Source organism: Lycium barbarum, chromosome 12 (assembly GCF_019175385.1).
Source record: "Lycium barbarum isolate Lr01 chromosome 12, ASM1917538v2, whole genome shotgun sequence".
NCBI lineage: Eukaryota > Viridiplantae > Streptophyta > Magnoliopsida > Solanales > Solanaceae > Lycium > Lycium barbarum.
In genome coordinates this window covers 40144970-40217058 of record NC_083348.1, presented here as the reverse complement: position 1 = coordinate 40217058, position 72089 = coordinate 40144970, and the positions used below count along the sequence as shown (strand labels likewise).

Here is a 72089-nt window from a genome sequence, read left to right as displayed (position 1 = left end):
CTGCGTCGGTTTTCCGTCGGTTTTCTGGAAAATTTCCTGCATTCAATTCCTGCATTTTCTGTAGCCACACCTACATAGAAACCAGTACTAAAAGCAGCTCAAAACTAGCATTAAAATGCTCCAAATCAATTCTAAAAGAGCTACAACACATAAAATCACCCTAAGTAATAATAAAACACATCAAACACTATCTAAACACATCAAATAAGATCTAAATAGACCTTCAAAGTTCAGAAATATTTAAATGTCCAACCAAAAGTACCATTAACTAGTTTTAACACAATCTCTTTGCTTCATAGTAACTCTTAGGTATGTCGAATTTCGGGCTAACTAGTTCCCCTACAAGCTTAATCATTGAGTCCATAGCAGCTTCAGCAACAGTCCAATCTGATTTGATGTTAATCATTCTAACTGCAACAGACAACTTAGAATGCTAACTCCCTACCTAAAGTGGACGACTAGCCTCTTTTAATTCTTGATAGAAGCGCATTGCTTCTTCATTAGGAGGTTCCTCAAAATTTTGCCCAGGTTCAAACCCAGACTGTACGCCAAAAGCATCATTAACCATATCATTAACTCTATCATATTGGACATGACTATATTCCTGCGACACACTACTTTCACCGACAACCAATTCTAACTTTGAATTCTCAATAACAATTCTAACTTTAATAACTTATGGATTCTAACTTTAATTCTAAAAAATAAAAAGTAAATCTAGTCAAATAAAGTCTACATTTTAGTTTTGAGGTTATAGAAATATTATAACTTAATAATTCTAACATAACTTAATAATTCTAACTTTGAAAAGCACAATTCCAACCAATTCTAAAAATTAAAAAGTAAATCTAGAGAAATAAAATCTACATTTTAGTATTGAGGTTATAGAAATACTATAACTTAACAATTCTAACTTTGAAAAGCACAATTCCAACCAATTCTAACTTTGAATTCTCAATAACAATTCTAACTTTAATAACTTATGGATTCTAACTTTAATTCTAAAAATTGAAAAGTAAATCTAGTCAAATAAAGTCTACATTTTAGTTTTGAGGTTATAGAAATATTATAACTTAATAATTCTAACATAACTTAATAATTCTAACTTTGAAAAGCACAATTTCAACCCATTCTAAAAATTGAAAAGTAAATCTAGAGAAATAAAATCTACATTTTAGTATTGAGGTTATATAAATACTATAATTTAACAATTCTAACTTTGAAAAGCGCAATCCCAACCAATTCTAACTTTGAATTCTCAATAACAATTCTAACTTTAATAACTTATGGATTCTAATTTTAATTCTAAAAATTGAAAAGTAAATCTAGTCAAATAAAGTCTACATTTTAGTTTTGAGGTTATAGAAATATTATAACTTAATAATCCTAACTTTGAAAAGCACAATTCCAACCAATTCTAAAAATTGAAAAGTAAATCTAGAGAAATGAAATCTACATTTTAGTATTGAAGTTATAGAAATACTATAACTTAACAATTATAACTTTGAAAAGCACAATCTCAACCAATTCTAACTTTGAATTCTCAATAACAATTCTAACTTTAATAACTTATGGATTCTAACTTTAATTCTAAAAATTGAAAAGTAAATCTAGTCAAAAAAAGTCTACATTTTAGTTTTGAGGTTATAGAAATATTATAACTTAATAATTCTAACATAACTTAATAATTCTAACTTTGAAAAGCACAATTCTAGCCAATTCTAAAAATTGAAAAGTAAATCTGGAGAAATAAAATCTACATTTTAGTATTGAGGTTATAGAAATACTATAACTTAACAATTCTAACTTTGAAAAGCACAATCTCAACCAATTCTAATTTGAAATGATCAATAACAATTCTAATAACTTATGAAATTATAACAAAAAGCACAATCCAAAAAAAAAAAAAACTAGTCAAATAATTAAAGTATACATTTTTGCACATATTCCACATCAATAATATTACAAAGAATGATAACTAAGCTAACACAAATACAATGACAAAGAACATGAAATATAGCACAATCTCAAGCCTAAAAAAAAAATGACAACTAAACTAGTCAAATAAAGTTTACATTTTTTTCACAAATTCAACATTAATAACATTGTAAATGATGTTTAACAAAGCTAAATAGATTAGCATTAGGCCTAAAATCTACAAATAAAACTAAAATTGAAAGAATTTTAAAAGCCCTAATTTAAGAGAAACTAACCTCAATTAATTAACTTCAAAACGGGTCTGGGGTTGGTGGGGATGGGCTGCGCAGGCGGCGGCGCTGGGCGGGGGGGAAATGGGCGGCGGGGCTGGGCGGAGGGGAGGGGGCCGCGGGTAGCTAGGGTTTGAGGGGAATGGGAGTTTAATTGGGAAGAGGAGAAGAAATGGGTATGAAAACCCGTCTGGAATGTTTTTAAAGAAAAATCGACGGACAAAACCGACCCTGTCCGTCGGTTTTTCCCGCACGTTTGACCAGATTTGACCCAAAAATTTAAAAAAAAAAAAAAAGGAAACCGACCCTGTCCGTCGGTTTCCAAAAGCAAATGTTTATTATTTTTAAAAAAAAACAAATTGAATTGCATATTATTTAAAATATTTTTAAAAATAAAACCGACGTCGTCCGTCGGTTTTATATTAATTATTATTATTTTTTTAATAAAACCGATGTGGGACGTCAGTTTTTTTTTGCGGATATATATTTTCAAAATTCTGCCAAAAAAACTGACGTCGTCCGTCGGTTTTCTAATTAAAATAATTAAAAAAAAATAGAAATGTAAAAAACCAACGCAGGGAGTCGGTTTTCCGTCGGTTTTTTGTCCGTCGATTTTTGGCAGTTTTTTAGTAGTGAGAAGTGTCCTCCGGTGGCTGATGAGGAAGCTCAGTCAGTCCTAGCCTTCTTTGCCTTTCGGAGGGTAGTCCGGATATGAAGATGGGTCGATGTTAATGTGGCCTCTATTAGAAAACCCTTCTGTGTAAAAGTCAATGGAGCAACGTTATCCAAAGTTTTCTTCATCCGACCATTAAGCTCAACCAAACAATCATTAATAAACTCCAACTCACGCCTCAAACTAGCTATGGTGGCTTGGTCGTGCTCAATCTTTTCCAAATACTTGGCATCTCTATCATCAGCTCTCCTCTGAACCAAACGGGCTCGAATCTCGGCCTATGAATCCTTGTCTTGTACACAACTATAGAGAACGGGTCTCGGAGGGAGAGTACCTTGTAAGTTAGCCCTTAACCAATCCTTATACTCCACTACAGAACTGGGACGAAATCTGTCGGGAGCCAAAGCATTGGCACCCCAAATCATGCGACCTTTCCACTCACGCAAGCACTCTAAAGCTTTCGGTGGCCTATCCCTGTCATAATCAATGATGAAATCTCGCATGCCTCCGACTTGGGGTATGATTTGGATCCTCCCATACTGTCTTAAAACTCTAGCAGGTGGGATTTTGTGGGATTAAGGAATTTTGGTCGGGCTTCTTTCTGTTTTTTAGTCCCGAACCTACACTAGTAAAAACATCCTTAAACTCTTCCAAAGTGGGGGCCATCTCTACATCACTCCCGAAATAGAAGACCATTCTATCTCGATCCCAAAACTCGGTAATTACCTCTATCAACTCTTTCCAACCTGTCATTGTCATAATAGATGTCAAATTTCCTAAATGACATAAAATACCCTTCTTTTCCTCTTGAGACATTTGGGCCCACCAAATATGTAGTAAGTCCGGTGTAGTAAGAACCATATCGAATTTCAAATCGACCGACATCTACAAAACAAAAGCTAAGGTTAATCCCTCCCCCCCCCCCCCCCCCAATAGGTAATGGTTCAACTCATAGGCACATTACACGATTCCAAATAGCATATAACATGAGATGCGGTGTTTTTCAGGTCATAGACCGCACTTGACACGGGGTAGTCTTCCTATTGGGTTTAGATACGTCTGAAATATCAAAACCCTCGGTCTACTTCATCTTTGGATTTGGCTTAGCTCTAATCCTAGGCTTATGCAAGAGTGGTTTTTTCGAATTGACCTTGGACCCGACCGGACAACTCGAGGTGAACCGTTGTCGGCTGTTGGGTGACCGCAACCAACTTAACGTTCAACGTGTTCCAAAGAAAAGGTGTTTCGGGTTTTTTAGTGAAGGCTAGATCGTGATCCCGCGTGTCCCCTTTGAAATCATGTTATTTGCCTGAAGTGGCGGAGTTTATGATATGATATGAATGACAGTTCAAAATTGCGAAAATTTAAACATATAAGCAAATAATACAGTTAAACCACAATATATTGAAACCATTATGGTTAGAACCTAGGAAATCCCCAGCAGAGTCACTTTCTGTTATAGTTCACTTTTACGCGGGCGCATAAAAGCTACTAAGAAATTGTTGGTGCTCTAATTGCATTTTAGTATTTTAGAGTCACCACCTAATTTATTAAAGGAAAACTAGGAAAACCGGGTTTAAAAGGGTTTATCAAACAAGAGAAAAATTCCTTTTAGACCAAAGTTCGAGGTAAGGGTTCTGGTGATCCCCTAGGAAAGGTTTTACGCACCCTAGTATTAAAGATCCGTAAAATACGGTTGACCTATGAGCTTCAATGTGTGATTATTGTAATTATTTGCTTTAAAATGTTTAAGTTTCCGCAAAATGTCATTTAATCATATCATAACTTTCAAGGTAAATTTTGGCAAAAAGTCCCCTCAGAAAGGGGGTTTTGGGTTTAAAAAATCCACGTAAATTTTCAACTCACTTTATTGCCTGACTAAGACACACCCGGGATTTCTCCCGAGTAGAGTCGCTACTGTTTTAATCCAAATAAAATGAGTTTAGTACCTACGAGTTTTATTATACATATATATATATATATATATATATATATATATATATATATATATATATATATATATATATATATAAAAGAAAAAATACTAGTTTTATTACTTAAGTCCAATTTCATCATTGCAGCCCATAATATGTCAAAGTATTCCAGCCAAGATCCGTCTTCCCTCAAAACTGGCCCAACAGGTTCTGTTTTGCTTTTTCGGTGCAAAAACAAGTTCTGGGCTTCCAGGCCCAAAGTAGTCTTATTTTTTCTCAGAATTTTATCAATTCCAGTTTCCAGTTTTCAGTTCTTGAATTTGTCCAAATCAGCCCAAGTCCAAGAATTGTTCTATGGGTATTACAAAAAAAGATGCAAATTTTTTAAGTTAACTTGTCCAAATTCAGTTCAATTTTAAAAGCAATATTGAGCAGTTTATTGTTTTTCTTTTAACACGGGTCCAAGGTCCAAAGACTGTTACTAATCATTTTGAAAAGTTGTTTTGCCTTGTCTAATTTCAAATTTAATCAAAATCTCATTTTTATTCATATACTTAGCCATAGTCTTAACCTATTTTAAAACTCAAAAATCAGGATTAAGTTCTAATTTCAAAGTAGTTATTGTCCGAGTTTTAAAACGATTTGGTAACCTCCTAGAATACTAAATATTTCCTAAGTTCTACATCCACAGGGTTCCAATAATCATCAAGTGTTTTACAATACATTTTTACATGTAAAGAATCAAATAGGAAGGGATTTAAGCTGGTGGGCCTACCTAAGCCCACCCGTTACTATTTTCACCCATAGTTGGGCCTTCACCATTTTCACCCATGGTTGAGCCTTCAATATATTAGCTTGCCTTACTTTTTATCTCGTGGACTCGATGAAATAAGATAGTTGGGCCTCTAGCCCAACAAGTTTATGCAGGAATATGGCCCAAATGGCCCGAGTAGGAATCACATAAGCATGGAAAACGATAAGGATTAGTAACTAATCTAAGTACTTAAACATCATATAATTTCATCATTAAACGAGATAAAATATGCAAACCGAGAAAACACATAAAACAAATGATATAAAACAAACAAGCCTTAGCCTGATAATGGAAAAAGAATTCGAGGCCCAAATAAGTTATTACAGCGAAAATAAACGGACTGGGCTGAGTGTGTATCAGATTTAGCAATAGCAGAGGCCCAACAGGTGTGAAGAATGAAACAGGCCCATAAGTCAACAAAACCCAACATCATCCTATATTAATTAGAGTGATACACTTCATATACACTCAGTATACCATCTCATATACATTGGGTATATATGGAGTTGAATATACTCTATATATCTGCGTATATCCCCTTTGTATACCACCAAGAACCAATCATACAAAAGCAAACAATCAAAGAAATATGCCAAGGCCTTAGATGTTTGGAGTTTCACTTAGATACAGTTAAGTAAAATCAAGGAAGGGATAATATACAAGACAAATACTGTTATACCCCGTATTTTTGCATATTCGGAAATTTCGAGATAATTGTGACTTGTTTGAGATAAGGCTATATTTGATTTTAGTTAATATGTACATGTTGTTTATGAAAAATATTGACGCGGAAACATCGAGGAAGGCTAAGGGCAAAATTGGAATTTCGGAAATTGGTTTCGTGAATTACAAAGTGTGATCCATAGCTAATTGGGCTCAAAAAAAAAAACAAAGGCCCAACATTTGAAGGGTGGCCGGCCAAGTCTTGGCCCAAGCCCATGGATTAATTAAACCCATGTGGTTAATAATAAATAAAGGGACCAAATTGCTCATTTCTAGAATTTTCAAGAAAACAAAACAAGAAAGAAGAAGGAGAAAATAAGGCCATATTCGGCCATAACCATGGAAATTTGGCTCCATGAAATCTTGTCCAAAAAATTTGTTTCTTCATGTATTTCTACTAATTCAAGGATGTTCTTCAACGTGGTATAATTGTTGAAGCACGAGAATCACTCTTTGGTGCAAAATTCCAACCTTAGCTAAGTGAGGAAGTTGAAGGAAAAGGTAAGAATTCATTCCTTTTATACGTTATGAAGGGTTTGGTATGTTGTGATATGTGGGAAAGAATGAAATTCATAATGATATGGATGTTGATGTTGTAGCCGTGCATGGTATGTGTGTGTAGCCGTGCATGGAGTGTGTCTAGGAGTGAAGATTGAATTAATTTCATGTAGTGTGTTGGTTGTTGTTGTAATGCATGGAAAAGGATGAGAATTCATGAAAAATATGTGGTGTGTGTGTGTGGCCGAATATAGTGACTTTGTGTAAGGAAGATGAAATAATTTTATTTAGTAGTTTGATTGTTATGTTGTAGATTTCATGATGTAAAACGAGGATTTAATGGTTAGAAATGAAGTTGTGGTTGTTTGTGGATTACGGAAAAAGTTAGAATGACGTTAGCATGGTTTCTTATAATTGTAGTAATGATGTTGCTAATGTGTCGGGAGGAGTAGGGTGTCGATTGAATCATTTTGAATGTCACACGAATTGAATTGAATGTGAATGAAGTATCGCTGAGTGTTGTTGTGGTTGATTGGAATGTAAGTGAAATGTCGTTGAATCGTGTGAAACGAGTTATTAATGTTAGAATATGTTTTGAATAAATTGTTGAGGTTGGAAGAATAAATTGTTGGTATTGTTGTTGATATTGTGGCCGAGTTAAATCCTCGGATTTGTTGTTGTGTTTTTGGCCGAGTTGAATTCGCAGGGATGGCGCATTTACAGGGGAAATGCTGCCGAAATTTTCGTAGACAAGTGTTACTTTAAGATTTAACTTCTAAAGGCTTCTAATTAATGTTTGGTAAATGTGACCATTTGTAGATTTTGGAGAGTTTGGGACTTGAATTTGGAGTAGCGTAAGAAGCGGAAAAGGTATGTAAGGCTTTACTTTTCCTTCTTTGGCATGTCTTAGACCTATTAGGTTTGGATATGAGCCTCGGGGGCGATTCCATTCCTAGAAATTCGAGTCTGAATTTGACCCTTTTCATTCAGTAGAATTGAATCAAATTCTTCACGTCTTGTTAAGAATAAGTGCTGAAACATCTATAACTTGCCCAAATGGAACCAAATGACACTAAGACCTTCATAAGTGACCCCATAAAGTTTAATGTACGTAATTTGTGTACGCCACCTCGACTTGACCCGAGGCGGGCCACAATCCCTGAGACCTACTTGTGTTGTCTTATTTGATTCATTTCCGTATAATAATTAAGGAAAACTTTTGGCTATTGTTCCGAGTTTGTTGTGATCCGTATGCATCCTCTGAAATAAGCATCTAGAAACTCCGATATAAGTATTCTGATTTGACTATTCTGATATAAATAGTCTGATACAAGTGATTTGATATGAGTGTTCCCAACTCCGATATAAGTATTTTGATGTGAACATTTTGATACGAATATCTCGATATGAATATTTTGATATAAGTATCTCGATATAAGTGCTCTAATATGAATATTCTGATATGGGTAGGTAATCTGATATAAATAATCCGTATGAGTATTCTGATACAAGAATTTTGACGTAAGTATTCTGATACAAGTATTCTGACATAAGTATTTTGATACGAGTATTCTGACATAAGTATTGGGATAAAAGCATTCTGATATGAATATTCTGATATAAGTATTCTGATAAAAGTATTCTGACAAAAGTATTCTGATTTCGGTATGTAATCTGATATAAGAATTATGATATGAGTAACCTGTTATGAATAATTTGCTACGAACATCCTGATAGGAGTATCTTCTGTAAACTCTGATGATTTGGTTGTCAGCCGACAGCACGTACGATTATTCTATTGAATCTTCGGATGTCGGTAAGTGTGTATATGTACTGAGTCTTGATTTGTGTGCATATGGTTTCGCACTACTCTGTTCGTGCAAGTCTGGATATGTCTATTCACTGAGCCCGGGCCAGGACATGTTCTCGTGCGTACTCCTCTGCATTGTTCACCGCGTCCTTCTCACTTGCGGACCGGGGCATGTAATACCGCGTCCCTCACCGAGGGCCGGGGCACGTTATATTTATGATATGATGATGGGGCGGTGGCCAGGATGGCACATGATTTGTTCACCGCGTTCCGCAAAAGAGGGTCGGGGCACGTTACATGCATACATACTACATGACATTGGCATACATGATTTCATCTACCGCGTCCCTTGATAAAGGGCCGGGGCACGTTATATGTTTACATGATATGTGATTTACCGCGTCTCTCACCAAGGGTCGGGGCACGTTATATGCATACATGATATATGATTCACCGCGTCCCTCGCCAAGAGCCGGGGCACGTTATATGTATACATGATATATGATTTACCGCGTCCCTCACGGGAGGGCCGGGGCACGTTATATGCATATGTGATACATGATTCTGACATGCATGATCTGTGTCTGGAAAGTAAGATTTCGGCATTCTGTACCTTCGGTATTTCTTTTGACATACGATATCGGTATACACGGTCTATGTCTGGGAAACAACCATTCTGATATCCTGGGTATGTACTTTTTCTGACATGTAACCCTTTGTACTGTTGTCTCAGTTATGGTTCTGTTTTCTGTATTTCATGCTTAACATACTCAGTACATATTCCGTACTGACCCCCTTTCTTCGGGGGCTGCGTTTCATGCCGTGCAGGTACTCCCATATGAGTTAAAGACATTATAGAAGATGTTCCAGCGAAGATGGCAAGCTCCATTTGCTTCTGGAGAATTGCCGAGTCAGAGTGTACGTGTCATGGTTTCTGATGAATGTTAGAGACTTTGCAGACAGTGTCGTGGGTATTGGTTGTCAGTTCTGCAAGCGGCTCCATCAGCCGATGCGTCATTTGTATTATGATATAAGTTATATTTGATTATAGATTTTATATGATTTGAAAGCAAGAAAAGAATGTTTTTGAAAGCTTATTATGTATTTCATCTTTACTTGGTTTAAAAAGTCCAAAAGATTTTGTATGTAATAAGAGTCTGAGGGTTCGCTCGGCCCTAAGTAAGGGTCGGGTGCCCATCACACCCTAATAAGATTAGGGTGTGACAAATACCCACAGTATACATGATATACACAGATTTCTAGTTGTTTTTAATCACTTGGAGGATCCCATAGGACATGGATTCCTATGAGGGAACCCCAGCAACCTAGGATAGAAGATTTGGACTGAGTTAGCTAGAAACTCAAAGTCCTCTTCCCACTCATATTCAACCATAACCTCAGTGCCAACCTCCCATTAACTTAGTCTTTTAACACTTGAAAACCATATACCAAGTTGTAAGTTAAGTAGTCATGTTCAGTCATACACAAAAAGACGAGATGAAAAGAAACTTATCCACTCTAATAGACATAGGTAAATCAAATATATGCATAGGCAGTAATCATATGAACATGCATTTGTTATTTCTTTTCAGTATACTAACAAGACATGACAATCCCATCATTCACATAAGTCCAGACAAACATTATACAGGGATATACACTCATTTAGTCTATACAGTATTGTTAAGTAGACATTAATAGGTTCCGGCTTAGCAAAAATGGTCATATATCACATATTTAGCATGCTTTATCAATATAGGACTTTAAACACTATTATAAGCTCACAGATCATTAGTACAAGTTCACAGATACTGAGACAAGATTCAAAATCTTTTAAACCTTTTTAAAATACAATTTCTCAGACTTATGACATTAAAACTACAACAAACCAAATGGCACAATCCTCAGGGTTTGAAATAGAGTTATCAAGGGAACATACAAAGGTCTTGGTCACTTATTAAGTCAAGTAGTATGTCACAGACCAAAAGCATAGACCTCATAGTTTGAAAGCAGGGTCATAAAAGTGGACATTCAAATGTTTGGGTCATCATTTAAATCAAGCAAATGTCATTTTGGTCTCGACAGACACAGTTTTAGGTCCAGTGAACATAAAGGTTCTATACTACTATCCATAACATATTTCTGAGAACAGCATGTGACTCAAACAACACATCACAGGGAAGACAAGCTAATATATCAAACATATAGGTCACAAGTGACTCTGACTTAACGTTAAGCAAATATAGACATGCCTCAAATACTAATATAAGTCTACATGTCAATCTACATCACAGAGGGATTAAATATACTAGTCATGCTGTCACAACAAAGGAATTCATGAACATGCTTAGTATGCATTCAGATCAAAGTATGACAAATCCTAACATACAAGATTAGACCAACAGTCAACAAGATAATCAAAATACAAGGAGCTTAACTACATCAATATGATTGGCAGGCTTCTAAATCTAAAGTTAAGTTCAACACTTATCAGCAGCATAGCAGTGGATCATACAAACTTACATTTAGATAATAAGCAAAGCTAAACATGATCTTCAGTGCACAGAATTGAAACATATAAATATAGCATCAGTTCTTATTAGACATTAACCAAAATCAGGACATGGAACAACAGTTTAACATCTTAGGCATGATCCAATTTAACAGAACAAACAACATGATCCACAACAGGCTGAGCACTTAAACCCTTTTTAATGTCCTTTTTACATTTTTATTACACCATAGGACTATATCTAACACAATAATGACCTAACAGTACTACAAATGGGACTATATCACATGCTCATATGATAAAAGGAACAAAGACTAGGCTAAACACAAGCCAAAACAGGATTTTAGGTTAACTGGCCTAAATCATGCCATTACTACTATATTAATCAACTAAAACTAACAAAATCATATATAAAACATGCTTAACTGAAACAAACTAAACTGAACTAACATATAAAACATACTTAATTAGGACCAACTAAGATAAGCTAATACATAATCAACCACAGATAACTTAAAACCAGAAAAGATGCTAAGAAAATAAAAGGGAAAGAGAATTACCTTTCTTGTGTGTAGCCTTTGAGTCGAGATTTGAACTTGGAGATCCTTTGTGCTCCTCAAACCCTAACTCGAATCACAAAAACCAACACAAATAACAAACAAAAAGCTTTAAAATTTTAAACTAACTCAACTCTTAAAGTTTCGAAGCATTTGCTCAGAAACTTAGATATTTCGAGTATGTGTGAATGTACATTAATATTCAGTCTGTAGGTCTGTTAAACAATGAGAATTGGGGATTTATTTATAGAACCCCCAAATACCCCAAACCCTAATTTTGATTTCAATGTGGGACAATTCTAATTTTTGAGAATTCATTCCTCACACAACAATCAAGGGCTGAGATTGAGTCAAACAAACATATCAAGGGCCAGATCTGACCCAAAGGGATCTATCCATCAGTTTCTTCAAGAAACAATCAAAATTCATGAATTCAAACAAGTGAAATCAAAACCCATTAAGATTTTATAGAGTTTTGACTGTTTAATACTCAAAAAAGTAAAAGAAATAGAGAAAGGGGAGGAATTGTACTGTGTTTGGGTTGTGTTTGGTGAGAAACGGAGGAAGCAATTAATGCTTTGCCTCATATGGTCACAAAGACCTGAAAAAAGAACAGTTTGCCTGAAAATTTACCATAAAAGACGATGATGATGAGGAGAGAGAGAGAGGGGAAGGTGGAGGCGGCTAGGGTTTTCAACCCTTTCAGAGAGAGACGACATAGGGGTCGTTTGGTATGAATAATGAGAAGAGGAGGGGTATTAGCCTCTCTTTAATTAGTAACTGGGCCAGGTCGGTCTTATTTGTACTGGTCCTGGTCCGATTTTAAAAAGGAAATAAGGGGTCTGTGTATACCTGTGTATATTCGCCAACACAAGTTTAATAAATGGCCATAATTAAGTAAACCCATTAATTAAACCCCCTTAATTACGGTCAAAACATAACTTTAATAACCACTTAAACAATTAACAAAACGGTTAGTTATGCAAAATTGGTTCAAATTGCAAATATGGCCTTAATTGACTCTAAACCATGAAGTAGGTTATTTCAATTACAGCTATAACCAGCATAATTAAACAATTAAAGACTACTTTTACACCAATAACATTAATTAGACTTAAACCGTGAAATTAGTCGTTCCAATTATGGCCATATATAATCAAACAATCAAGGGCTAGTTTTGGAATAATGACCTTAATTGACTTGAACCATCTAATTGGCTTTTCAATTAGGGCCAGAATTAAACAATAATTGATCATTTCAATTGTAGCCACTATTAACTACATAATACACAATTTTATGGAATTAATCATAATTAAACACTCAAATAATTATGATAAATTCTAATAAATTGAATATGAAAAACTAAGAATTGAGGGGTAAAAGGATTAACTCATTTAATTAAATCAAATTCTTTGAATCAACGGACTAACTTGCTAATTAATTTCTGTTAATCTAAACAATTAAATAAATAATTGTTTTAAATTATTCCCTTGGTTAAATTTAGCAAATATATCATAATTGTTGCAAAAAATATGTAAATTAATTTCTAAATAATTTATAATATTATATAAATTGTTTTACCAAATAAGAAGGATAAAACATTATCTAAATAATTTTACAAAAACATTCTGACTTCTAAAAAAATACATATTTCACTCCGTTTAATATCCAAGGACTCTGGTAATCAAATAAATTGTGAGAGGTTGAAAATTAGGTGTGAACACCTACGACTCTGTCTAACTGTCACTCAAGTCTATGAAGTCTCTAATGGAGTACTGAAAACACTGATTGTTGCTGGGAAAGGCCCCCGACATACCTGACTATCTATAACTGCTATAAAGACTATAAATAAAGGATAAGGCCCGAAAAGAACTGTGGCTCACCAATCAGCTAATACTGTAGATCCTAACGAGCAAATGCATTGTCCTGTAAATCGTTACTTGCATCGCAAGATGCAAGTCCCCGGCAAAAAGGGATGTCAGTACATTTGAATTGCACTAATATGTAAAACAACTGAAGGAATGAACTGTAAGTGGGGTGCTCGAGAAAGGGCAGCCCAAATCAATAAACATGCAAAATCATCTAAACTGAAACTGATAACTGAACTAAACAAGAGAAGTAAAGTAATAGGTACTCCCTATTCTGAATATGAATTTACCTGTTTTAACTGAGTTAATCATATGTGGGGCCTAGGCCCAATATAAGTGCACAAATCAGTGGCCTTGGCAAAGTAAGTGCGTCAGTCAATGGCCTCGGCCAAGTATACGTATACATGAGAATGTGCCCTCGAGCAAATTACATATGTTCAATATTCATTAATTATTATTAAGAAACTAAGGTCACTAGAATAATGAACATTGCTAAACTGAGACATGTATTCAAGGACTGATTATGAGGTCTGAAGCCTTAACTATTTCTAAGCATGCTGAGTTACTAGACTGAGAATCATGGGTATCAAATAGGAGTCTATATAGATTATGTTCTAAGTTCACAAAATTCGAAATGAAAGTCACGAACGAATTATGAAACTAGAAAATAGAGGTTCTGCAACTATTCATGGAACTAAGGTATAACTATAATTCCGAGGCAAATCGTAATAGTTAATAAACCGTATCGTAGGGAGAATTATGAACATTCCCAAACGTAGAGAGTTAGTCTCGCATACCTTAATCCCGACATTTGAGCATAATACAATATTCGTCAACCCTTCAACCTTAATCTATAACAATACAAGTCAAAGGGATTCAATATTAGTAAGAATCCTCATGTTTTGGTCATCTAAGCATTTTATCAAACACTTGGTGGGCATGAAGCTCCACAACTCTCATCAATGGTGTTTCTACCCCCAACAACCCATTCTCTTGCTCCTAGACAATTCTACAATCTCATATTGCTATAATCAATATCATTTTTCATCACCCATAAGATAAACAACACCGTTAATCTATTATCAATAATCAACAATCAACAACCCAAACCTATAATCGTTTATGCCTTTTTATCAAACCCATCAACTCATATATCATGAACTTATAGTCTATAGTGATTAATACAAAGCTATAGTCAATTAAAGGATGAAGGTGTTACCTTTTTGATGTTCAATTCTTTTGAATTCGGATTCTAGGGTTCTTTCGTCCAAAACGAAGTCTCATTCGATTATCTAAGAATTTGAAGGGTTAGACCATGTTAATACGGTGTTGGAGAATTGAAATTAACTTAGAATAATCATTAGAACTTACCTTGGATGATGGAGAGACCTTGGAGGAAGTTGGGTTCTTGAGAGCTTCCCATTCTATTTTTTTTTCGTGTTTGGGGTGTAGGGAACGAAGTAGGGCTTTTAAAACGACTTACCTGGTGCGACCACATAGCTCGAAGCCCAACCACACAGCTGACCGCGCAACAAGGGCAGTAACACTGCCTCTGGTGCGCGATCGCACACCTGAAGGTTCTTCGTACAGACTGCACAATGTCTAGTAAAACGAGCACAACTTTTTGCATAGCGATCCCTTCAGGCTCCACCATATATCGATTGAAAGATATTTCAAAGAGATACAACTTTCATGTTTTAAATTTTCTCAAATTATCAATGTATTTTCACAAAATCGGGCTGGAAGGCAGACTTGTCGTAAACTTAGCTAATTTTATCGAATCTTAAGCACTTCACTATTCATCTTGATTTCAAAACAACTATTTCTACCCAAACTCATCCCGATAGTACTTCACATGTCTAAAATGCCACATTAATACTCATTTAAGACATCCACACCTAATCCGAATTTACGGAGTGTTACAATTAACCTTCTGATTCATGATTATGAACTATACCAAAGGAATGAAAGAGAATCCACCAAAGAAATGTTCGCCCAATTCAACAGACTAATTGTAGATCTGAAATTATTCAGAAGATCATACTCAAGTGGTGAACAAGTTAGAAAAATTCCGCCAGTATTAATACGAAATTCATCTTCCTTTCCTGCATATTTTTTCTATCCATAGGCCGGCTTCGTGTAAATAGATTTTTGCTTGGAGAGATTGATGCCCTTTAAGTATTTCCTTGTGATGAAGTGTTCCTTTTGATTTTTGAAAAACATATAATAATTCAAGCTAGTTTTTATTTCTAAAAATGAAACACTTACATTTAAGTTATTTTTCTTAAGACAGGGCACTAAATTTTACAATTAAGTATTGTGACACAATTTCGTTCAATTTTTTTCTTTTCCTTTTTCCTTTTCCCTTTTTCCTTTTCTTTTGTTTATTTAGGGTGAGGGAAGAGAATGAAAGGACGATTCAACACTATTAAGCTAATTGTTAATACGGAAAATGGTCAAATATACCCCTGTACTATCAGAAAAGGGTTAAATATACCCCTCGTTATACTTTGGGTTCAAATATACCCCTTCTGTTATATTTTGGGTCCAAATATACCCCTCCTCCGTTAAGTTATCCAAAGTGGACATATTCTCACACATGGCACTAACATTTCGGTGAGGTGGACGCCATGTGGCATGCCACCTCACACCCTATACCCATTTTACTTCCTTCCCCGCCTTCTTCTTCACTGAAACTAGAAACGGTGTAGTTACACTGATTCCACTATCCCATCATCAATAAACACCTTCAATGCACCATAATTCACTATTATTCAAGCCCCTTCACAACACTCTATAGCATCACTCACTTCCTTAAACTTCAGTCTTATTATTTCTTCACATTGAAAGATGAGGAGAAGCTGAACTGCACACCAGTCTTCCCTCGGTCATGCTCTTGCTGCTTCAGTATGTAGCAGTAATTAACCTGGTGGATGGAATCAAAGTCAGAAGTGCCCGGGAAACTAGTATGGACTTGAGACAGAACAGTTGAAAAAATTAATGTCCACTATCATCCTGTAATTTCGACTCCCACATACTACATTTATGCGTCTGAACATCTCATACCAAATTCAGATTTAGATAATTATGAGTCCAAGTATTGGCCAAGGCAAGAAGCCAAAAAAAAAAAACTGCACCTCCCCAAACGAACTCACAAATTTCTTTTTTAATAGAAACTACACTCAACCCTCTAATTTCATTCCCTTTTTGTACACAATCAGTGAAGCTATAAAATGGGTTGGGTGGAAGAAGAAGATGAATGAAGTAAGTAAAATGGGCATGGGATGTGAGGTGGCATGCCACGTGGCGTCCATGTCACCAAAATGTTAGTGCCACATGTGAGAAGATGTCCACTTTGGACAACTTAACGGAGGAGGGGTATATTTGGACCCAAAATATAACAGGAGAGGTATATTTGAACCCAAAGTATAATAAGGGGTATATTTGATCCTTTTCCGTTGTTAACAAGTATCATACAATATTCACACTATCAAAAGATTCTAAAATAAACTATTAAAGTAAATCTTGGGACTAACGATAGCAAAAGGCTGCTGTATCTTATTAAAAAATGGAGCAATATAGTACTTGTTGAAACCTCTTTAAATTTTACACATGCTATCCTCGAAACTTTGGAAATTAAATGTACATTCCTTGTAATGAAAAGTCATGTCAGATTTGGAATGGAACTTTTCCATTTTATTAATGCGAAATTATTCAATTAATTGCCAATACTAATAGTTAGTAGACTAAACAAATACAAAATTAAGCAATATGATATGATTTGTCAAGAAAATAGTTCAAATAATGTTAGACAATTTCATTTTTTAATTTAAATTGTGAGATATAAACTTTAAAACTAACTCAATGTTCTCTCATATAAAGTAGTAATAAAATGAAAAATATAGTAATAAAACAAATTAAGTCAAGAGAGAATCATATAATTATATTATCGTAAAAGCTAGTGCAAGAGATGTTCCCTAACTATCAAAGTGAGAAGTAGATCAAGCATCTCATTTTTTTCACTGCTCCTTTTTCTTATGGGAAGGACTACCATGTTTAGCTTATATATCCAAGAGTTTTGTTCTACAAAGTTACAGAAGGATTGAAGTAAAAAAGATGACAATAATATTTGGAAAGTAAGTAGGAGTAGTACGTACTTTACCAAAATAAAGAAAAGTAAGTAGTATGCTCTTATTTGGTCTTTGATGATTCAATAAGGAAGAAAGCTTTCGATGGTACAATTAAATTAATTTTTCAGTGACATATTAAAGGAACCCCCACATGGAATTTCCTAGAAAGAAGAGAAGGAGAAAATGTTGGACAACTTTAACTCTATTCCACACACATGCTCGATAACTTTAACTTTATTCCACACACAATTGAAAAGTGGAGTCATGCCTACTTTTCCTGTATTTATTTACATTGTAAATTTTAGAAGTAGCATTCTTTTCTTTCATATATATACATGTGCAGTGACAATGAGTAAAAGACAGAAAAAATTCGGATAAAAAATAGCTTTTGTCTTTCCTTTTCCTTTATGGTATCGGAGCAGTGATTAAGATCACTCTCTTTTGTTTTTTTTAATCTTGTCTTCCGTTCAATTTTTCTTTGAAAAATGGTTGAATCAACTCTTGAGACTCATGTTACTCCTGCAGTTGGGAATACTTCTGTTACTGAAACCATTAATTCATCTCATCCTCTTTACATAGCACAATCTGATTCACCTGGTGCCTTACTTGTTAATACTGTTTTCGATGGAAAAAGCTTTGGGGGGTGGAAAAGGGCTATGTGGATTGCCCTCACTGCTAAGAATAAAGCAGGTTTCATTGATGGAACTACTGCTGAACCTACTGTTGGATCTGATCTTCATGCTTCATGGTCTAGATCCAACAATATGGTTATTTCTTGGTTATTAAATTCACTCTCAAGGGACATATCTGAAAGTGTCCTATATTATCACACTGCTAAAGATATCTGGGCTGAACTTGAAGCCAGATTTGGACAAAGTTCTGGAGCTAGATTATACCAACTTCAAAAAGAACTTAGTGACCTTGTGCAAGGTTCATCTGATATTGCAGCTTACTTCACCAAAATCAAACGTTTGTGGGATGAATTAGATACCTTGGACTCTTTTATTCCCTGTTCTTGTATTTGTTCCTGTGGAGCAAAAGAAAAGAATGCTACTCCTAAAATTTACAATGTAAATAAATACAGGGAAAGTAGGCATGACTCCACTTTCCAATTGTGTGTGGAATAAAGTTAAAGTTGTCGAGCATATGTGTGGAATAGAGTTAAAGTTGTCTAGCATTTTCTCCTTCTCTTCTTTCTAGGAAATTCCATGTGGGGGGCATGACTCCACTTTCCAACTGTCAGCTTCCTCCTTCTCTTCTTTCTTTTCATTTTTATTTCCATTACATATAATAAATCAAAACAAATTTTAATTTTAGCCATCAATTTCCATAAATTTTCAAAATCTAAGGAATAAAAATACCGAATGAACTATCATGAGTGATGACTTTCTAATTAGACATTACCCATCACGATGTGATGAATTACTATAGAAATAAATATCTTTCCATTGAAAAGAATTAATGCATGTATCATTCACTTCTCTTTAGTAATATAATAAATGATCTTTAAAAGCTAAAAAAAGAGAAATGCGACGAAAACGAGGAATAACAATTTGTTTCAATAAGTCGCTTGAAATGGCACGCAAATATTAATGTCAAGGATAGATAGTTTTATCTCTCTATTTATAATCTGATAAGAATTTCTTATAAGATGGATACATAAACCCTAATAATTATAGAATACAAAATTAAAGAAGTTAATGATTAGTTAGCTTACAGGCAAGCAAATGAAGGGAGGCATTATGGACCAACTACAAGAAAAGCAAAGCTTCGTAGATTCGGTCAAGTCGCTTATAGAATGCCGATGACGATTTTCCACAACATAAGTGAAGGGAAGACGGAAGCGAGACTTAGCGAGCTTTATAAGACCGATTACTACCTAAATCGCTGAAATAATATAAATATGAAGTGACAAAAAATTGAAATGAAGAATAAGAAAAAAAAAAACATCCAAAATTGCTAAGTAAGGTATTGAGTTCACCCACAAAAACTCTTCAATTTGATCTCATCCATCACATTTTGGTTAATGGCATTGAATTGTTGAGGGTCTATGAAGAGAGCTATTTCATCAGAAAGATGCAACTACAATTACAAAATACATTTTCGTGATAGGTAATGTAATGAGTTGCCCTTAGGAGTCGTTTGGTAAGAGGGATAGGATGGACTGGATTATTAATTCAATGGGATTGAAATTAATCTTATTTTTAGTTAGTGGGATAACTTTTTTGATATCCATCCAATCCATGTAGATGGGATAAAAGGTGGGATAACGTGGGATTAGTAATCCCATAAAGGGTGAGATTAGTAATCCCATCTTATCCCACCTTTTATCCCATCTACATGGAACAACTTATCCTCCTACCAAACGACCCTTTAAGGTTTTGAATTAGAACCGCTAAGAAAGAAAAAAGTTTTGTTGAGAGTAAGTATTATAATTTCCAAATTTTTAAATAAAGAATTTTTGAAGATTTAGAGCCTGTTTGGATGGGTTTATGCCTATAAGCTGCAAACAGCTTATAAGCTAATAAAAAAATAAGTTGGGGTAGTCTAACTTATTTTTTTTTGGCTTATAAGCTGCTTTAGATAAGCTAAGTCAAATGAGCCTAATTATTTTTTTGAACTTATTTTAAGCACAAAATGACTTTAAGCTGGCCAGTCCAACACTCAAAAAAGCTGAAAACAGCTTATAAGCAACTTATAAGCCAATCCAAACAGGCTCTTAATAATTTTCTTTCTAAGAATTTAGAAGGGGAAAGCATTTAGGGCAACTTACATAAATAGCTACTTTTTATTGGCTTCTAACTAGATATAACTATAAAATGCAAAATTACCAAGCGTAGTTACTTTTCTTTAAAAATGCATGTATTTCTATTTTTTTGAAATATAGAGAAATACAGTGAACTGTAAACATACTCTAGTGAAATCAGGAGCTATTTATGGAATAGATTTTTTGAAATACAGGGAAAAACAAAATCGGGTTGAGTAAAAATAGGCTATATTTTTTGAACAAATTCTTCTTTTTCTTTTTAAATGGTAAGTTAAATTAAATCAACCATATTTTACGTATTCCATAACAGCTCACGAATATCTCTCAACTTTTATCACAATCAAAACTTTTTGAATTAAAAAACCACTAAAGATCTGAAAACTTCCAAATATAGAAAAATATACGCTGGAATGCAATGAAACATGATTGATTGTTTAAGAAATATAAACTTGTAGTATGCGTATATATAATGGAATACAATGAAATATATCAGAAACTATTTTATAAATTAGAAATACAAAATGCAAAATTATATTGAGATACAATGAAATACAAAAATCGTGAAAACAAAGTGGAGCAAAAATAGGCTCTACACAAAAAAAGAAGAAGATAAATACAGTGAAATATAATGAAATAATACACTGAAATATACTGAAACATTTTATCAAACACTTGGTGGGCATGAAGCTCCACAACTCTCATTAATGGTGTTTCTACAACTTACACACTAATCACAGATTCACCAAAAATCCAAGAAGAATAAAAAGTTAACAACTTTGAGAACAATTCTTCTTTTTCATCAAATTCTTCTACTTCCTCTGAAAACTAGAAGTCCATGAAAATAGTATTTTGGCAAAATGGCAAATTAAGATCTTGGTTTCTCCTTCTTCTCCTTGAAGAGAGACGAGAGAGATACACCAGAAACCTTCACAACTTTGAACCTGACACCAGGAATATCTCTTACGGCATGACCCTTTCGATCAAATCCAGCAATCAACACTTCATCATTTTCTTCAATGTAGTTCAAACAACCATCGTTAGGAATGAATGCAGCGATCATCTTCCCGTTTTTGATCAATTGAACCCTAGCACATTTACGAATAGCAGAGTTGGGCTGCTTAGCCTCAATACCTCTGCAAGTCATTTCAAATAATTTTGACTGTTTAGATACAAGGGCCATAAATTAATAAGGCTAAAAGAGAACAACAGCCATAAATAGAGGATCCAGGCAAGGGAAGTAGATCCCACAGATCTGGGGGCAGAAAAGGGAATGGAGAGAGAGAAAGAGAAGGGTGAGGGAGAAATAGATTTGAGAGGTGAGAGAAAACTAATTTAAAAGAGAATTTGTGAAATACAGTATACTAGTTATGTTGTGTAATTTAAGAAAATATATTAGTTATGAATAATAAATAAAATAAAAAATTATTACTATTTATAAATAGATCTTAAAAGTAGTTATGATTAGTAAAATTTCCAAGCATTTAAGCACTTAATAAACTCCAACTGAAAAGGAAAAAAGAAACAATAAACTACCACAACCACTTGAGCCATGTGATCTCTCCCATGGCTTCTCCATTTCTTTGTACACTTTCCCTTAGCTCCAAACTCAACCCATTTTCCTTCTTCCCATAGTTCTCTTTCTCAACTTCTCTGTGTTGTATACTTTTTCCCTTGTTTGATTCGGAGAATGCCCGACAGAAATGGAGCTCCAAATTCAAACCCTAACAAGGCGGAGAGACCTCCGTTACTCAAGAAATCCAAAACCATCTCAGACAAGACACCCCACTTCCCTGGCCCACTTTTCCCCGCTGTTCGCCGTGTCTCTTCCACTCCCCCATCCTCCTCTGAATCTCATACCTCCACTTCCACTAATGATCCCAATTTTGGATTTGGCGATCGTGACTATGTTTATCCCTCTTTTCTTGGACCCCATACTGCTAGAACCAGAGTCAACATCAAGTCAGCTTCCAAATCAAAATTACCGGCCAATTTGAGGGTGGAGTCGAAGATAAAGCCGAAGGCGAAGCTGAAACCTGAGAAAGATTTGACTGCTTTGTCTATTCAAGTCTCGAATCCAGCTTTATCAGGGCTCACTTCAGCTAACTCTTCCAATGCTCGAAGACCTTCTTCTGGGCATACCTATTCCTGGATCCTTTTTTTGGTTAGTGTTTTTAGCTTTTCCCATTCTAATTCCCTTGACTTTTCTACACCCTCCGTTACAAATTATATGTCTAGTTTTGAATTGTTACGGAGTGTAAGAAAGAAAAGAAGACTTTTGATAGTTGTGGTCCTTTAACTTTTGATAGTTGTGGTCCTTAACTAAGGATATGTAGAATGTACCAAAATGCTCTTTAATTTTATGGTCTTAAACATGCCACGAGGAAAGCTGGAATTAAAGAGTTGTCAAAAGAGGAAAGAGACCTTTTTTTTTGGAGCGGACTAAAAAGGAAAGTAAGACAAACAAATTGAAACCGAGGGAGTATTTCTGTTTGATTTCATAGTAAGCGGGAAAATTTAAAAACCAAAAAGACCTGCAGGAAATGTAAAAAATTGATTGCTTTTTGGGTAAAATTTTAAGGGAGTTAATAAATGTTACATAGTGGTGCAGTACACCCTCCGTCCCATTTTATACCTCTGCGTTGAATCAAGATTTGAAATGTTAAATTTTGAGTTCTGTATATTATGTTAGTGATGCTGGAAAAACAATTAAAAGTAATTGTTGACAAGTTGGTTTGGTCGAAGTTTAAAATTTGAATAGTTTAATGAATTTGAATTCTTTAAAGTATGAAACTTGTATAGAATGAATTGTTGAGACGTCCCAAAGAGTAAAGAATGTTATATAAATTGGACAGAGAGTACATAGTAGTATAGTACTATGTTTTACTTTTTTGGTGAATGGGAATTTGTTGCCCATCCAATCTCTTTTGGCTATAAACCTTTCTGATCTCAATGCATTAGGTTTTCGGTTCTTCTTGATATATTGATAAATTATTTCCATGTATTGCAGCTTAAGTTTGTGTGTACATTATCTGTATCTCACACATTATATTTGCGGAATGAAGTCTCTAAGCTTCAGGTATGCTCTCTATGAACACTGTTAAATTTGGGAATTCTTTTCACTCCAGTCTTCGTTCTCAGATTAAATATAGTTTTCAATTACTGCTTATTGGAAGAAACCCGAATACTACTTGTCGCCAAAATTAAAATAAAATAAAGAGAACCACTGCTTATTGGAAGAAACAGGCATATTAACCGCTCAACTTGTACTCAATTTTTTGATCTCTGTTGTAATTAAATGATTGGCTCTCAGTACATAAGTTGAAGGTTAGGATTGATTTATTTGCAGGAGGAGAATATTAGTCTTCGTAGAGTTTGTAGCCATGTTGATCTTGCCAGCGCTGGCATCATGGAGTTTGAAGAAGTTAGTTCATTAGTGTATTTTGGTAATGCTGACAGTAGAACAATTGCTCTGTACATGGTGGTTTTCATCCTCGTTATTCCTTTTGTATTGTACAAATATCTTGACTATCTACCGAGAATAATTGATCTCTTGAAGAGGAAATATACCACAAAGGAGGAGGTTCCACTGAAGAAAAGGATTGCTTACATGGTGGATGTGTGTTTCTCAGTTTACCCTTATGCAAAGCTGCTTGCACTTCTCTTTGCCACTCTCTTTCTAATTGGATATGGAGGATTGGCACTTTATGCTGTTGGTGATGGCAGCTTTACTGAAGCTATTTGGCTGTCTTGGAGCTTCGTAGCAGACTCTGGAAACCATGCTGATATGGTTGGTGCAGGGCCAAGGATAGTTTCAGTTCTGATAAGCTCAGGAGGCATGCTTATATTTGCTATGATGCTGGGGCTTGTTTCAGATGCTATTTCAGAAAAAGTGGATTCTTTAAGGAAAGGAAAGAGTGAAGTGATTGAAAGTAATCACATTCTTGTTCTTGGATGGAGTGATAAATTGGTAAGTCTATAGCATATTGCTTAAAATGTTGCGATTTTTTGAAGTATTTTCTGGCTTTTGCTCTATATGGGCAGGAATAGGGTAGAAAGATTGGATCTGGATGGACATACATTAGATATGTAATCTATATCCATTCGAAATCCAATTGATTTATATGATCCATAAGGAAGTTTGATCCAGATCCATCTTTTTTACAGTCCATTTGATTCAAATATGTTGGATACTGATGAATCGTTGGATTTAAAGATATACAGCCATACAGTCATACACATTCACCTGCATGGCTGTGCAACAAGGTTGTACGGTTGGACTTAAAATCTTCCCTTGACTTGTCAATAATATAATCTAAATTGTTAGTAAGATTTATTCTTCATAGATGATAGTTTGTTTACAGGAATACGTTTTATTTCAAGTTACGGCATTTTCAGCTGCTAACTGAACTTTCTGTCTTTCTATCTGGTACCTTAGTGCTGGATTCTTTTCCTACATGACAAGTAGAATGAAATACTTGAGTAAAGGTGCTTTTGGCAAGGAAAATAGGCTTGATATAGGTTTGATTTATAAAATTATCTTACTTCTTTTTTTTGAAAAAAGGTTTGATATAGGTTTTGTTCTTTATTAACGAAGTGGGCTGAGAACCATGAGGTCTCAGGCTCAAATCACAGCAGAAACAAAAACACTAGGGGATTTCTTCCCATATCCTAGCCTTGACAGAGTTACCTGGTATTGCTGGTGGGAGGTGGCAGGTATCCCGTGAAATTAGTCGAGGTGCGCACAAGGTGGACTGTCTTCCCATATCCTAGCCTTGACAGAGTTACCTGGTATTGCTGGTGGGAGGTGGCAGGTATCCCGTGGAATTAGTCGAGGTGCGCACAAGGTGGACCGGACTCCACGGTCATCAATAAAAAAAATAATGAGTAAAGAGACGAAGAGAGGATAAAAGATAGCAAAACCACTCTATATAGCAAAACTACTCTAGTGTGAAGATCTGCAAATTGTTAACAATAGGCTTGCAAGTAAGGTAGTAGCATTGGTTCTTGAGAGATCTTATTGGAGAAAAGCAAACAGATACATCTAGAATAGCTTTAAGCCATACATATTTGTTTTTGTGTGCTGCAAACATCACTCAGTGTTGCCTTCGCTAGAGGGAAGGAATTATCTGCGATCATGACTTTTGAGACTGTAATTATGACACGAAGGTGTAAAAGTATTTTCTTATTACAGGGGTCACTTTTGAAGCAGCTAGCAATAGCTAACAAGAGCATTGGTGGTGGTGTTGTCGTTGTTCTTGCGGAAAGAGACAAGGAGGAGATGGAGATGGACATAGCAAAGTTAGAATTTGATTTCATGGGAACTTCAGTTATCTGCAGAAGTGGCAGTCCGCTAATACTTGCTGATTTGAAAAAGGTGTGACAGCGTATCTTTTTTCTTTCCCTTGATACTCCCTCTTATCCTTTAAACACTTTTTCGTTTTCTTCATTATCTGATATCCTAATTTATTCTGTGAGGTAAAAGTAACTAGTATCTAAGGGTTCGACTAGTATCTTATACTCTTCTTGAATTCCCTTAACCTTTTTTTTATTCCCTCTTTCTTATAGTTATTTCTTGTTATTTTTGTTCTTCTATGACACATACAGGTGTCAGTCTCGAAAGCACGTGCAATCATTGTCTTAGCATCTGATGAGAATGCTGATCAGGTGCTTTTCACAAATGAATCTTCAAGCTCTAAACAACCAGATAATTCGGACTAATTACTCCAATGTTTTTCTTCTTGTTAGAGTGATGCACGTGCTCTAAGGGTTGTACTTAGTCTAACTGGAGTAAGAGAGGGATTGAGAGGTCATGTTGTTGTGGAGATGAGTGATCTTTACAACGAACCGTTAGTGAAGCTTGTTGGGGGTGAACTCATTGAAACGGTTGTTGCACATGATGTGATTGGGAGGTTGATGATACAATGTGCTTTGCAGCCTGGCCTTGCTCAGGTCGGTTATATATAGTTCTGTTACATTATTTCTTCATTTGTCTTTCTCTTCCTTGCTTTGACAGCTTTTTACCACTTATGTTGTCATCTAGACATGCTGTGGTCCTTCTGATTCCTCTTATATCTATTGGCTAATGGCTAAAATCATTAGTTTTAAATTCGGCTAAAATCATTAGTTTTAAATTCAAGTAGTACACATCAAAAGACTGTATACTTGTGCCTTAAATTTCCTGGAAAACTTAAATGGGCCAGAAGAATTCTCTTCCTTTTGAGTTCCTTGTTGATGAAATTAAAATAACAACAACGACAACAATGCCTTCTGAACTACTTCGGGTCTCTTGTAATCCTCAATGCCCATTTTGCTCCTTTTATACATGTTCCACTCCATTACAAATTCAATAATATGAGAATTCTTAAGTTAACTTGTTTATTGCTGGCCTTCAGCCTACCACAACCCTTCTCCTTTATCCAGGCTTTGGACCGGGGTTGTCCATCTTTTTGGGGCTGAAGATCCAGTATAAGGTTAAACCTCATCTTTCCTTGAGTGCTTTATTTGGACACATGCTTTCCCAAGCTGCAATGAATCATAATCTGATACTTGCGTCTGTATACTAGTTTGTTGTTCTCAGTTAATGCTTAATTGATACACCTTTGTTCAGGAGGAGTAGAAAAATGGAAGGCGATTACAGCCATTTACCAAATTATATTGGAAACCATAATGATACCCTCATGACATCCCCACTTAATGTACAACTGAATATGGATGAGCAAACTCATTGTAGATAACAATAATATAGAGGTACCTATTGACTAAGTGTCACAGTAGTATAGATTTCTCAATTTTAGCTTGCTCCTGTTTCTGGTAGCTGTTAGTTGCTGCAGAAGAGTAATATGTATTTTCTTGTTAATACTAATTCTTGTCCAATATGGCAGATTTGGGAAGACATTTTGGGGTTTGAAAATGCAGAATTTTACATTAAACGGTGGCCTCAATTGGATGGTGCACCCTTTGAAAATATACTGGTATCATTTCCGGAGGCAATTCCTTGCGGAGTTAAGGTTGCTGCTGATGGCGGCAATATTATCATAAATCCTGATGATAGATATGTTCTAAAAGAAGGTGATGAAATCCTTGTCATAGCTGAGGATGATGATACCTATGCACCAGGTCTCTTACCAGAGGTCAATTTTCTTCTCTGTAATTGATGGTTATCAGGCATTCCTGTTGCATATTGTGATTAGATATTTATTAACTGTACCGTTTTGATGAATACCTTTTATTCTTTTCTTTGGGTTTATATCTCAAACCTTCTTATCATCTTTCAGATCCACCTCCATGTTTGCCTCTAGTGCCCGAAAAAATTCAAATACATTTTATGTTTTACTTTGAGATTCAAGCTTTTCTGCTGATTTGCTATTGCATTTTGTTCATCTTGCTTCACCCTTCTTCAGAGCTAATGTAAAGTTTCATTGTCATGTTATGGTTTTCTTAAATTTTGTTAATTAAGCATGGGATATTATTCAGTCTTTGGTTGCCAGAAATGCCATTTAAAATGTCATGGATATTGGGAACTATCAGAGAAGAAACTGTATCAAAAACTTGATGATAATGGAGTACAAGATACACTTTCGTTTTTTGATGGGTGGAGTACAAGATAGACTTATTTATGAGTCATACATTCCGCATATTATATATAACTGAAGATGGATTGGTGCATACAACATTGCATCTATACTGAAGATATTAGAAGAAGAAAAGACTTCTTTCATATCTCAGTATATCTTTACATCCCATGTGAAGGGGTATTTGTACAAGTGAATCCTAACTAATTGAGAAATGACAATCAATTACAATAAAAGAAAATATTCTACTCCTATAATTACACTAGGGAAAGGAAAACTAAAGTCTCCTAAAATCATGCTAATAAAAACACAATCAACACTCCCCATCAAGTTGGAGCAAAGATGTCGCATATGCCCAACTTGCAAACCAAAGTATGAAAATTGACACGACCCTCACGGACTCCGCTGGCACTGGGATTATTATCTGCACAAAAAGTACCGCAAGTGTAGCATGAGAACAAGATCACCACGTATTCAGCAAGTATCGTCGATTGACCCCAAAAGGATGGTCTTAAAATACTCGCTTAGTCCTGCTCCTGTACAATTCATATAATCTAGACAGATAGGGAAATAGCAGCATAAGGTAAATTCAACTGAACAACGTAGTAATTATGCACAGATATAGCATATGAAGTGATATGCACAAATGATGCAATGCATATGATGCTGACTTTACCAATCCTGTCTCATAACCAGTATTTTTAGTACACCATGCACATTGCCTGGGTGCCCAAGGGCAGTGACCCTAGGGGGGTGGATCCGTACCCACACGCCGCACAGAATGTCCCATTGTGCTATAATCATATCAATCCGCACGGACTGTCCCATCGTGCCCTAGCCATATCAATCCGTATCAGAGTAACCAGCGAATGATATCTCATAACTGCTGACACCCAAGTCCGTATACTCGTCAAACATCTCATGAAATAAACATGAATCATGTATGCAATCTTCTGGCATATAAACCGTGCATGAAATGAATCTATGCAACCCATGTAGTATGAAATACATGAAACATCCAAGATGGTAACCTTAGCATGTGAATCAATGCTAACCATATTTTCTTAAGCAGTAAAGAATATTCAACAAATAATTTAACAGTCATGAATCATAGGAGAAAAACAACATAAAATCTAATTACTCGAACATGTCATCCGCTACCCGCATAAGTGGTTGTCACCTTCCCTATGCGTTACCCCTGTATGCATAGGACATTTTAATTTTCATTTAGTTGGGAAAAATCCCCCATCGAGGTCATAGTCTTAACTTACCTAATTTTGAGCCGTTGCTTAGCACCTTGAATAGCCTCGCCTTTCCTCAGAGCCTCCCAATGCTCCCAATCTATAAAAAAGTGTACTCTACAGGGTTAAACTAAACTAACGATACCCATGTTGCCATCTAAAAAGAATCACATTAAAGAGTCAACCAAAAAGTCAAACCCAAGCCCCGGAATTAAAATCGTGTCTTTATTACAATAAGACATTACCAATATCATACGATTTCAATCCTGTGCTCAAAACTCAAATCTGATACTGAATCGACCTTCAAATCCTCAAAATTCATACTCTTAGACCTAGGGTTAGCCAAAAGCACATGGGTAATCATGCTAATCATCAAAATAGGCAGTAAAAACACTTACCTGATGTTTTTGGTCGTTTCTTGCACTCTCATCCGGGCTATGCCGAGCTCCAAAACCCCAACAATGGTGAAATGACTTCAAATTCCTGAAATTGTTCACTTTTATACCTGAAGCACCTTTAGTGTGATCGTGGTGCCCAGGCGCGAGAGCACCCAACGCGGGCACAAAGCTTCAACGCAAACGTGCACACAGGGCGCGATAGCGCAGCCCACCGACCAGTCCCTCTGCGCGAATACGTGTCTCATGCGTGATGGTGCCCTGCGCGATAGAGCACATCAACATACTCCCTTGTGCTTGATAGCACAGCTATAGCGCGATTAAGCTGACCAAAGTTTCAGCCCTTGGGCACGATTGTGCCCCTTGAGCTCGATTGTACTCGCACCAGGAAAAAATAAAATCTGCAGAGTCTAGATCTGGTTTTGTTATCCAAACCTCACCTGAACCCCTTTTGTTGCTACCAAAATCATCCAAACAAGTCCTAAATCATCATATGAACATATAGGATCCTTCAAACCATGAATCTAAGTCCGTTTACTCAAAATATTGGCTTTGGTCAACTCTAAGCACTATAGGCTTCTAGTTCAAGTTCAAGTGCTCCAAAAATGTTACCTTCTCAAAAAAAAAAAAGAAGTTCAAGTGCTCCAAAACGCTTCGAGTTCCTTGGGACCCATGCTACCCACACCCGTAAGTCACAAATTACCGAACGAACCTATGGGAAGCCTCAAATAAGGGAAAGATGTTCTAGTACTCAAAATGGCTGGTTGGACCGTTCCATCTTCGCCTAATTAAACAAATGTTCCTCCTCGAACGAGTTTAGAATCATATCTGAGCTGTCGAATAACTATGGTTGTCTGCTCCACATGTCTGACTCAGTCTCCCAAGTTGCCCCCTCAATCAGATAATGCTTACATTGCAATTGCACTTTCACTAAAGCTATTTCTTTTGACCTTAGCTTTCGGACCTGCCTGTTCAAAATAGCCACTGGCTCCTCAAATGTTAGATTCTGACCAGGCCGCACTGTGTCTAAATGTAACACGTGGGACTTATGCTCATGGTATTTCTTCGACATAGACACATGGAAAACAGGAAGAACACCTGTCGAGCTAGGTGGCAAAGCAAGCTTATAAGCCACCTCTTCAATACGTTGTAAAATCTCCAAACAGGCCTATAAACCTCAGACTCAACTTGCCCTTCTTCCTCAGTTGCATCACTCCCTTCATGTGAGAGACTTTCAACAATACCCGCTCGCCCTCCATGAATTCCAAAACTCGAACCTTCCGGTCCGCGTAGCTCTTTTTCCTGCTCTATGCTGTGAGAAGCTGCTCCTGAATCAATTTGACCTTATTCAAGGAATCCTTTAGCAAATTTATAACCCATGGCATAACCCCGTATGTCTCACCAACGGGTGAATGACACCTCTTACCATATAAAGCCTCAAACAGTGCCATCTGAATGCTGGACCGGTAACTGTTATTATGCGCAAACTCCGCTAAATGCAAGAACTGGTCCCGATGACCACCAAAGTAAATCACACAAGCTCTCAACATGTCCTCAAGGATCTGAATAGTCCGCTCCAACTCCCGCAAAGTTTGAGTGTTCTTCTGAAGAAACTGGACAAGTCCAGGGGGGAAATATATATTATCCCTTTAAACAATGAGGACATGATTACACACAGTACTATATCTATACATATTTAACTTAGTCTAAGTAACTATCTCACAGCTATGTAACTCTTGAACATTTTGTTCTTATTGTGCAAGTAGCTTTTCGGAAAAAATGTTGATGCTAAACTGTTGCCATTGGATTCTGGATTTTTTTTTTTAATAGCTTCTAGCATGAGGCTCTTGGCAATGAAGCTCAAACTTTTTACTCTAGTGATGTTAATTGGTTCCTTTATCATAGTTTGTCAGTTCTGATTAAGTATGACAATCGTAAGATATGGCAAAAATGAAGATGAATTGGAGCAATTTTCACCCGCAAGGGTGGCTCAGTTGGTTGAGCATGGGGCTTTCATAATGGAGGTCCCAGGTTCGAAACCCCCTGCCTACGACAGCAGGGGATTTGCCTTCTGGGTCGAGGTCATCGCACGGGGCTTGCCTAGTGCGGGTTACCTCTCCTGTGTGGTTTGCGAGCCATTGCACAGGAGCTGGGTTTACGCTGTGCGCACCTGCGGGTTCCCATGTCATAAAAAAAAAAAAATAGAGCACTTTTCTTGCATCAATATTAGCATGGTATTAGGTCACGCCCTCTCAATATTGTCTTGGAGATTGTATCTGCTAAGTCTATTCTGATATTGGTGGTCCCTTTAAGTGAAAATAAAGATAGGGGAGTTTTTGTTGGCAAAAAGTTTGCAAAGATCATATATAACCTGTTCACTACCTAATAATTTTTTGTAGTGTGTTTTTATTTTTTTATTTTTTATTAAAGGTATTTTTACTAGTGTTGGTTATTCTTGCTTTTAGCATCAAATTGAGATGCTTTCCAGTATTCTAATTCCTTTTTTGGACTTAAGGCATTTAGTTTGTGTGAGAAAGAGATAATGATAAGACATTCTCTGTCACTGGTAGCGGTAGGTAATATAATTGATAGCTCTTTTAAATAATAAAACAAAGACAAAACGGAGTCACATATCACATTTCTTGTATATATGTATTTTGTGAATCTACTGGTTGCTCCCTTCCATAATTCAATATTTCTGATCCTTGTTTGGTGATAATTCAACTAATGCATGGTTGACTTTGGCTCAGTTTCTCTATTTGCTTATATAGTGGCTTGCTTATTGCAGGTAAATAAAGGTCTATTCCCTAGGATAACCGATCCTCCAAAATATCCAGAAAGAATCTTATTCTGTGGCTGGAGACGTGATATTGATGATATGATTATGGTACCCTACATCTGCATCACCTGTTTCTCCTGTCAATCTCTCTCTCTCTGTGTGGTTGGGTTGGGTCCCTCCCTTTCCCTTTCTGAATATGTGAGTAACAAGGTATAAAAAGCGAGAGAGGCGAAGCTGCTCCACAGTGAGCAGGAATTTAGGTCAAGTAACCTGTTCTTCCATAACCACGTAGTGGTGCAAAAGGTGTTCTAAGAGTATACAGTCCTTTATTAATCTGATTGACATTGATTCGACACCTGACCTATATCATTGAAGTAAAGCCCAAGTACTCTGCACTGTTACAGGTTTTCAATAGATTGTCAAGGTTTTCCAGCGCTTCAGATGGGATTTGGGGGGAGGGAGTGGGGTGTGGGGAATACTTCGGTCTCTGGAATCACGGTCTAGCACCTTTAGGAGGTGTTTTGTTCACATACTAGTTATGCGGTAGTTATAATGCAGCGGTTAGTAATGAAGGGATTGCTATGGGTGGTTAATAATTAAGAGATACATGGATTAGATTCTTTTACATGAATTACTATCTTGTTTTATCTTTAAATAGTGTAATAACTATATTGCTAATACACACATTCTTATTCCTCATTCTATCCCACATAAAATAATATATAGATTCTCGCAATTCAATGCGAGTGTTATTTAATACCGTCAATCAAACACCGCATTAGTTATGTGGCAATTAATTTTCCTATACGACCAACCAAATAATTGTATTATCTTACGTGAGATTTAATGTTGGGATAAATTTTTCCAATACCATCAACAAAACGACCCCTTAGTACGTCTGAACTTGTGTCCGTCTTCATTTTAGATTAGCTTAATTTGATGTGATCTTAGTAAGGTAATCACTGATGTTAGAATGTTCCAGATTGGTTGAGGATTGACTATTATCTGCTCATGTGCTTGGGAAATCCTTACCTCATGAGCTTGCTTTTGAGGTTGAGTGGAGTCCAATGTCGATTTTCTTAACATTGTACCAGATCCACACCCATCCTTATCGTTGGTTCAGCCAATGTTGAGTCCCTATGTCATATTGTTCATGCTCCAGATGTCTAGACTTGGGCGTGCAGAGATATTACAACAACAACAACAACAACAACCCAGTGAAATCCCACATCGTGGGGTCTGGGGAGGGTAGAGTGTACGCAGACCTTACTCCTACCAAGGTAGGACGACTGTTTCCGAAAGACCCTCAGCTCAATAAAAGCATAAAAAGAAGTCAGATAAGGTTAAGAGAGTCAAAGCGATATGAAATTTCGTAAATCAGTTGAGGAAATGGTTGTTGTCTCCTTATATGGTTTTGGGCAATCCTTGCACGTCATGAGCTAGCTTTTGTGGTTGAGTTAAGCCCAAGTTCCAGTTTCTTAATAAATGGATTAATGCTCCTTCGTCTTCAAATTGGATGTTGTGGCTTGATGTATGTCATCTGCCCTCTCAAACTAGAGTCCCTCTTTTTTGTAGTATTCATAAATTAACTTACCTGCATTTTAATTTTTCAAACACGGTTTCATTTGCAGTTTCAAAATGGTACATTTAAGTTTTTGCCCTACCTTTTTTTTCATGTTGGTGTGGGGAAATGCTATTACACGCCTTTGTATATCATTTAGGTTACTCTTTATTTTTAGGAGCTTGATAATTGCCACCCGAATTGCTATTAAACTCTCTTTAGTTATTTTCCCTTTTCTTTTCTGCATTTCTTTTATCTGGTATACTTCACACAATGGTTTGAGAAAAATAAATTTCCTTTGGCTGAACCTTCTTCTTTTCTTGTCTTTTTTATTCCAGTTACCATTAATGGGTTCTTCTTTAAAAATCTCTGCATTGGAATGGTGAGATAGATACTATTCATGAGTTTCATAGGTTTCTCCTCGTCTTGTTTGTTAGGTACTAGAGGCATTATTGGCTCCAGGGTCTGAATTGTGGATGTTTAATGAGGTTCCCGAGAAAGATAGAGAAAGGAAGTTGACCGACGGGGGCCTTGATATATCAGGACTGGAGAACATAAAACTTGTCCATCATGTGGGAAATGCAGTAATTAGGCGTCATTTAGAGGGTCTTCCTCTGGAGACATTTGATTCGGTGAGTTAAAGTTGTGCTCATACTTTGAGGTGTTTAATACTCCTAAAAGAAAAACTGGAAAATATTAAACGAAGGTCATTTCTCAGAAAGGTTGGAAAAAAAAAAAACATTGTCATGTTTGTTTGCAGGGAAGATACTTATTTATTCTAAAGTTTCCCGGACAAAACTAAGATTTCTGAATTTGATGTAGCATAGTGCTAGATAGCTGGTGAATCCTTTTGGTGATTTTTCGCACTTTTGAATTCAGGCAAAAATGTATGGCTTTGTCTTACTGCTAAGGATCTGAATACAGTGTGCTAGTTGCTCTTGATCCTTAGTGTAGAAAAAGCAAAGACGAGAATCATAATGATTTTAAACTCATACCAGAGGATAATATTTTGGCATGTCAATTTATATTTTTGTTGATGCACTGTTTACTAACTCTAAGAGAATAGATTCTGATTCTTGCAGATGAATCCGTCGAAGACTCCATTGTTCACTCTGATTCACGGTCTCTTGCCACCCTCCTCCTCATCCGAGATATCCAGGTCATTGTTGCTGAACTTTCAATCGAGGCATATAAACTAATTTTTTCACTGGAGTACTTGTTTCTGAGAAGCATTTCCTGTTTGAACAAGTCTGCAACTTTTCGTTTTCGCCTCTTCAATTTCTTTTCGCCTTTTTTTTTTTTCCTCCCCTCCAGTGCTAATGATCTCACTTGCTCTTCCTCTGGCCTGCTTTTTTTATTTTTTTATTTTCAATGTCACAATAGTAAAATGGATGTCGTTAATCCTCCAATAGTGATTGAAATTGCTGAATTGTTATATAATGCAGTCGAAGCGTCTTCCTAATAAAGATTCTAGGTCGATTCCTCTACGGCATTCAGTGTTTTCTCAGAGCTCCTGGATTCGTGAAATGCAGCAGGCTTCAGACAGATCAATAATAATAAGTGAGATATTGGACTCCAGGACAAGAAATCTTGTGTCAGTCTCTAGAATAAGTGATTACGTGCTGTCAAATGAACTGGTGAGCATGGCACTTGCAATGGTAGCAGAAGACAAACAGATTAATCGTGTGCTAGAAGAATTGTTTGCCGAAGAGGTATTGGTTTCTCCGTAGTTACTTATGTTCTGAGTGCATGCTTTAATATATTGAAGGATTTCACATGTATTACCACTCAACCTTTTAAATAATAGATGTGTATACAGTTTATGAGAAAACATAGGAGTGAGTAATACGCTAAATTGTGGGATGGCCAGGCGTGTTTTTCAGTTGTGTGTACTACTAGGATGCATTTATTTCAGGCTAAAATAGGACAAACCAGTCTTTCCTCATATTCACCACAACAAAAAATGTTCATGCACCCTCAGGTCGTCTTTTTTTTTTTTTTTTGTGTGTGTGTGTGTGTGTGGGGTGGGGGGGATCTTGATGCTACAGCTGTCAAGTTCTTTGTTTACATTTAGTTCAATTTGATCTTTTCATCGAGTCTGGATCAGTTTAATCTGATAGCATTTATCAAATACAGGGAAATGAATTATGCATCAAGCCAGCAGAGTTCTATCTGTATGACCAGGAAGAACTCTGCTTCTATGATATCATGAGAAGGGGTCGTCAGAGGCAGGAGATAGTGATTGGATACCGCATTGCAGCTGCAGAACGTGCTGTGATTAACCCAGCAGGCAAGTCAAAGCAACGCAAGTGGTCCCTTGATGATGTTTTTGTGGTTATTTCCTCAGGTGACTGAAAAAATAATCAGGAAAATCTTACATGCACCTGCTTTATATTATCGGGCTTTGACAAGTTCGATCAAACATCTCATATTTCTCTCCAGACAAGCACTCACTAGAAAAGAGGCAAATAAGGTAGCTCTAACTTCAACCAGCAGCTTAGGTAGAGAATAATAGGAAGAGGTTTTACTTTTTAGTAAGAGCTGGTTGGCATAGTGGGAAAGGAGGGGAGAGCTCTTAGAAATGTTAATTTTCTTTTTCTTTTTCTTTTTGTCTTTTAGATATTGCCATACAAATCAGAAATGAAGAATGAAATCTTTCTCATTTCATGTAACATTCCTAAAAACTAACAAGCTAGACCTTTGTAAAACATAGCATCATTTATGGTATTAGTATTTGTCTCTTTGACATCATCCATTGGAGCAATTGAGTTACTAATATGAGCATCTTGGGGAGGAAAAAGTGAACTTTTATGTAATTGTAGGAACTTAAATATGATCATAAGCTTGGTGCAAAAATTTTAAGAATTGACATGCTAAAGAATGTTCTAAATGAATTTATCCGTGCAATATAATTGGGCTTAATATGCAACCCCCTAAACTTGTCATTTTTTTTCATTTTGCCACCTCAATTAAGTGTTGTTCATATCGAACCCCTGAACCCGTCCTCAAGTGTGTCTATCAAACCTCCTAAATCTGATTTTTATTAGAAGCAAAAATTAAATTGGGGAAATGAAGGTGGAGTAATATTTTAGATATGTGGTAAGCTATTCTTTAAGCCATGGATGTATCGGTTTATGATGGTTCTGCTCTTCTACTGTCAGCTTAATTAAGAGCTGCTCTTTTTTTCCCTCTCAATTGCTGTTAATCTTAGCTAAAAGACGGCATAATTAAATTAGAATATATATTAGCATGTTGCTACATTGAAGATGGAATACTATGTAAGTCGGATTATGTTTGATAGACACACTTGAGAAGGAGTTCAGGGTTTAATAGGAACAACACTTAGTTGAGGTGCCAAAATGAAACAAAAGCGCAAATTTAGGGGGCCGCATATGCATTAAGCCATATAATTATGAAAACTTTTGCTCCTAGTAGAACCGGATGAATAAATATTTCTTCAATCAAATATTGTCTAACAAAAAAAAAATCACTTTCTACTCGGAATTTGTTAGTACTTCTGTTAGGAACTATTCATCCTCTTGGCAGTTGTTTCGATCACATTCACTACATTTATCTCAAAACTATATATGTAGCTAAAACGCTATTAAATGTAGTATATATTTGTAGTAAATCTGTATCCATTCTAAAAAAGGTGTTGTGGGTGCAATGTATTCTCGCTTGCTGATTTCATAAAAGGAGACTTTTGGAGGCAATAATTAGCTAAACAAACGCAAACAAATTAAAGAAGCAAGAAATGTTTGGTCTCAATCATTGTTTGTGAATAGAATTCAGTTTGACTTATTCATTTGGGCTGTAGGCATCACTTGTGGTTTGGGACAAGAAGCAGCTGGGCAGTAGGCACCACTTGTAGAGGTCGATCCCACCGATGAGGCATTCCTATTAACAGGTAAACCGCCACAACAAATATGATATTTAGCTACGAAAATACTAGCTACGACGCAAAATTCGTCACTAATTATTCACTTTTCCTCCTTAAATACATGAGGCACATATTTTTCGTGATGAAATACAAAATTTCGTAGCAAAGTTTTGTCTCCTAAAATTTCCCTCCAAAAAATGAGTTGACACCATTTATTAAGTACTATTAGCCACGAATTTAAAGTTATTAGTGACACATTATTTTGTCATTAATGATGTACCCAATTTGTGACAAATTGATTTTCGTCCTAAAATTAGTTAAATTTTGGAGACAAAAACTTTTGTCGCAAAAACTATGTTGATACATTAGCGACAAATTATAATTTGTAGTTAATCACTATAAGTTTTAGCAACAAATTTTTATGTTTGATTGTGACCTTAGTTTTTGTCACTAATAACATAAACAATTAATGACAGACAATTTATTCTCTCTAATAAACATGCGACTTAGTGACAACAAATTTTTGTCACAAAATATGCAATGTTTTAAAAAGCGACGATTTAAAAGTTGTAGTTGAATGATTAACTAGTGGCGACGAAAAATATTCGTAGCTAAAATCAATGATCTTTGTTTACGATTGTTTATGGTGACAAGTTATCGATGTTCGAGTGTCTCCTTATAGTGAACATTTTCAGAAAAGCCAGGATATTTATGAAAAAGGGAAGCGGGGCGAAGAAAAAAGGAATGAGATGATGTTCCAAGTTGGAAAATTAGAAAAATTCAAGCGTTTAAAATATGTTATAATCATATTTAAATTATGGCTACTTTATTACAATTATAGTCAAATCTGCAAATCAAATTCAATTCCAGAATAAATTTCAAATACAATTTATAATTTAACCAAATTGAGATAAATTAATTATCCAATTAATTTATTAAGCTTCTTGAACTTGAACAAAATAACATATAGCCGTAAGTGGTCTCTCTCTCTCTCTCTATATGTGTATATATATATATATATATATATATATATATATATATATATATATATATATATATCACTTTTGTCACGACCTGGCTAGGGCCATGACCGGTACCCGGGGCTAACCACCGAGCACCACTCGTTCTATTACTCATTCTGTGTACAATCGTATTTCTTATGCTCATAATCGTAGGAAAACCATTTTCATTTGAAACATAATTACCTTTATATACATAAGTCCTTCGGCTATCAAAATAATGTACATACAATAAGGACATCGTGAGACCATACTACCCACACATACGCATCTACGAGCCTCTATTAGAGTACTAGACATATGGACGGGACAGGACCCCGTCATGCCCAAAACATATATATACACAAAAGAATAAATCAATGGCACCTCCGGAATAATGGGGTGCTCTCAAAATCTGCTAGTAGCTCCTACGAGTCTGGATCACCTCCCTGCCTACCTGTGGGCATGAAAGAAAACGGAAATCAGTACGAACATTGTATTGAGTATGTAAGGCATGAATGAAATGAACATAATAGAGAAATCATAAGACATAAGATGAAGATATAACCTGCGTAACTTTTAAGGGTGGATACATTTCGTACATATATCATATATAGTCATAGTACATGTATCATCATAGCGCACACATCATCGTGTCATATATATATATATATATATATATATATATATATATATATATATATATATATATATATATCATCGTTAACCCTCGTCCGGGTAACCATCATATGCCGCCCACTAGTGGTGTCATGTCCGGCCATATAGACACGGTGTAATCATATGCAGCCCACCTTCGCGGTGACATGTCCGTCCATCTAGGCACGGTGTAATCGTATGCAGCCCGCCTTCGCGGTGACATGTCCGACCATCTAGGACGGTGTAATCGTATGTAGCCCGCCTTCGCGGTGACATGTCCGACCATCTAGGCACGGTGTAATCTCATTATCATATACATCTCATAAAGCGTGCATTAGAACTCAAATACAAACTATAACTCTATCGGGGTGACGTAAGGTCGAGGACCTCCGATTCCATTATGGAGTAATCATAATCATCATACCTCACCTTGAAGGAACTAGCATCATAAGTTGGGTCTAGCAACAATGAATAACCTCAAAGAATCGAATAAGGATCATTAGCCTCGTGGAATTATCATATCATGAGCTTTAGAATCTTTAGGCTTAAACTCATCATCATCATTATCATATTCATGACATATCTCTTATCTTTATCTAATAAGTAGTTCTTAATAGTCATAGGCTCATAATTTCCGGAACGTAAGAAGGTCATGGGAGATAAGGAAGCCAAATCATAAAATATGTTTATCAAACTCATAAATAGCATCATCTTCACCATCGTTATCGTAGAACATGTCTCGTCTCTAGCTCATAAGAAACTCTTAAGAATCATGAACTCTCAACTTTTGGGATATAAAAAGGTCGTAGAAATATATAGAGAATGATAATATAATAGTCATGCCTTTATGAAAGAAAAAGGGCTAGCCTTACATACCTTTTCGTCTTTCTAACTTGTCGACTATACGCTTCCGTCCAAGTTCGTAACTCTACATTCAAAGTAATTCGTGCTATGATTAGATATTCAGAGACATACTTACGCTTAGGCTAAAGCTAACGAAAATTGGACAGCATTTCCTTTGTTTCTACAACTTTCCCCATATGATGTAACAACTCCCAACATCAATAACAACATTCATAATATCGTAATCAATAACTTTGTCAAGTTCGTCATTATCCAATTCCCACAATTTTCTCTCAAGATCATTCACAACGATGGTCATAATACAACATTACATTCATTCACATATCATGCTTCTCCAACATTCTTACTATTATTTATAACAGGGTTATACTCATAATACCTCAAGGGTTATGATTCATGTCAACTATTATTCAAGAACACCATAATTTCACACTTGAGCTCCATATTCCACTTTTATCCATAATCTAAGTCTATCAACCATTCAATATTCTGAATAACATGTAATGATCATGAAACTCACCTTTGATTGCGTAGGAGCAAGTTTTGGATGAAAATGTTTCACTTGAAGAAAAACCCTAGCTTCAACCCAAAGAGATTTCTTGACTCTAGCAATCCCTAAGAGCTTCCTTACTCTTGTTTTCCTTGGATTGATGATATTGATCTTTGATTTGCCTTGGATTTATGTTGATGAAATATGTAGAACCCTCTAGAAGTCTTGAGAGAGATGAAGAAGTGGAAAGAATGAGAAAATAAGAGTGAGAACACATTTATATACTTGAAAATAGCTCAACCCGTCGGGACTGATACGGACCCTTATACGGTCCGTATAAGTGTCTGTGGTTCACCATCACCGTAAGTGGTCTCTCTATCTCTCTCTCTCTCTCTCTCTATATATATATATATATATATATATATTAAAAGTACGAAGGCCCTTAGTGAAGTGTCGTTCATCTTTTTTACCCGTTACAAACATATTTTATACAACAACAACAACATACCCAGTGAAATCCCACAGTGTGAGGTCTGGGGAGGGTAAAATGTACGCAAACCTTACCTCCATCTCGGAAGATAAGGCTGTTTCCGGAAGACCCTCGGCTCAAGAGAAAACATGATGAGAAAAGGTCAGATAAGCTAGAACAGTTCAAAGCAATACGATAATGAAACTAACGAAAGCGAAAAAGCCATGATAAAGCAGTATGAGAAAACAGAAACAGTAGCTACCACAGATAAATACGGTAATCGTGGTACACGGACTAACATATAGTTGCACGAATCAAAGGATAAGAAAATGAAGATCAAAACTACGACTACTAGTACGACGGAATACTAGCCTTCTACCCTAATCTGAGTCCTCCATAGCCTCTTATCTAAGGTCATGTCCTCGGTAAGCTCGAACTGCGCCATGTCCTGTCTAAGCACCTCTTCCCAATACTTCTTCGGCCTACCTCTACCTCTTCTGAAACCGTCCATATCCAACCTTTCACACCTCTGCACTGGGGCATCTGTGTCTCTCCTCCTCACATGCCCAAACCATCTCAGTCGCTCTTCCCGCATCTTGTCCTCCACTGATGCCACTCCCACCTTATCTCAGATATTTTCATTCCTAATCCTATCTCGCCTGGTGTGCCTACACATCCATCGTAACATTCTCATTTCCGCAACTTTCATCTTCTGGACGTGCGAGTTCTTGATTGCCCAGCACTCCGCCCCGTACAACAAAGTCGGTCTCACTACCACTTTGTAGAACTTGCCTTTAAGCTTTAGTGGCACCTTCTTATCACACAACACTCCTGAAGCGAGCCTCCATTTCGTCCACCCTGCACCAATACGATGCATGACATCATCGTTAATATTCCCATCTCCTTGGACAATAGACCCAAGATACTTAAAGCTTCCTTTCTACAAACATATTTTATATTAAGCAAAATTGTAATTTATTGTTATTGTCTAATAATTAGGACATCGAAATCAACTTAAATTTTAGTTATTAAAGTTTTCCTTACTTGAACCACGTAAGAAATCCTAAGATTTAGGATTTCAATCAATAGAATTGTATTTGTACAAATTATTTTCTTATTTGAATTAAATAGCACAATAAAGATATCTCACATGTTAGAACGTCCAAAGAGGTCTTCTTCTTTTCTCACGTACTGTTTCTTGACTTTTGCCACTACAAATTGATTTTGTTTGGTATTTATTTTATGTTAAGTAAATTATTACCTTTTTTTTTTCAATTCTGATTATGTTTATTTTACTTTAGAGGTAAGTAAAATCAATAACTTATTTTTTCTTTTTGAATCTGTGGTAGGTGATTCGAGCATTAAGTCTTATGTTGTTTTCTAAAAAGCTTTTTCCAGTTATATCGACTCTCTCCGCTCTTGATTGTCTTGGTCAGTATTCTTGTTTAGTTTCTTATCTTTACCAACTGTTTATGGATTTTGCACCTTAAAATATAAAATTTACAGATATACATACTAATTTAACATAATTTTATAAATTCTATATGCTCTCGATATCAATCAATCTTTCAATTGAAGTTTTCGAATCCATACACCGCATTAGACACAAAATATATGTATCTACGGGTAATGTAACTTACTTTCATCACATGAATTGTCTGTCAAAGATTAATTCTATTTATTGGTGAGTAATAGCAACAATATTTGTCAGGTTTTAAGTTTGAAATCTCTGCGTAAGGGTGACGAGATTCTATCCACCCACCATTCTCTTTCGTGGTGATATACGATTTGTAGACTTTTACTTCGAGTCTAATTAAATTTTTAATAATTTTATTATTTGAATAAAAGAAAAAAGACGATAAGAAGAAAATAGTGATAATGATAGTAATGATGATGAGAATAATATGATGCTAAAGGTGCCTACGGGCCATTGTATGTACGTGTGCCTATGAAGGGCTATAATAAGACCCCGAGCATATGATGCCGGGTAGAATACATGTATATGAATATGTATAGAGTATGTATATGATTATGAAACGCGCGCGCACTTCTGCAGAAGGTACGGATAACCCTGATGCCTTGGTAGGGCCAGGTATGTATGACCTTGAGCCTTGGTTGGCCAAGTATGTATGAAACACCGAACCCTCGCGGTCAGGCATGCTATGTTTGTTTATATATATATGATATGTGTATGGTATCATTAAGAGTACGAATGTGCTATGTACATGAGAGGTAGATGATATGGGTACGAATAAGGATAAGGCTATGGAAATGAATACGGATGTTGATGTATGTACACCGATACGCACTAGAAATGGAAAGTTCCCATGTAAGGTAAGCAAGTACCTATGACGATGATATTACTGTTTCCCATCTTGTGCCAAATCTCATGATTGTTCATTATTCTTCTATATCGATATTGATCATGCTTTACATACTCAGTACATTCTTTGTACTGACGTCCTTTTGTTTGTGGACGCTGCGTCATGCCCGCAGGTGCACAGGGTGACAGACTTGATCCTTAGCTGCTTTATCAGAGATTACATAGCAGAGCTCCATTTCATTCGGAGCCGTAGCTTTTGGGTACTTATTCTTTTGTGTACATAATTATGGGCATAACGGGGTCCTGTCCTGCTCATGTGATATGTTATACTCTTCTTAGAGGCTCGTAGACATGTGTATGCGGTTAGATGTGTTTGTTCTTGTCGGCCTATATTTTGTATATTGTTTTGTTGGCCTCGTCGGCCCATGTACATTGTTGTGGCATAGATGCCTATGATGATATAAAAAATGTTGTCGTCTAATGGGACTAGTATGATGGATGACTAGAATGCATGATTTGATTTATGGCTCACCTAGATGTTATGTGAAAGTATGTCAAGGGGGTGCCCGGGTGGGACAGCACCGGGTGCTCGTCGCGGCCCCCTAGTTGGGTTGTGACAAAAGTGGTATCAGAGCAGTTCAGTCCTAGGGTGTGTCTACGAGCCGTGTCTAGTAGAGTCTTGGTTTATGGGTGTATTGCACGCCACACTTATAAACAAGAAGTTGCGGACATTTTTAGGAATGAATGACCTTCTTTCTTCATAAGAATCGTGCGATAGAGCTATGGTATAAGAAATTCTTGTTCCTAAATCGTGTGTTGTGTATTTCAGAGATGCCTAAAAAGAGAAAGACTACAGCAGCCCAAAAGGGCAAGACGGTGGTAGAAAAGCGGGCTGAAAGAGCACCGCCACCGGTAGTAGAGGAAAATGAGTCCCAGAGTGCGGCTCAATCCCAGTCCTCCCAGACAGTGCCTATTACTGAGGAGCATGAGGGAGCCTCAGCCCCAGCTCCAGCACCTCCAGCTCCTCCACCGGATGCCTCAGGCCAAGATGTGAAAAAGGCCATACACTTGCTTACTCAGTTGGTTGCTGCTCAGACTCAGCGGAAAAGTACAGGGACAGGTGACAGGGCTGTTAGTGCAAGGGCCCGTGACTTCATTACTCTGAACCTCCGGAATTCTTTGGATCAAAGCCGGAGGAGGACCCTCAGGATTTTATTGATGGTATGTTAAGGACGCTTTGCTTGATACATGTTTCAGACACCGAGTCGGTGGAGTTAGCGTCGTATAGATTGAGAGATGTCTCGATCCAGTGGTATACGGTTTGGATGGCTTCACGGGGAGCCAATGCACCTACCCCGGTATGGCAAGAGTTTGTTGATGCTTTTCTCCGACATTACATGCCTCCAGAAGTTCGGTGAGCTAGAGCCGATAAATTCTTAAACTTGAGGCAAGGTAGCATGAGTGCTCTAGAGTATAGTCTCCGCTTCAATTCCTTGGCTAGGTATGCTTCGGCCATGGTAGCGGACATGGGTGACCGATTGCACCGATTTGTGAAAGGCCTAGGGCCACACTTGATGGATAAATGTTTGACTGCGTCCCTCCAGGACGGTATGGATATTGCATGCATTCAGGCCCACGCTCAGAACTTAGAAGAAAGTTTGCAACAGCAAAGAAGTGAACGTGAGCAAGATAGGGGACATAGCAAAAGGGCCAGATCCTCAGGTCCGATGAGTGAGTTTAGAGGTGGGCACAGGCAGCAATTTCCTAGACATGCAGGCTATTCTATGACCAGTGCACCTCCGCGGTTTTCAGGCCAGAGATTTTGTTATATCCCGTATTTTGTACATTCGGATATTTCAAGATAATTGCGATAAGTTAAGGGAAAGGCTATATTTTTGATCTTGTTTAACACACAAGTTGTTTATGAAAATTATTGATGTGGAAATATTAAGAAAGACTAGGGGTAAAAAGGGAAATTCACAAGGTGGTTAATGGTAATATTGGGGAAGGCTAAGGCCAAACTTGGAATTAGGAAAATAATTTTTCATGAATCACAAAACAAAAAAAAAACAAAAAAATGGTCTTGAAATAAAAGGCCATGTGGCCGTCCAAGGTGGTGTGGGCCAAGGCCCACATGGAAGCTTAATATAAGTGTATAAAAGATGACTAATTAGATCATATTCATCATCTTCACCTTTAGAAAGTTAAAGAAACTTGGAGAAGAAAAAGGGAGAGCTATTCGCCAAGGAGACTAAAAATTTAGGTCCAAAAATCTTGATCAAAAAATATATTTTCTTCTAGCAATTCAACCAATTGGAAGGTCCTCTTTAACGTGAGATAGTTGTTGGAGCAATTAAACCACTTCTTGTTGCAAATTCATAACCCTAGCCAAGTGAGAAGTATGGTAAAAAGGTAAGGTTTAATCTCCTTTTCTATGTGTTAGAAATGATTTGTGCATGTTGTAGTATGTAGAAATGGATGAAATTCATGAAAATATGGATGTTATGTTGTAGCCGTGTAGGTGTAGGTGTTGTGTAGAAAGGTTGAATTAATTTTACTTAGTATTTTGGTTGTTGTTGTAATGGATTCTATGATGGAAATGAAAGTTTAATAATTCTAGTTGAAGTTGTAATTGTTGGAGAGTTGTTTTAGAAGCTAATGTGACTTTAATACCACTTCTTGTATTTATGGAAAATAATGTTGCTAGCATGTGAATTGTTGGTGAAGTTCATGAATTTAAAAGAAGGAAATGTGTTGTTATTGCTCTTGTTGCATTTGGAAGGTTCCGGGTGGAGTGGAGTTTTGGTTGGGTTGTTTTGAATATTGTGCGGATTGTTTGAAGTTTTCTTGAGTTGTGTTTGAATAGTTTCGGATTAATATTTGGGTGTGCGAGCATTGATGTTAGCTTGATTGTATGTAGTTGAAGTGAATGTAAATAGAATGCCGTCGAATTATGTAAAAGGGAGTTGCTAATGTTAGAATGCGTTTTGAATTAATTGTTGATGTTGTTAATATGGTTGTTGGTATTGTTGTTGATGATTTGGCCGAGTTGAATTCTCGGGGTTGTTGAATTTACAGGGGAAATGCTGTCGAAATTTCTGTAGACAAGTACTAGCTTAGGATTGAATTCCTAAGTACTTGTAGCTAACGTTTGGTATTTAATGACGTTATTGTAGATCTTGGGGAGTCCGAGACTTGAGTTGGGATTAGCTTAGGAAGCGAGCAAGGTATGTAAAGCTTACCCTTTCCTTCTTTTGGCATGTCCTAGTTGCAAGTAAGCTATGAAACGAGCCTCGGGGTAACTCCATTCATAAGATCCGAGCATGTCGACGATTTTTATTCACTTCTTGGTGTTAGTATTCCTAATATAGTCGAACTATGGTCTTTGTGGCTTTTGTATGATTAGATAACAAATATGTGTAAAGGATTTTTATTCCTAACAGCTTTATGTCGAAAAATGTCCGTAACTTTCATAGACGAGCTCGGATCGCTCCTATACGTTCCTAGAGGATCCTAAAGCGAATAAGGTCCATAACTTTCTTATACTAACTCGGATTGACTCGAAACGTGTTTATGATCTTCAAGCGTCGACTAGTGTATGTACCTATCGAGTCTTAAAAATTGATTTATGTGCATATAGTTTCTCACTACTTTGCTCGTGCATACTATTATTATATCTTTCGCCGAGTCCCGGGCCGGTTCTGTCATCGTGCGCTCTATGTTATATTCGGCAGTATGATGTGTTACGGTTCCCCGAGTCCCTCGCTAAGGGGCCGGGTACCGCTTATATACGGCGTTATGATGTGTTATGGCGTATGACGTGCTATGATGTTATGATGTGTTTCGGGGTTGTACGGAGATATGAAATCTTCTGGAGTATGATGTGTTGTGGCGCCAGCGTCGGAGTGGTGACCACGTTCCTGAGCCTTATGCATGATTTTTTTTTATGCATTATTTGTGTTTCAAAAACAAGCTTTTTGGTATACTGATCTCTGTACTCGTTTTCCATACTTCTTATTTCAGTTATGATCTTGATTATTGTATTTCATGCTTTATATACTCAGTACATATTTCGTACTGACCCCCTTTCTTCGGAGGCTGCGTTTCATGCCCGCAGGTACAGACGCTCATTGTGGTAATCCGCCAGCTTAGGATACCCATTCTACTACTTTGGAGTGCTCCCTTGATCCGGAGCCCATACTTTTGGTACAAATCTTTCTGTTGTACATATTTATGTGTATATGACTAGTTAGAGGTACGGCGGGGCCCTGTCCCGTCATATGCTTCTGTTGTTATTCTTAGAGGCCTGTAGACATGTATGTGGGTCATGGGTCGTTATTGTTCAGTTATATCTGTGTGATTTGCGTCTTAAGCGGTTCCATTTGCTGTGACAGCCTAAACGGCTTGTATGTATGTATACATATGTATATGTTTTTGGGCGATGTGTTTTACGACAGCCTTGCCGACCTCTGTGTGATACATTTGTTATATGTGACCGCTTAAGACGACATCTACCCTTTGTATCTGTATAAGTCAGTGTACGCCGAATATGGATAAGCCATTGGTATGCCGATTTTGGTAAATGAGTGTGTACGGGTGTCCAGCTCGGGCACTAGTCATGGCCTACGGGGTTGGGTCGTGACAGATTTGATAGATCGGCTCGTGCAGGGCCGAGTCAGAGTTATTCGGGGTCTCAGTTTAGAGATGATTCGGGTCAGGCAAGGCCACCCGCACCACGATGTTCCCAGTGTGGGAAGTTGCATTGGGGCCGATGCCAGATGGGTTCAGATGTTTGCTATTCATGTGGTCGACCAGGCCATATCATGCGTGACTGCCCTTCAGTACATGGTAGAGGTAGGACCCAGCCTTCAGGGTCAGTAGCCGGATCTTCATCTTCTATGCGCCCTATGGGGCCAGACTCACAGGCGCCAGTCAGCCATGGTAGAGGCAGAGGGAGAGTTCTCAGTTCTAGCGGTCCCCAGCACCGTATTTATGCTTTGGCTGGACGCCAAGATCTTGAGTCTTCTCCTGACGTGGTCACAGGTATATTGTCGGTATTCTCTCATGATGTATATGCTTTGATTGATCCGGGCTCCACATTGTCCTATGTTACTCCATGTATTGCGGGTCGATTTAAAGTCGAGCCGGAGTCGATCAAACCCTTTGAGGTGTCTACACCCGTGGGTGAATCGGTAATAGCTAGCCGAGTATAAAGAGATTGTGTAGTTGTGATATGTGACCGCCGTACTATAGTTGACTTGCATGAACTAAAGATGGTAGATTTTGATGTCATTATGGGCATGGACTGGTTGGCTTCTTGTTATGCCAATGTTGATTGTAGAATGAAAATGGTTCGTTTCCAATTTCCGGGAGAACCAGTTTTAGAATGGAAAGGGAATACGGCATCACCAAAAAGGTAGGTTTATTTCCTATCTAAAGGCGAGGAAAATGATCACGAAAGGGTGCATTTATCATTTAGTGCGAGTTCAAGATGTAGAAGCTGAGTCGCCCTGTTATATCCCGTATTTCGTACATTCGGATATTTCAAGGTGGACGTGGTAGGTTAAGGGAAAGACTATGTTCCAAAGTATTTCAATGTATAAGTTGTTATTAGTATGGAAATATTGAGAAAGGCTAAGGGTAAAAAGGGAAATTCACAAAATGGTTCATGGTAATATTGTGGAAGGCTAGGGGCAAAATGAGGAATTTTAAAAAAAATGGTCATGAAGTTACTAGGGCTGTGTGACATGTGAGGGAATATGTGTCCATATTTTTATTTGGTGGAGCTAAATTATGTGTATAGACCAAAGCTTATAAGGCAAGACATTAGTCATCTTTATTTTAATTTAAAGAAGCTTCAAGAAGAAGGGTAGGTGGCCACTTAGTATTGGAAGGGCTAAGTATATATATAAATAAGTGGGGGAAAATAAGACATAATCATCTTTCAAGACAAGAAGTTTGGAGAAGAAGAAAAAGAAAGAAGAGAAACATAGTAGTGTTCGGCCATGGTGCCAAAAATTTGAGTCCATGGAATTGATCAAGAAAAATTATTTTCTTCTAGTATTCCAACTAATTTGAAGGCCCTCATTAACATGAAGGAGTTGTTGGAGCAAGCAAAGCCTTTATTTGTGTAGTTCACAAGCCCTAGCCGAGTAAAGAAGTTGGGTGAGAAAGGTATGTGTTCAATCCTCTTTTACATATGTTATGGGTGGTTTATGCATGTTATTGTATGAAGAAATGGATGAAATTCATGTAATATATATGTGTGTGGGTGTTGGCCAAATAGTAGCTAGGTGGGTGAGATGTGATGAATTGATTTTATTTAGTAGTTTGATTGTTGTGTTGTGGATTCCATGATGTAAAATGAGGATTTAATGGCTTGAAATGAAGTTGTAATCGTTGTGGTGTCGTTGTGGAAGCTAATGTGACACTAGCATGAATTCTTATATTTGTATAAATGAAGTTGTTAATGTAAAATGTTGGTGGAATTCATGAATTTGGAAGTGAGACATTTGTTTGGAAGATTGTAAGTTGAGTTGTTGTGATTGAATTTGAAAGAAGGAAATAGGTTGTTATTGTTCTTGTTGGAATTGGAAGGTTTCGGGTGAAGTAGTATGTTGATTGAGTCATTTTGAATGCTATGTGAATTGAATTGCATATAAATGAAATGTCGTTAAATTGTATGACAAAGGTTGTTAATGTTAGAATGCGTCTTGAATTGATTGTTGATGTTGTTGGTATGATTGATGGTATTGTTGTTGATAGTTTGGCCGAGTTGAATTCTCGGATTGTTGATTGATGATTTGGGCCGAGTTAGATTCTCGGGGATGGTGTATTTACAGGGGACATGCCGCCGAAATTTCGGCAGATTATAAATGAATTCATTTGAAGGATTAAGACAAGTATATGGTGATGAATCTAATGATTGCGTCAATCTTCTTGAATGTAGACTAGCGATAACGAGCCTGGACAATTAAGCGTAGCGAATAGGACGTGGAACAGGTATGTTAAGGCTCGTCCCTTTCTTTCAAAGGCATGATCCCGATGTTATGATTTCATAATTGTTTCCATATTCTCCTTGTTTTCAAAAGACAGATGTTTATGATTTCAAGGCTTGATTCTTTTCCGACAACCCGTCAATGTTTTCCAAAAATGTTCATATTTTTCCAAAACAAAGGTCTATGGTATTGTAAGCTTTTATGACAGAAACGATGGATATGTTTTACAACGATATTGATGATGTCGAGGATGAGAATATTTCTATGATAACTATGATAAGAATGATTTCATGTTTAAAGGTACTTGGTACGATTACTGCTTGATTTTTTCAAAAATAGCTTCTGAAATGGTCGTAAAAGGTTCTGTACTTCAAACACTCATAACTTTCTTATACTAAGTCAGATTGACCCGAAACTTGTTTCTGAGCCTTCAGGTGTCGATTTATGTACGCTGTTATTCATTGCTAGTCTCATCTTATAATAATTGTTCCTTCAAGGTGAGACAAAGTCATGATGATTATTCCATAATGTAATCGGAGGTTACCGACCTTACGTCACTCCGATGGATACATGACTTTCTTTGGGCTCTCATGCATGCTGCTTATATGATATATGTATATGATATATGTATATGTATATGGGGGATATGGGGAAAAGGGCCATATGTTGCGCTATAGACGCATTGCCACCTGGTCAGTTGGCGTAATTTATCATCCTGGACGCGGGATGCCCGGACGCGGGACATATGTGGGGGAGCCGACGTTGCTCGGCGCTATGACATGTTCTATTTTCTATGTATATGAAAAAGAAATGTTTTCAAAGGAAAGCTAAGCATGCATGGCATCCGCCCTAAGAGGCACTCAGATGTACAGGTTACCCTTTTATCTCATGATATGCTCTATATCTATATTCTGTTGTTGTTCATAATTACATCTCTTACTATGTTACTATTCATGCCTTACATACTCGGTACCTTGCTCGTACTGACCCCCTTTCTTCGGGGGGCTGCGTTTCATGCCGCGCAGGTACACCCAGATGAGTAGAAGCTATGATAGAAGATGTTCCAGCGGAGTTGGCAAACTCCATTTGCCCTAGAGTGTTGCCGGGTCAGAGTACTATGCTATGATGTCTTGTTCGAAGTTAGAGACTTTGCAGACAGAGTCGTGGGTATAGAGTGTCGGTATTGTAAACGGCTCCACCAGCCTATGTGTCATTTTATGTTATGTTATAAAGTCTATACGATCATAAATTATATTTGAATTGAGTACGATGAAAAGAAAGATTTTGAAAGCTTTACTATGTATTTCATTATATTTGATTTAAGAGTTCAAAAGAGACTATGTGGGTAATAAGAGTCAGCGGGTTCGCTCGGCTCCGGGTATGGGGTCGGGTGCCCATCACACCCTAGTAAGATCGGGGTGTGACAACGCCCCACGCTGGATTTACAGGTTGTACTTTTCCCGTTAGTCCATAAGGATCGGACACCCATATTCCAGGACCATACAAGCCTGTTACATGAAATGCACCAACCGCACAAGCCTGGGCTGGGCCTACCTCCATCCCTAGAGGAGCCGTATGAGGCGAAAGCTCCACGTACGGTTTTGAAGCCGAGCCTTTCCAGCAATGGGGCCCACTCTTCAATCAGTCCCTGTAGTAAATGAATTTCCGGATGTGTTCCCGGAAGAGCTTCCAGGCCTTCCTCCCGAGCGGGAGATCGACTTTGCTATTGATGTGTTGCCAGACACTAAGCCTATATCTATCCCTCCTTATAGAATGGCACCTGCAGAGTTGAAGGAGTTGAAGGAGCAATTGAAGACTTGCTTGAGAAAGGCTTCATTAGGCCTAGTTCGTCCCCGTGGGGAGCGCCCGTATTGTTTGTCCGAAAGAAAGATGGCTCCTTGAGAATGTGCATTGATTATCGGCAATTGAATAAAGTGAAGATTAAGAACAAATACCCTCTTCCGAGGATTGATGACTTATTTGATCAATTGCAAGGCGCCAGATGGTTTTCAAAGATCGATTTGAGGTCCGGGTATCACCAAGTGAGAGTTAAGGAGAAAGATATCCCTAAGACAGCCTTCAGAACGAGATATGGCCATTTCGAGTTCCGAGTAATGTCATTTGGGCTAACTAATGCACCGGCAGTGTTTATGGATTTGATGAACGATGTGTTCAGGCCCTTTCTGGATTTGTTCGTAATTGTATTCATCGATGATATCTTGGTGTATTCTAGATCCGAGGCAGAGCATGCGGATCATTTGCATATTGTCCTTGGGGTCCTTCGGACTCGAGAGTTGTTTGCCAAATTCTCCAAGTGCGAGTTTTGGTTGAACTCAGTGGCATTCCTGGGGCATATCGTTGCAGCCGATGGTATTCGAGTGGATGGTCAAAAGATTGAGGCCGTGAACTTGGCCAAGGCCCACGACTCTTATGGAGGTTCGTAGCTTTCTGGGCTTGGCGAGATATTACCAGAGATTTGTTGAAGGCTTCTCTTCTATTTCAGCCCCACTCACAAAGTTGACCCAGAAATCAGCAAAGTTTCAATGGACAGATGCTTGTGAACGTAGCTTCCAAAAGTTGAAAGATAGATTGACTTCTGCACCAGTCTTGACGCTTCCAGGGGGATTGGAAGGATATGTTGTTTATTGTGATGCTTTAGGTGTTGGGCTAGGCTGTGTATTGATGCAACATGGCAAGGTGATTGCGTATGCTTCAAGGCAGTTACGGAAGCATGAACAGAATTAGCCGACCCATGATTTAGAATTGGCTGCAGTGGTTTATGCATTAAAGATATGGAGACATTACTTATATGGTGTCCATGTGGATATTTATACAGATCATAAGAGTCTCCAGTATATCTTCAAGCAGAAAGAGTTAATTTTGCGGCAACGACGATGGTTGGAACTGCTAAAGGATTATGATGTTGATATCTTGTACCACCCCGGAAAGGCGAATGTGGTGGCTGATGCTCTTAGTCGCAGATCTATGGGAAGTTTATGTGATGTACGACAAGAAAAGAGAGAAATGACTCGTGAGCTCCAGCAGTTAGCTAGTCTAGGAGTCCGGGTGATGGATTCGGGTAGCCGGGGAACTACCATTCAGAATTCAACAGTCTAGGAGTCCGGGTGATGGATTCGAGTAGCCGGGGAACTACCATTCAGAATTCAGCAGTGGCGGAAGTGAAAGCACGGAAATATGAGGATGCCATGCTAGTACAGTACAGAGATACGCTCCCTCAAAAAGAGGAGTCGCCATTTGATATTTCAGGAGACGGAGTTCTTCTATACCTAGGCAGATTATGTGTTCCCAATGTGGCGGGTCTACGCCACCAAATATTGAGAGAAGCCCATTGTTCCCATTATTCTGTTCACCCCGGAGCAACGAAAATGCATCATGATCTCAAGTCTATATATTGGTGGAACGGGATGAAGAAAGATGTAGCAGAATTTGTAGCTCAATGTCCTAACTGTCAATAAGTGAAAATAGAGCACCAAAAGCCGGGCGAATTGTTGCAAGCTATAGAAATCCCAACTTGGAAGTAGGAAGTGATTAACATGGATTTCATTACAGGCTTACCCCGTTCTCGACGTAAGTACGATTCTATATGGGTGATCGTAGATAGACTCACAAAGTTAGCTCATTTCTTACCCGTCAGAACGACGTATATGGCAGAAGATTATGCAAAGCTATATGTTAAAGAGATAGTGAGACTCCATGGTGTTCCAGTATCTATTATCTCCGATAGAGGGACTCAGTTTACAGCTAATTTCTGGACGTCGTTCCAAGAGGGTTTAGGGACCCAAGTGAGCCTTAGCACGACATTTCATCCACAGACCGATGTACAAGTTGAACGTACTATTTAGACTCTTGAAGATATGTTACGAGCATGTATGATAGATTTTGGAGGTAGTTGGGATGATCATTTGCCACTCATTGAATTTGCTTACAATAACAGTTATCATTTTAGCATTCAAATGGCACCGTATGAGGCTTTATATGGGCGAAGGTGTAGATCCCCAATTGGGTGGTTCGAGATAGGCGAGACTAAATTGATAGGACCAGACTTGGTCCAGCAGGCCATAGAGAATGGAGGAATGTTGCATAAATAAAGGAGATGTCGTCCGATTTTCTCTAGCTTTAGCCATGTGTGCTAGTTGTCGATTCTAATGATAGCATGATTTTAATGAAGGTAGACACATAAGCTTCGGAGGAGAACAAGCAAGTATAGAATAATTGATCGGAAAGGTATGTAAGGCTAACCCTTCTTTCATAAGGCATGGTTATTTGACCAAACGTCTAAATCTTCTGTAAGACTATGATTTCTTCAAATGACTTGATCTTCCGAGCTAGCAAGCCCACGATCCTCGATACACTATGATTGTACTAGATCCCTCGTATGACGAGTACGCCTAGAAAGATAGACATGACGAATGACGATAATAGTGATAATGATAGTAATGATGATGAGAATAATATGATGCTAAAGGTGCCTACGGGCCATTGTATGTACGTGTGCCTATGAAGGGCTATAATAAGACCCCGAGCATATGATGTCGGGTAGAATACATGTATAGAGTATGGCATCATTAAGAGTACGAATGTGATATGTACATGGGAGGTAGATGATATGGGTACGAATAAGGATAAGGCTATGGAAATGAATACGAATGTTGATGTATGTACACCGATACGTACTAGAAATGGAAAGTTCCCATGTAAGGTAAGCAAGTACCTATGACGATGATATTACTGTTTCCCATTTTGTGCCAAATCTCATGATTGTTCATTATGCTTCTATATCGATATTGATCATGCTTTACATACTCAGTACATTCTTCGTACTGACGTCCTTTTATTTGTGGACGCTGCGTCATGCCCGCAGGTGCACAGGGAGACAGACTTGATCCTTAGCTGCTTTATCAGAGATTACATAGCAGAGCTCCATTTCATTCGGAGCCGTAGCTTTTGGGTACTTATTCTTTTGTGTACATAATTATGGGCATAGCGGGGTCCTGTCCCGCTCATGTGATATGTTATACTCTTCTTAGAGACTCGTAGACATGTGTATGTGGTTAGATGTGTTTGGCCTTGTCGGCCTATATTTTGTATATTATTTTGTTGGCCTCGTCGGCCCATGTACATTGTTGTGGCATAGATGCCTATGGTGATATAAGAAATGTTGTCGTCTAATGGGACTAGTATGATGGATGACTAGAATGCATGATTTGATTTATAGCTCACCTAGATGTTATGTGAAAGTATGTCAAGGGGGTGCCCGGGTGGGACAGCACCGGGTGCTCGTTGCGGCCCCCTAGTCGGGTCGTGACAAAACTAATCCTGATTGAATGTGATTATAATTTAATGTAATTTAGACCTAGGTCGACAGAAAAAATTTAGTAGAAGTTAAAAAGATATAGACTTAAATGGTAAAATCAATATTTTTGTTGTGATTGATATACCTTTTGAAAATAGAATTTTAAAGTTGAATACATTTAGAAGTAGGAATTGAACAATTCTATAGAAGAAGTTACTATTCCATATTTTTATTGAAAAGTCTTTAATTGTATTAGGTCGAAAGTATGGTTGAAGCAAAAAAAAAAAAAAAAAAAAAAAGAGAAAAAAAAAAGAAAGGGACTTATGACACTACAGAAAATAGGGACTAATGTCCTTGTGATATTACAATTAGTCTCAAATGTGATTGTCAGATTGGAAAAGGGCCAAAATTACCCTTGAACTTTGAGAAATGGTTTATTTATAATCTTCGTTATACTATTGGGCCAATTATGCCCTTACCGTTATATTATGATCCAAATTTACCCCTAATCTAAACAGTTTGTCACGTGTCCTAATCCTAGATGTTTTGCCCATTCTCCCCCCCCCCCCCCCCACCCCTCCAAATAATTTTTTACCCCACCTAAATAAACCCGACCTGTTCTCCTTCAATTTACCCAACCCATTTTCTTTATTTCAAACCTAAATAACACTTCAACCCTACACACTCTCTCCACACCTAATCACTGCCGACCTCACTCACAATTTTTGGTACTGAACAAGTTTTGTTCTGCTCATAAACACTGCATACACGAAAGAAAACATTTAGCATAGTTACCTTGACTCAACCACTCTGCTTCTCCCCTTATTCCTATTACCAAAGAGAAAAAATGATCACAGAGCTGTTCCACAAGAGGCTTAAAGTTATAGATTATGGAGTATTATTTAAGTTCTTTTAAACTGATATTTTATTTTGCAGCCAGATGATTCACTAGTAGTAAAACACAAAAAGAATAAAGAATTAATTGTCCCATGAAGACTGCCAAGTTATAATGAAGTTAGCCAACTTTCGTTTGTAACTTTAATTTGACTAACGAGTACTTAGTAACATATTCTGAGTACTTGGCTTTAATTTCTTCATTGTGGGTGAGGTCGGCAGCGATTATTTAGAGAGAGTGTAGGGTTGAAATGTGTTATTTAGGTTTGAAATAAAGAAAACGGGTTGGGTAAATTGAAGGAGAACGGATCGGGTCGGGTTTATTTAGGTGGGGTAAAAAATTATTGGGGGGTTTGGGGGGGGGGGGGGGGGGGGGGAATGGGCAAAACGTGTAGGATTAGGACATGTGGCACACCATTTAAATTAGGGGTAAATTTGGACCATAATATAACGGTAAGAGCATAATTAGCCCAATAGTATAACGAAGGGTATAAATAAACCATTTCTCAAAGTTCAGGGGTAATTTTGGCCCTTTTCCGTTGTCAGATTGATATTTTGTATATAAGTGTTAATTCAACTGACCAACATAAAAATAAATTTATTTCGTATGCATATTAGTTTTGAAGAAACATACGGTAATCATTGTTCTGATAAACTTGGAATGTCTTGGATTTTTCAAATTGCAAAATACACAGTCCCAAATTTTTTAATGTTGGACTGCATAATTTCTACAATATATATGTTTTCTTACATGACTAACAATATATTGAACTTTTAAAATGAATATTCAAGAGATGAAAGAGCAGTTACAGCGGCATTGAACATTGTCGCTATAAGAAAACATAGAATTGGCAACAACTTTTTGGGAACAACCATAAATTGTTGGTTAAATTCGATAAATGGCAACAACTAATTTTTTTTTTGTTAAATAATGAATTTTTTCTTGTCACTCGATCTTTTAATCTTGTTGCGATATATTATTTGTTAATATGATAAATTTGGATATGTATACATTAGCAACACCAGACTTTTATCGTAGCCAAGAGTATTTATGTTGTTGGTAATATATGTAATTTTCCCAACAATTAATTTGGTTTGTGGCCTAAAAATCATTAATCTTTTTCAAATTTGAGCGAAAAGCTATGCGACGAACTTTTCCCTCGTTTTTCCTCTTTTACGGTTTTCCCCAAATCCTTCCCTCTCTTATCTTCACAATACGTATAGCCTATAGGTTTTATCTTTTAGATTCACTCTGGGCTTGAATCACCTTTCCAATCCTATCAGCGTTTCAGTCGCAGGAGCTTCGAATTAGGTATGAACGAGCATTGGCCTTCCCCCAAATCAGAATTTAGGGCTTCAAATTGTAAGCTCCTTCACCTCTAGTTTTAATTGTTTATAGTTTATGGTTTTGATTCCCTATCTCAAATTATTTTACTGCTTCGATTACATATTGATATGCAAATCAATTACTAGGTTCTTTCCCTTCCTTACCTTTTTATTTCTTCTATAATTTGGATTTTGTTTTCTTTATCTTCCCACTTGGACTTGACATTGATATTGAAACGTCTAAGTTTTTCTATAGGAGATAATAAAGATGCAATGGAAAGAAGATGATAACCCCTTGTCGCAGCTACGACTATCTTGGATTGAGATTTCGAAATGGGTATGTAAGTTCTCCTTAAGATTCTCCCCAACTCTTGTGGTCTTTACACAATCACACTTCTTCAGATTAACTTGTTGTAGGTTTAATTAGGTATTGTCAAAGTCTCATTTGGAGGTCTTGGCTTAACGCAATTGTGAAAAAACATTTTGAAATACTACTTAGGATAACTCATAAGAAATAGAAAAATATATTATTTTTACTTCATATACTAGGAATTTGGGGTATTAAAAACGAAATCAATATTTGACTGTATTTAATTGTAATCTTTTTTCTTTATTCTAGTAATTCTAATATTATAATCTTCTTTCTTCAATCTATTAGATCTGTCATGGTGGTTTCTTTAAGTGCTTTATAAAAATGGATAGACTAGCATGGGTCAGTCAGTTGCAATTGTGCTAAAGCAAGATTAACTGAATTGTCTTAAGGTATTGTGACTTGATCTTTACATAGTTGTGTGTTCTGTTATGTGATTGTGCTTTGGAACCCCTTGATTGTTCTTGAGATCTAAGGTTAAATGATGTTTAGTTTATCATATGATTAAATATTTAGGGAAAGAGCAATATATTACAGTCTTTATCCAATGTAACATTCAAAGCTTTCTCCTTTAGCAACATGTAGTTGCAGTAGCGTAAAAACAAAGAAGAGAAAATAACATGTCACATATTCCTTTTGCTAATGAAATACAAAAACAAAGACTCTGACTGTTTTTCATTTATTTTAGACAAACAAACAAGAGGATGTTTCACCACCTGAACGTGTATGCATGGCTAAATGTAGGGTGTTATGTTATACTTATTAGTCTGATGCTAATCTTTTAGTATTGTACGATAATTTGCACAACAGTACTGGTCAGTATTAATCCTTAAATGGCATTATATGCATCTAGCTTAGTGTTTACTACTTGTGCTACGTAATTAAGTCTGAGTTTTGGTATTGAATCAGATGGTTCAGGTATGGCACATGATGATGTTGTCTTAATTGTCAAAGAGTAAATGATTTTTATTTAGTTGTGTGCTTGATTCAGTTTTGGTAGTGTATATTGCACAATAGAAGAAAATGAGTATATTATCTATTGCTCAAGTACAGCTTGCATGTTTGAGTTGAGGAAATTTTCATATTGATTACATGAGGTGCGTACTCTTATTCGAATTGCATCGCTGATTAGGTCCTTTGGGGATCAATGGCTGCTCTTTCACTTATGACTGTCGTCTCTGCCATATTATGATGAGCCTTTCATTCAGTACAAGCTCAGGACCAAAACTAGTGTAGGCCTCTTGGGTTAGAATCTCAATTTCAAACAAGTCTAGACTTTAGATTTTTTAATACTTGATCTTGTTTAATAATATTTGGCTAAAATAAACTTGTGCTACCTTGCAACATGGTTTTTTCCAACAACTTATTTGAAGATAAGCTTAACAGCTAGTATTTAATGTATTAGTTTTTTTGAATGTTATAAAATAGTTATTTCCTTAGTTATATTTTAAGTTTATAAGTTGCATTATGTTTAACAGGCTGAAATTCTTGACATGATTACTAATTCAAGGGTTCAAAGTTGAGGGAAGTCGTACTGATAAATCATGGTAAGATGCTGAAGATGATTTGGATCCTATGTCTCAAGTTTCTCTAGTGCTTATTTTACTTGTGTCACTGTTATTTGTCTTGTGATTTTATATCATAGTTCCTTTTGGTGATTGGATTTAGGTGGCTTCTCCACATATGTGAGTCTTGGTAAGTGATAGATTTATATTTTACTGGCTTTGTTGTTGACCTCTGTTTGTGTAAAGCTGTAGATGACACTCTTCAAGCCATCCAAGGTTTCTTATGATCACTGTGGAAAACATATCCGCTTGAATCATTCCAGCAACTTAGTTTACAGAAGATTAGAAATCGACAGTTTAGGTCCGACTGAATAACAGATTAATACTCATACCCTCTAAGAGTATTTTTGATACGCAATGTGTCTAACACATGCTGACTATACGCGTGTAACTTTTTTTCTTTTCCCTTTGCTGGACTGCTGACACTTCTCTTAGGTGCGTTGTGACAAAAAGATATACACTTACACACGTGCTTATCATTGTTCAAGTAAGCAACTACCAAGGGATTATTCTCATTTCCTCTGCAGTTGTGTTACATCACAGGGAATCGGTTATTTTCTAACAATGTAAATTTTTCTTATACACTTATATTATAGGAGCCTCTTATCATTTTAGTTTTCTGTCATCTGCTATTAATATGTGGCCTTCCAGCATTTTGTTAATACTTTTCAGTTTGGCCTAAAACAGATTTTTAAAATATGACTTTCTATGTCTTTTTTTTGTCGTTTACGATACATTGACAACTGTTACAGGCACACTTATACCAGCAAATTGTATGGACCATATGATGCTAATTAAATTAACGTAGAGTCATCTCGCTTTATATGGTATGTCTAAAGAGATTAGTCACTTGCTATTTTACATCGCAAGCAACGTTTGATTGGTTATAGGGCATTTAATATTTTGCTTCTCTCTCTCCTCTACTCACCCTCTCCAACGGTAAGATCTGCCCCCCCTCCCCCACACCCCCCACTCTATCCGTCCTCCTCCTCTGTCACTGACACTGACGACCACCGGCGGTACGTTTTCCGGCCGGCTAGAGCTTCCTCTCCTCTCTTCTCTTTTTTTTTTTCCTTTCTCTTTCCTCCTCTACCCTGCACCAGGAAATCCTCCCCCAGTAGGTTTCCGGTCAGGTCTGTGCAGGTACACAAGTATCCGGCAGAATACGGCGGCGAACAGTGATTCTAGGCGGTGAACAGTATTTTCCGACGGTGAACAGTATTTTCGGCAGTAAACAGGTTCTTTTTACCTGGAGCTGGTACCTCCAGTGGGCAGTATCCATTTAGCCTTTTAAATTTTGCCTGCTTTACTTTATTGTATATTTGTTTCACTTTGTTGCCTTAGCTTAACTTGTGCTTTAGTATTGACCTCTATTTGTCTTGGATAAACCTTTGACTAGTGTTTTTTGCTTTAGTGAGGGATGGTAGACTAGGGTCATGTTCTCGGTCGGGGACGGGGGCTAGGGGTGGGTGGGGGGGGGGGGGTTAAGGGAGCTCCTAGGTTGAGAGTAGGGTCTTGGAACATTGGGACTTTAACGGGAAAGTTCATAGAGCTAGTTAAGATTCTTAAGAAGAGGATGATTAATATTGCTTGCGTCTAGGAGACAAAATGGGTAGGACCTAAAGCTAAGGAGGTGGACGGGTATAAGCTTTGGTTCTCGGGTAAGTCGGGAGACAGGAATGGGGTAGGCATCTTAGTTGATAGTGAGCTAAAGGATCAGGTGGTCGAGGTTAGAAGGGTTAATGACAAGATGATGACGATTAAGTTGGTCGTTGGAGGGTTCACCCTGAACATTATTAGTGCTTATGCGCCGCAAGTGGGCTTGGACGAGGAGGTTAAGAGGCGTTTTTGGGAGGATTTGGATGAAGTGGTGGGAGGTATACCGCTTACCGAGAAGTTATTCATAGGAGGAGATTTCAATGGACACATTGGGTCTGTTTCGAGGGGTTATGATGATGTGCATGGGGGTTTTGGCTTCGGAGACAGGAACGGAGGAGAGTCTCACTCCTGGATTTCGCTAGGGCTTTTGGCTTGGTAGTAGCTAACTCGAGTTTCCCTAAGAAAGAGGAGCACTTGGTAACCTTTCGTAGCTTGGTGGCTGCGACGCAGATTGACTTTTTGCTCCTTAGAAAGGATGATAAAGGCCTTTGTAAAGACTGCAAGGTCATTCTGAGTGAGAATCTTACGACCCAACATAAGCTATTGGTGATGGATTTAGAGATTAAGAGGAAGAAGAAGAGGGTTGTCGATGACCGGCCGAGGATCAGGTGGGGGAGTTTGACTTTGTCTAGTGCCCAAGAATTAGGGGAGAAGTTGATGGCTTTGGGGGCGTGGGAGAGCAGGGGAGATGCGAGCAGTATGTGGGATAGGACGTCCAGTTGCATTAGAGAAACAGCTAGAGAGGTTCTAGGAGTCTCAAGAGGTCGCTGTGGTGGGCACCGAGGGGATTGGTGGTGGAATGGGGAAGTCCAAGGTAAAGTGGAAGCAAAGAAGCAGGCATATGCGAAGCTGGTAGACAGCAAGGATGACGAAGAGAAGCGGACGAATAGGGAAAAGTATAAGATGGCGAGAAAAGAGGCGAAGTTGGCAGTGTCGGCAGCGAAAACGGCGGCATTTGAACGCCTTTATGCAGAATTAGAGGACAGAGGCGGGGATAAAAAGTTATTCAGGCTTGCCAAGGCCAGAGAGAGGAAGGCACGCGACCTGGATCAAGTGAAGTGCGTCAAGGACGAGGATGGCAAAGTGTTGGTGGAGGAAGCTCTCATTAGACGGAGATGACAGTCGTACTTTCATAAACTCTTGAACGAAGAAGGGGACAGAGACTTTGTGTTGGGAGATTTGGAGTACTCTGAGAGGCATCACGATTGTGGTTATTGTAGGAGTATAAGGGTCGCCGAGGTTAAGGTTGTTGTCCGTAGGATGTGCAGGGGAAGAGCGACCGGACCTGACGAGATTCCTGTGGAATTTTGGAAGAGTGCAGGAAGGGCAGGTTTGGAGTGGCTGACTGGGTTGTTTAATGTCATTTTCAAGACGACGAAGATGCTCGAAGAATGGAGGTGGAGTACAATGATCCCTTTGTACAAGAATAAGGGCGACATTCAAAGCTGTAACAACTATAGAGGTATCAAGCTGCTAAGCCATACTATGAAAGTGTGGGAAAGGGTGGTAGAGATAAGGGTGAGGAGAGACGTGTCTATTTCAGAGAACCAGTTTGGATTCATGCCGGGGCGTTCTACTACTGAAGCGATTCATATTGTTAGGAGATTGGTGGAGCAGTATAGGGAGCGGAAAAGGGACTTGTACATGGTATTCATCAACCTAGAGAAAGCTTACGATAAAGTGCCAGGAGAGGTTCTATGGAGATGCATGAAGGCTAAAGGTGTACGTGTGGCGTACATTAGAGCGATCAAGGACATGTATCATGGAGCCAAGACCAGAGTGAGGACTATAGGAGGAGACTCAGAGCACTTCCCTGTTCTGATGGGTTTGCATCAGGGATCAGCCCTTAGCCCATTTCTATTTGCCTTGGTGATGGATGGATTGACGCGACAAATTCAAGGTGAGGTGCCATGGTGTATGTTGTTCGCGGATGACATAGTCTTGATAGACGAGACTCGCAGCGGAGTCAACTCTTAGCTAGAGGATTGGAGACAAACGTTAGAGTCTAAAGGATTCAAGTTGAGTAGGACCAAAACAGAGTACTTGGAGTGCAGGTTCAGTGGTGTACCTCAGGAGGCTGACGTGGAAGTGAAGCTTGGTACCCAGGTCATTTAAAAGAAAGGAAGTTTCAAGTATTTTAGGTATATTTTACAAGAAAATGGGGATATTGACGATGATGTCACACATCGTATTGGTGCAGGATGGTTGAAATGGAGGCTCGCTTCCGGAGTGCTGTGTGACAAGAAAGTGCCACCAAAACTCAAGGGCAAGTTCTACAAAGTGGTGGTTAGACCGACTCTGTTGTACGGGGCAGAGTGTTGGCCAGTCAAGAACTCTCACGTGCAGAAGATGAAAGTCGCGGAAATGAGAATGCTGCGGTGGATGTGTGGGCACACTAGGAGAGATAAGATCAGGAATGAGGACATCAGGGACAAGGTGGAAGTGGCATCGGTGGAGGACAAGATGCGGAAAGCGAGGTTGAGATGGTTTGGGCATGTGAAGAGGAGAGGCATAGATGCCCCAGTGCGGAGGTGTGAGAGGTTGGCTTTGGACGGTTTTAGGAGAGGTAGAGGAAGGCCAAAGAAATATTGGGGAGAGGTGATTAGGCAGGACTTGGTGTTATTTCAGATTATCGAGGACATGACCTTAGATAGGAGGTTGTTGAGAGCTCAGATTAGGGTAGAAGGCTAGTAGGTAGTCTCGTTTTTCTGTCGCACTAGTAGGCGTAGCTTTGCTCTACTTTTTATTGCCCTATGTTTCCTGCTTTTATGTGTTGGGTCTTGTATCTCCATGCTGTTTTATCATGACTTCTTTGCCCTTGTTTTTTTTTTTTCATTTTCGCATTGCTTTGATTTGCCTGTCGGTATCTGATTTTTCTCCCCTTATTTTCTTGTTTTCTTTTGAGCTGAGGGTCTTTCGGAAACAGCCTCCCTATCAAGGTGGGGGTAAGGTCTGCGTACATTTAACCCTCCCCAGACCCCACACTGTGGGATTCAACTGGGTATGTTGTTATTGTTGTTGTCCACTTAAGGAGCGACTCTGCTCCACTGGATCTTTCTACACCCTTCTTTTTGCTGACTTTGCAAGTTGATTATTGTTTTGGTACCTCAGCTTGAAATTAATTCTTTCCACTGTAATCTATTCTCATGAATACATAAGTTATTGTTGTGATATTGTTTTAAAGGAATTCACTTAACAATGACATTGGCTACTCTTGTAAGAAAAAAAAAAATAAATGCAAGGAAAAAGGAGAGTAGTATTAAAGGTGAGTGAGTCTCTTTTATCTACCAAATCATCTGTCGAGTGGATATAAAAGGTGAGTAGAACATTATATCATGTCTCTTATAATTTTGAATCATGAACAATTAACTGAGATTTTGCGTTATTTTATAACCTTTTGCTAAATATTATATGGCGACAAAAGTATAACATACATTAGCAGCATTAATGTATGATGAAGCATCAACAAACATGAAGCACTAACTAGGAAGTTTCGGGAGGGTGCATTACTCAAAAGGCTTCAGATAGTGTGCTCTATCTCCAAATACTTTTGCCATAGGTGTGATGATTTGCTAGAAATATTGTTTCAGCAGAGAAGGTGATATTTGTGTTTATTTGGCTGGCATGAGAATGTGTCAAAGTGATAAGAGACTCCTAACATCTACCATTAACTGGAGTAATGTGTAAGTTTGGTGCACTTCTACTTATATATTATAATATATACTATCTTGCTTTTATTACATGTGCTACCACATAACATTTTAAAGATTCAAAACATTAAATCAACAAATAGAAAGCTGGTAAAGCTTCAAGCTTAATTGGTTATTCCACGTCTTATGAGTGTCCTATGATTTGCTATCCTCAATGAGTACTGTTAATTAGGCATGAGTTTCCTGAAAGTTAAATAATGAAGTTGTTTAACTTCTCCTTCATTTTCTTTATGCAGGTGTTGTGTAGAAATACTCTTGAGCGTGCTATCAATAGAGATGAAAATGACAGCTCAATATTTTCTTCCACTTTAAACAAGTGGAAGGAGCTCACAAGATAGAAGAAAGACGTTATGATTAAATTACATTGTATTTTTCAAGATAATCACATTTTTATCGCAGGACATTATTGTCATAAATTGATTATATTCGTGACAAAACCTAGTCTTTGTCCTAGAATTGCCTTATGATCAATAATATAACTCATTTTGTCACTACAAATTATATTTGTGTTTTATCATAATTGTTATTGCCACCAATCATGACAACTACAGTGCCAATTTTGTTGTATTAGTAAAAAAAATATCTTTAGTGATGACATGATAGGGTTCAACTACAAAATTATAAGCCATTTTTGTAAAGCAAAGTAGTCACTAATTTATACGTTTAGGGACGAAATATCTTTTCGTATATAAAAGGTTGTCGTTAGTGATAAAATTACTTTTGTTAACTACAAAATATATACTATAACTTTAGTGACAATTGATGTCGTCACTAATTAAACTGAAAAATTGGTGACGAGGTAGTTTTGTCGGTATTAACACACTATTAGCTACAAATTTTTGCTTTCTTGACGAATGAGTTTGTCATAAATATTATGCATTTAGGGACAAAAAAAAATATTTGTAGTTAATGCAACTTTATTTAGCGACGAAACACTAAATTGTCTTTGTATACATTTAGCGACCCATGTTTAGGGACGAACCATTGGCGAATTTTTTTTCGTCACGAAAGATATCTTGTGACAACAACAACAACAACCCAGTGAAATCCCACAACGTGGGTCTGGGGAGGGTAGAATGTACGCAGACCTTACTCCTACCAAGGTAGGACGGCTGTTTCCGAGAGACCCTCGACTCAATCATGTGACGAAATATGAATTTTAAATGATAAAATAATTCATCACTAATAACCGAATGCCTAAATTAATACTGCTTCAGACCATAAAAACTTTTGAAGATTCATAACAAGGAAGGTACATTCAATAAGTATCATTTTCTTTTTCATTCTGCAACCCCATTTTGATGCGGAGTGCAACTTGCCGTACCCCGGCCCGTCGCTTACCTATTATATCAGAGAAGTAATTGAGAGTTGATTGGCTGCAAAGAAAGCCATAATATGGGTGGTCCCTCGATGAAAGAGATTATTATGCAAATCCCTACATTATAAGCTGACTGCTACCACATGCACAAAGCATTAATGCGAGGGTAAAGTGTTTAATGATAATATCTCCAATAGTTCCCTATATGATTGGAGCGCATTAAGGCTTTGTTTGGTTCACAGACTAATTATCCAGAGATTATGTTATCAAGTTTATATAATAATAATAATAATAATAATAATAGGTTATTGTAGGACTGGGTATAAATACCGAAAATTAAAAAACTAGACCGAACAGAACCGAATTAGTTTGGTTCGGTGTTCGGTGTCCACCTTCAAAAAGTCGAAACCGAAATAGCCGAATCGAAATTTGATAAAACCGAACCGAAGAACTGAATGCCCACCGAAATTTAATGCATTACCCAAAAAAATTAAAATAGTCCAGGCCCATTAAGTTTAAAAAAAAAAAACCCAATTGTAACAAGGGAAAAGGACACTGTGTGTCCAATGACCCAAAGTAATGCCACATTTGGTAAATATTTGGGCCTAATACCCCATGAGTCCGCTCGGCCCAAAATAATGACAAGCGCTGGCCAGCCCAGCAGGCCAAGCGTTTTTTTTTTTTTTTAAAAGTCGGACTTTTCAAAAAAGTCGTCACTAAAGGCCTGCTACAGAAAAAATCAGTCTTTTTAGTGGCAATTAAAAAAATCGCCACTAAAGGTTAAATATCCCAAAACATGTATAATATGTGTATATTTAGTAAGAAATATCTCATAATATGTATAATATGTGTATATTTAGTAGTATATACAAGAATGATACAGTTTATATATATATATACACTTTATATACAAGAATGATACAGTTTATATACATATGCTGAAATTAATTATACATTTATAATACATAAATTATACGTTAATTAAACACATATTATACAATAATGATAAGATCTTTTTTTTTACATATACAATAGTGATACATATTATATACCACAATGATACGGTTTCTATAATACATTTTTTTATACGTATGATACACTTTCTATACAAGACTGATACAATTTATATACACATGCTGGAATTATATATACACTTTCTATACAAAAATGATACATATTATATACAAAAAGGATACATACTTTAGTGATTCATATTTTATACAGTTTCTATACATTACAGATAGGTACTGGTACATATTTTTATACACAAATGATACATATTATATACAAAAATCGCCTTAGAATTTTTTGGAATATTTCTTACTAAATATACACATATTATACATATTTTGGGATATTTAACCTTTAGTGGCGACTTTTTAGTTGCCACTAAAAAGCCTGATTTTTCTGTAGCAGGCCTTTATTGGCGATTTTTAGTCGCCACAAAAAGTCTAACTTTTTTTTTTTTTTAAAAAAGCGCTTGGGCTGTTGGGTCGGCCAGCCTTTAGTAGAGACTTTTTAAATCTTTTGTGGTGACTAAAGGCTTGCTACAGATTTTGGCTACCGGATGGGAATTGTTTAGGGGCTACTTTTTGGGTTTGGGAAAACTTGGGCCAGGGCGTGGGTTTATTTTGGGCTCAGCGGCCATTTGTGTCCTTTTACCTTGTAACAAGCCCTCTTTTGCTTTTGTATCCCTAATTTTTCACTTTAGTTGAAAAAATCAAATATCCTTAACAAAGGAAGGTAATTAGGATGTGTCTTTATGTGTTTTCTTAGTTATTCTTACTGTATGTATATAACACCTAGTAATTCTATATCATGGTTATGGTTTATGTTATTGTGTATCCTGTTTGTTTGATTTTGATTTCAATTTATTAGTTTTATGTTTTATTGCTTTTGAAAATATGAATTAGTGTAAATGAAATCGCTTCTAATATCATATCAACAAAACCGAATTGAAAAAATCGAAACCGAATCAAACCGAACTTCAAAAAACCGAAACCGAACTAGCTTGGTTCGGTGTTCGTTGTCCACCTTCAAAAAACCGAAACCGAAATAGCCGAACCGAAGTTTGATAAAATCGAGCCGAAGAACCAAACGCCCACCCCTAGATTATTGTGCAATGAATATAATATACTTATTGAATATTATGTAGAATATTCTTACGTGGCCATCCACCGTGTCAGCTAAATCGGTTCAATTTTTACACGATGAAAAACTGTTAGTGGGAGGATCATATTTGAGCTAGAAGAAAGATAATAGTGAGAGCTTCTCTGAGCTGATAGGTTAGCGGAAGACATATATGGGACAAATTGCAACTATTAGGGGCTAATTTGACTATTTTCCTACTGTAAGGGTACTTTATACTTAGGTGTGCTTGGGCCATAGTATTTATTGCTCATACTTGTTTTTTTTGTTTAGCATCATAAAAGAGTTTATAGATTATAGAGATTAGCATAATTTATATCGATATACGTGACGAAGAGTTCTTCTACCACTAACCAGACTTTTGTATTATCTTTTGAAGAGTTCAATTGGAGCAAAATATCGTCTATTTAGTAAATTTTATCCCAACAATCCTTTTTCTCGTATGGAATTACCCGTATATTCCTTCCCTCTACTTTTGCTAGGGGTAGTGTCCAAAAATCGGTTTAATTGATACATCGAATCAATAAAAACGCTATTGGTTTATCGCTATCGGGTTATTGGATTAACGGTTTGTAAATGATTTTGTAATTTTTTAGCGGGTTATCCGTTCGGTTTCCGATTTTAAAGATTTAGTTAATTGTTAAACCGATAACCCAATAAGCTTATATTAAAATTACCTTTTTATCCTTAATTATATATTAGTGGCTTTAAATTTTAATTTTTAAATACAAACCTATTGCTTAATTATATATTAGTGGCTTTAAAAATTTTAATTTTTAAATACAAACCTATTTCTAAATTACTTACCACAAGCACGCTTATTCTCTCAATTCTCATACGAAACTAGGGTTGTGCCTTGCGATGCCTATTGGTCCGTTGCTTACTGCATTCTTTTGCATTTTATAGTTTTGTTTTGCTGCTGGTGTTTTCTTTATGAAGAAGTTGACCTTGTTCATGAACAAATGAATTGTGTGCTAGCCTTGTTTTATTTTTGAAAAATTGCTTAAGTGTTAGTTATAGTTTTTGTCTTGTAATTAGTGTAGACTTTATGCATGAAAGCAGTGTATATATGAACAAATGAAAACAAGATAAAGCAAAAAACATTAGCGGAGCATTTTCTTATTGGTTAAACCGAAAACCGAACCATTAAAGACCAAAAATCAATAAACCGATAACAAATATCTTATCAGTTTGGTTTTCGTTTAGCATATTTACAAATCGAAAACCGATAAACCGAACCGGTAATTCACAAAATCGAACTGAACCGACCGATAAACACCCCTAACTCCTGTTTCTCATATTCACACAGCATTCCCCTTCTTCCCTCACCCTTACCCTCCCCCCTCCCCACCCCAACCCCAGCCTCACTGTACGGGGGGGAAAGGACAAAACTGAAAGGAGACCGAAAAAAGATCACGTAAAGAAATGCAAATATTAAATCACTTCAATTTGATTTTACTATTTTACGACAGAATGAAGTTTATTCGCCTCTATAATGGACTAGAATAGTTTAAAATTATGAATAGGTAGTTTAATTTCTACAATTGATTAATCACAAAAAAGATGACCATTGCGTGAATATTTCACTAAACATTTGATAAAAGAATTTACAGAAAAAAAAGCTGGTGGGCAACATATCATTTTCACAAACTTTAATGACAATGAAACCTGACTAGGGTTCAATAGTTGGAATACGAAGAAAAGGTGGTGCTACTCCCACAAGTTGGCTAATTTTATATCTTTAAGCTCATAAATTTTTTTGTCATGATCAAGATTGAAGTCCATCTACTTGTGGTACCTTTCTTTAATTATATTCCCTTTTCCAACTACATTGTACTCATAATCTTCTTCTTCTTTTGGAAAGTGGAAACCGAACACACATATATCGTTTGATAAACTTTGTCGATGCCAGGTCATGCGTAGTCACTAATACGTTGCAACTTCTAACTTTAAGTCCTATATGTTCCTGAAAAAAGCACACTTTATGAAATCAGAAAATTGTTTACCCCGAATTTTTGGTAATCAATTGAATTTGTAAATGAGGTATAGGATATGTGGATAACTTTAATCTACTTTGGATTTATGAGAAATATTTATGGATTTGCGTGCTGTAGTATGTGTATGTGAATATATACGTTAATGACTTGAATAAAGATGTAGATATTTATGATTAAGCTAACTATGTTGGATGGATAAGCATAAATGAAACACCACTGATCCGGACCAAAAGAGAGAGAGAGCTTCAATATATATCTTTTCTATTATAATGTTCTTGATCTCCAAAAAACTAACTCCCAAAAGTAAGGAAATGTCTTCTATTTATAGTTTTGCCTTGTGGGCCTTACATACAACACAAAGCCCTTTTAGAATAAAGAAACCCTAAAAGGATAAGGTAGGACCGTACGGTTTGACACCCGTACGGTTATTAGTACAACGTGACAGAACGGTCTTGACGCGTGGTAACTCTGCAACTGGTTAACCAGACCAACGGCCACGATCAATTCGGTCATGGAGAAACCGGACTAACTGCGATGCAAAGTTTGGTCCGAAGACATCGGACTAAACAGATTTACTTCACTTTTCTCGGATCAACTGTATCTGTGCAATCCCCCCGGTCCGAAGGAAAGACTTCATACTCGTGCTTGTTTCTTCCTATCGTCGGTCTCCGGTCTTACCGGTCTTGCATAAATCCAGTTTTTACCGTATACAGATAGACCCCACACTTCCCGGATCGTAGTTTTACCGAAGTAACGGGAAGTGGATACGTCACAAAATCGGCGGTTCCAAAAGCTCATTCCTATCTTTTCATTTTAGCGGGAACAGTCATCCCGAATGGCCGACTTCGGTAACCGCCGTAACGCACGTCGCTTCCAATCACTTCTCATTAATTGTGGGACACGTGGCATCCCTCGGTTGGCTGACCTTTGTAACCGTTTCAGTCCTCATGCCTATATAAGGTCTTTAACCCTCTTATTTTACCACTATCACTTCTTCATCTTCTTACTTCTCCACTTCTGATCGTTTTCCTCTCCTATTTTCTTACTTGTTTTGATCGTGATCATCTCA

General features: G+C 37.2%; 2 protein-coding genes and 1 long non-coding RNA gene across 5 annotated transcripts; 2 read left to right on the top strand and 1 right to left on the bottom strand.

Annotated features, from left to right (window-relative positions):
* Window positions 1-21358: 21358 nt before the first annotated feature.
* On the bottom strand, window positions 21359-21673 carry LOC132624225 (small ribosomal subunit protein uS12y-like). The gene has a single exon (XM_060339035.1). It carries the CDS (start codon window positions 21671-21673, stop codon window positions 21359-21361), a length of 315 nt encoding a protein of 104 aa, XP_060195018.1.
* A 323-nt stretch (window positions 21674-21996) lies between these two features.
* LOC132625118 (ion channel DMI1) lies at window positions 21997-36791 on the top strand. 3 transcript variants are annotated; one of them, XM_060339916.1, is made up of 12 exons: window positions 21997-22654; window positions 23501-23569; window positions 23840-24460; window positions 25685-25867; window positions 26098-26157; window positions 26239-26442; window positions 27375-27623; window positions 32489-32587; window positions 34478-34672; window positions 35107-35199; window positions 35486-35752; window positions 36177-36791. In XM_060339916.1, exons 1-12 carry the CDS (start codon window positions 22181-22183, stop codon window positions 36393-36395), a joined length of 2733 nt encoding a protein of 910 aa, XP_060195899.1. In that variant the 5' UTR covers window positions 21997-22180; the 3' UTR covers window positions 36396-36791. The 3 variants fall into 3 exon arrangements, with proteins under 3 accessions (XP_060195899.1, XP_060195900.1, XP_060195901.1); XM_060339917.1 differs by lacking the exon at window positions 32489-32587; XM_060339918.1 differs by lacking the exon at window positions 36177-36791 and having other exon boundaries at window positions 35123-35199; window positions 35486-35746.
* Window positions 36792-37855: 1064 nt separating this feature from the next.
* Window positions 37856-51989, top strand: LOC132622839 (uncharacterized). Its single transcript, XR_009576020.1, has 4 exons — window positions 37856-37947; window positions 46898-46948; window positions 47839-47927; window positions 51745-51989. It is a non-coding gene; the product is annotated as an uncharacterized LOC132622839 (long non-coding RNA).
* The last annotated feature ends 20100 nt before the right edge of the window (window positions 51990-72089 follow it).

What these genes read in the sequence shown, in the direction of transcription:
- LOC132624225 (XM_060339035.1), bottom strand. Translation starts at nt 21,673, where the DNA reads ATGGCCCTTGTATCTAAACAGTCAAAATTATTTGAAATGACTTGCAGA.
- LOC132625118 (XM_060339916.1), top strand. Translation starts at nt 22,181, where the DNA reads ATGCCCGACAGAAATGGAGCTCCAAATTCAAACCCTAACAAGGCGGAG. An exon ending in ATTCCTGGATCCTTTTTTTG is followed by an intron (nt 22,655 to 23,500) that starts GTTAGTGTTTTT and finishes CATGTATTGCAG; the next exon opens with CTTAAGTTTGTGTGTACATT. An exon ending in TTGGATGGAGTGATAAATTG is followed by an intron (nt 24,461 to 25,684) that starts GTAAGTCTATAG and finishes TTCTTATTACAG; the next exon opens with GGGTCACTTTTGAAGCAGCT.